Raw genomic sequence first — 60,948 nt, 5'->3', positions numbered from 1 at the left:
TTTCAATGCACCCACACCCTGGACCAGTAACAATAAGGGTAGCATCTTAGAAAACAAAACACCCCCCGCCCCCAAACAACAAAAACCAGAAGTTAGGCTGGAATGTCTATTCACTCTTCCCCCCCGGACCAACCCTGGTGGGCTTGATCCATCCGTTCATCCAAAAGAGCTATCTTCTTTGCTAGTCTGGATCCACTTCTCTTCCCTCCCGCTGCCTAGGAAGGGGCTCAGAGCCTAGGAAGGCCCTGACCACCAAGGGCACGCGCCCGCAGCTACCCCCATCCACTTTCTCTCCCGGTGGCCTCCAGATCAGTGATAGGTTGGGACCGGTGTCATACAGAGAACCCGACAAGCACCCACACGGAGATGGAGGCGAAAGACACAAGGGTAAACAGGACTGCAATGTTTATTTTGACAAAAAGATAAACCGGATTCAGAAAGCACCAATCCCTCACACAGCCCCCATCCCGCCGCCCCATCGCACACAGGACCCTGCAGCTGGGCAAGCCAGCCCGTCCCTCACACAGCCCCTGTCCTGCCACCCCATTACACACAGGACCCTGCAGCTGGGCAAGCCAGGGCTGGCCAGCCCCGCGGACCAAGCCGGATGGACTGGGGCAGTCAGGGGAGAGAGAGAGGCACACAACAAAAGAGGCTGACAGCACGAAGCTGGTAGTTTTCAAGGAAGGAGGGTAAGAAAAGTTTGACCCATCGAGGCGCTGCAGAGCCAGACACAGTGTGACCCCTTTCCAGAGTCAAATCCTGTTACAACTGAAGGCAACAGGACATTGGCTTCTATGGGGCAGGACCCAGACACTATCAAGTGAAGTCAATCGGGCCCTTCCATTTTTTTCTGTGCATTGCAATGCCATTGGTTAGAGCAGAGGGGGAGCCGGCTTGAGAAAGATTGATTAGAGGAGGATTCCCGCAGCTGTGGCCTTTGCAGGACGAGGCCAGGTAGTAAGAAAAAAAGCCAGGAGACACCAGCAATCAAATCACACTATTTCAGTGTGCAAAGAACCAGCTTGGGTTGCCTTCTTCCAGCTTCTCTGCTCCACAAGTTTAAACCGATTACAGAACAAGAGTGGAAATAGCAGCAGTTCAGGGCCAAAACCCACAAGCGATTGTAAAACAAGGGAGGGGCTTTATTTCAAAGTTTGTCTGCAAAAGGCAGCCGGGGCGGGGGGTGGGGGGAAATGGGGTTCTTCGAGAGAAAAGGAGTAGGATACCTCCAGCCTTCGAGCATCACTCCGGGGTTCAGAACGGTCACTGCACACCACCAGTACAGGAGATCTGCAGCAGCCCACACTTCATCCCCAGCAACCTGCCCCCCAGACACAGGTCTCTCTCCACTTCTTGGAGACGCAGCGGCGGACACAGCACTAGGGGGACTTTCCGGGTCTCGGCAAAGTACGCTACAGAGCCTTCGCTGTGGCAGAGCACAGTTAGCACTCACGGTACATACGCTGGGTCGATTTTGTGTGCGCGTTTCCTTAAGCGTTTGCAAAAATCCCCCATCACCTGTGCTTGGGCTTCCCAGTTTAACCCAGTGAGGTACTGCTGTACATTTTGGGGGTGAGAAGAGAAAAAAAAGCACCAGAGGCCATCATAACCCTGCCAAAGTCAACTGGCCAAGGGAGAACGGAATGGAACAATGCAACACCCCAACATCTGCTAAGTGGGAAACCCCACTCTGACAGCAATCCCAAAAGAGAACCCCAGGTGCCTTCCTGGTTCAAAACCTCATCCCTACGGTCGAATAAATAAATAAGTTAATGTAGCGTTATATGCAGGAGACTCCCTGGGGATCGGAGGCTCATCTGAGGTGGGTTTCGATCCGCAGTACAGCCAAGCTGCTTCTAATGATCACTTGGTTTTCATCACACGCGCCTTTAAAATCATCAGGCCCCTTTGACGCTCCTCCCCCTTCCCCGTTGCCACAAAATGCGGATGGCCCCAGCCACTCAGCCAGGGACCGTCCCAACGTACCTGGAAACCATGGCAGCAGAGAGGGGGATGCGCGGTGATCATCAGGCCAGCGAAGAGAGCAGAATCTTCTACAAACACCATGGGCAGCGGCAGTCCAAATGCCCCACGGGTTTGCCCCATTTGACCCTTGACCTTGCAGCCAAGATGGCCAGTTGTGAGTGATGTGGACGCCAGATCTGCCAGCCAGCCAGCTTGCATAGCATGGGCCAAAACAGCCAGCAGCTGGCAAGGACTGTGGTCCAGACCTCAAGATTATTTAGATGCCTAACTCCCATTGAAACCAATGGAAGTTAGGCACTTGGTCTTGACCCTTATCCCTGCATGCCTGGGCTGCAATCAAACCATAATCCTACAGGTCTCGTTCCTGAGCCCCCAGCTCTCCTCATCCCAAATTATAGTGCATTGGTGCTCTGCTCACTGCCATCTGCCTCCAGGTCTGCTGCCAGTAAATGCACTGTCTGGTTAGCTTTGGGGCTGGAAGCCAGCCCGGGGAACTGAAGTGCTGAGAGTCTGATTCCATGGAGCAGAGGTGCGGGGGAGTGCCTGATCCAGGCGCCGTCTCTCCCACACTCAGAGCCAGAGCTCGAACCAATTCAAAGGAGAGCTCCCGGGGTGGGGGCCTTCCCCTGCTCCTCCGCCTCAAAGAGGAGGCAGCTCGAAGAGCTGCTCCTGCAAATCTGATTGGCAGGAAGGTGGTGGTGGGTGGGGAAAAAAGAGAATCATCTCTATATAGGCATCGACCACAGGACGGAGACTTATTGGACTCAGATCAAACTGGAACGCGGTGGCATCACTTGCTGGGCCACTCCCAGCTCCCGCTGGCTACAGCTAGGGGGGAAATCTACAGGCCGGGTTCACTCATCCCACCCCGCCCTGTGCGACCTCCACTAAGGCACACGCAGAGGGGAGTGGAAACCCAAACCTGCCTCGTCCCTGAATGTCTTCCCTTTCCGTAGCTTCAGTCAGGCTGGCAGGGCTCAGGGTCAGAGGGGACAGCCACCCCCAGCCCGAGAGCAGCATCCCATGGCCGCTCTTCAGAGCCAGCCCAACCTCGCTCAGCGCAAGGGGGGCTGAGAGTGCCCGGCAGGGTGGGCGAGTACCACCGGGAACCAGTAGTGATCACAGCAGGACATGGCCCCCTCCGGCACACGGGGCCTGCCGCAGCAGCTGCCTGTGATGGAGTTGCTGGGCTCCCAACCCCCTTGCTGCCGTCTTCCACCAGTGACATCCCCAAACCTCTCTCAAGCTGGGATGTACCAGGTCCCTTCTCTGCCCCACAAACCAGGCAGAGGACAGGGCATTTCACCCACCTTGGATCAGACGCCCAGGGTACCACCGGCCCAGGGCAGAGCCGTCAAGAGGGGCACAGGCCCCGATGGAAAAGCCAGGCACAGGGCGAGCCAGCCACACAAGAGTTAATAAATAAAGTCTGGCCTGAGGGCATGGGCACTTACTGGGCTACAAAATCCCCTCCCACCCCACCGTGGGGCAGAGAGAGCCTTAAAGGAGCCGGTGCATTTAAAATGCCTCCTCCTAAGGAGGGGGGCAAAGTTAGTAAAGAGTCAGTGTTAAAAAGAGAGCCCGTGTGCACGGGCGGGCGTCACATCCTACAGGGCAATGCTGCGAGGTCCCACAGCAACAGCAGCCAGTCCCCAGGCAGGGGCGGGGTCCTGTGCCCCGGTTTCCGTCCGGGGAGCACATGGGGCACAGCTGAAGTCCCTACCCCATCCCCACTGGGAGTACCCAGCCTCTACCAAGCGCTGCCCCCTCTCCTCTCTGCGTGTGGTGGTGCCGTGGAGATCTCTCCGGCTCACGTCTGCTCTGCTGCTGCCACCTGCCCGGCCACCTCCTCCTTGGCGGGGGGCTCCATGAAGATCGGGGTCACCGCAGCGGGCTTCTTCGACCTGCAGGGACCAGCCAGGAGCAGCTGGTCAGACGCGGGAGCACTTGAGGGGCTGCAACTCCCGCGCTGGGTGCTGTACAGGCCCGGGCGAAAGGGGCAGATCCCTGTAACCACAGGGAGCAGCTGGGATTCTGCTCAAGAGTGGTATTTACTGGGTTAATACGGAGCCTTCGGCTCTAAGAGGTTGGAGGGGGTTTTCCCCTCTCCCCAGGCAGGGGCCCACCAGAGTTTCCTTTGCAAGAGGACCCAGCCGCGGGCACGAGCCCCGACTCGTGCCGGGTGCAGGAGGGGAGCCCGCTAGCCCTGCGATTTCATGGGGCGCTGCAGGGATCTTGCACCTCCTCCTCCGGGCCCCTCCCCGGGGGGCGTGGCCATACTCACGAGTAAGGGGAGGCGGGCACGCCCACCACCAGGATGTGGTTCTTCTTGCGGAAGAGACGCCACAAGCCTCTGTGGTTCCCGCGGACGTCCAGGTCCCAGACGTGAAGGCACTAGGAGGGGGAGCAGTGGACAGAGAGCTGAGGACATGTACCACGGCCCACCCTGCCACGCTCCGCCTGCGGCTCTGGGCCGGTCTGGGCTGCAGATTTGCTCGGCGGAGCGATGGAAACACTGACCACGCCCTGGGCTCAAAGCGCTGCAAATCCCACTCCTTCTCCCACGGCTGCTTGGGGAGAGCCCTATGCTCCCTTCCCTTCGCCTCAGCAGCCAGCCAGTAACCCCACGGCAGGGCAGGCTCTTGGCTCCTGATGCGCTAGCCAGCCCGATTCACAGGTCGAGGGGAGACTGCAGGGCCGGGGAGCAGAAAGCTGCCTCCTTCTCCCGGGGACCTGACCACACGTGCTCTGGTACCTTTGGTGCACAGTCAACCCCGGAGTCACCGTGCAGGCTGGAGCCCCCGTTTAAGGCTCGGGGGCAAGTGAATCGGCCAATGGGAGTTGGTGCTAGGGGCCAGCTGAGCGCCAGACAAAAGTTGGGCATCGTAGCTTGAATCTCCGCCGCCATGGAAGCCACAGCTAAGAATGTTGGGGAGGGGGCTGCAGTCACACGGGGACCAGGCAGGGAATCACCTTGGCGAGTTGAGTCCAGGTGGTGAAGTCGGCTTCCTGCTCCATCCTGATGTACATCACGTAGGTCTTGCCCTCAGTGTCGGGCAGGAAGGAGTCCTCGCACGGGTTCTTGCTGTGATCCAGAACCGCAGCCTCGCTGAAATGGGGCGCAGGGCTGGTGAGTGGGCAACCAAGGGCGCCCACCCACCCCCTGGCATGCGATACACATAGGGTCCCAGCCAATGCCGGAGAGGAAAGGCTAGGACCACATTAGGACCCATCTGTCCCTCCAATAGGAGGCATTAGATATATCCCTGTGAATCCCAAAGCACTGGCAGGCCCTGTTACAGCCCTGATCTTTCAGGGCATGGGACGCAGAACACACTTACCCCAGGAGCCGGTGAATTTCAATCTCGTAGGCGTCCTTCTTTAAGCTGCATGGGAAAGACAGAGCGTAAAGGGCCAGCGAATGAGGAGGGAGGTTCTGTGAGATGGGCCACATGCCACGGATGGACGGCCACACACTTCCTCTCCCAGCCAGGTCCAACGTCCCCAGCGTCGCAACAGGGGAGAACAGCGGGTGCCGGTGACGTGGTTCCTGCACCAAGCGTTCAGCCCCCTGGTGCTTTGGCTTAAGTGACATATGCCAGTGGGCATCTGATCCAATGCACCTTGTGTCACTCTCTGCTCGGCAGGATGGAAAGCTACTGGAGCAGCTGTGGGGCACGTCCGTTCAGAACGGAAGGGCCCTGGCAGAGCTACGCGCAGTGGGGAAGGGGGAGCTCGGAGCTGGAATAGGGAAGCTGCGGTGGGGTGGGATAGAATTAAGAGGTACAAGAGACCAAGCCCTTTATGGTGCAGCAGGCTCTGGGTGACCTCCAGTCGTTCCTTCGCAGTGGGCTGGCACTCACCTCTCCACGTTTTTGAGCTGCACATTCGGGATGGTGTTGAATTTGTGCTTCTTGAAATAGGCTTCCTGGGAACCAAGCGCAAAAAGGGACTCGTCAGAGGATCACCGCTCATCCAGCTCACCCGGCTCCATCCTTCAGAGCCAAGGCAACGCTCTGGCTCACGCCCCTTCCCCGACTGATGCGCCTCGCGAGCCCAGCGCAGAGGTCAGATAACAGCCCAAGGCAATGCCCAACGGGCAGCCTCTGCATCTCGGAGCAGGGAGGGGAGCCTGTCTACCTGCCCGCCCCCTCCCCACCCCCGCGGGAGACAGCACTCGGCATCACTCACGTGGAAGTAGCCGTTCATGTTGAGCCCCACGATGCCGAAGTGGTAGGAGCGCGAGACGTCGGGGATGATGCATTCCCGGCCTTTCCGCTGCTCCGGCATCCGCATCCACATGTCCCAGTCCCACAGCTGGAGAGGGGAGAGGATGCTGCTTTAGAGTGGGAATCTGGCTGCTGCACTGGGTGCTTGTCGCTGATCACGCTGTTCCTTAAAAAAGCCCCTTAGCCCCTGGAGATGGAAATACTTCTGTGCCAAAGACTCCCTCCCTGGACCTCCATGCCTCCGGGCATGTTATTGCAGGTTGCTCGTGGACACTGGATGCTGTACGCAGGCAGCCATTGGTTATGGCCAGAGCCCACACGGCACCCCCTGGTGTTGGTTATTGTAGGGCTTCTCAGACAGATTTCTGGCAGAGATGGACGTGTTTTTAGACAGAGCACTGGCTTTACCCAGGCTCTGCAGACAGCGGGGTCGGTAACCCCTCGGAGCTGGGGGCTCGGAACGTGGACGCCGTCCCTGTATCTAAAAACCTAAGAGCAACATGCGTCGCTTGCGGGTGCCCACAGCCCGGATGCTTCACGGCAGCTCCTCTGCTGGCTGCCCACCAAGATTCACAGCCCCTGCTCCCCCCATACCCGCAGCAATAGGGGTGCCAGGGCTCCTACCAGGCAGAGTGGAGGGCACTGACCTTCTCTGGGGTTGGCCATTTCGGCTCTAGTTCGTCCTTGTAGAGGCTTTTGCTCAGCACCCAGCCCAGGCCGGGCATGGTCTCGACGCGGTACAGGAGCGAGGGGTCCTCGGCTGTGTGTTCGTAGCCCTGCGGGGCCAGAGGGCAGCGTTCAGCGCGCCCTCGCCAGGATGCCGAAAGGGGGCCACGGGGACCCCGGGAGAGCAGGTACGCCAGGAGGAGGCGTTATTCCCAGCACAGGAAGGCCAGTGCCTCGCCCCTTCCTTTGGGTGGGGGTTTCCTCACCAGCCTCTGGAAGGGATTAGCACCTGCCTGCCCCACCCGCCCTGAAGCCCTTCACTTCCCCTCCCACCTTCACATACATCTCCCACCCCTGCCCTGAGCTCCCCAGGGTCAGTTCCGGGCCCCTCAATATCAGGGGGCCGACTGGGCGAGCTGAGAGGGTCTTCTCTAGCGGTGCATGCAGCCAGTGCACATTGGCCCCCAAACCGAGCGGCGTTGTGGCCTGGTGCCTGGGTGAAGGGGGCGGGGGGGAGGGGGATGTCGCAGCCCCACTCAGGTTTGGCCCGTCTGCTCTTCCGTCTCCATCTGTGGCGGGACGGATGAACCAAACCCCCAGGGGCCAGGTCGTAACGCCTAGGGTGGGCACAGGACGGTCTCGCTCTCCCACCCAGCGGGGGTGGAGCGTGGCGCAGACTCGGCGCTGGGGCCAGCAGCTGCAGCGGGGGCCATCTGGGATCTCCTCAGCTCACATGGTACGTCTCTGTACCGCGTGAAGCATTTCTGGGGCCCCCCCCAGCTGCCTTTGCAGAGGGAAGAGCGTGCTGCAAACGGAGCCGGAGGCAACAATCCCTGCCAGACGGGCGGCAGGAACCAGCGCCTGGAGGAGACGGAGCACAGAGACGCTGGACTGCATCGGAGCGGGTCTTGCTGTGGGGTTACAGAGGCAGGAGAAGTGAGTATCCATGAGCCTACCTGATCGTTCCAAGCCGAGATGCAGTACAGGCTGTCGTCCTCCTCCAGTAAATAGATCGACTGGCTCAGGAAGCTAGAAACAAGACAGATTACAGACAGGACTGGCCGCACTCCTGGGTGCCCAGCTCACCCTGGAAAAGGATTCTCTCCCACCCACTGCTATGAGACACAACACCTCGATCCTAAATAAGCCCCTCCGTCCTCCAGCTGGGCAGAGGAGGTAACAGACGCCTAGGAACCCCCAGTGCACCCATCCGTCATGGAGGCTCTTTGCTCAGACCCACTAGGCAGGCAGCTCCCACCCTCACAGCCAGAGAGGATGGTGGGGAGAAGTTAAGGCAGGGGCCAGAGGAGAGGGACAGTTGCCAGCCTCAGCGCAGGGCAAAATGTGGGTCAGCTGGGGCCAGAGGATGCTCAAAGCATTTTACTACCTGCGGGAAGTCACTTAAAGCAGCCTTTGACCCAGCGATCAGGGTTCAGCAAAGGAGATCAAAACGACAGTGGGCCAGATCCTCCACTGATTGTAAAATCAGTGTAGCCTTGCTGACTGCAATGGAACTACACGTGCTTACATCAGCGGAGGATCTGGCCCAAGTTGTTTCTAGTCCCTGTAGTAATTCCTCTGCCGGCACCGGCCCTCGACAGCTCCCAGAACCAGCCTCAAATGCTCATATATTAATTAAGCTTCCGGGCCCCGCTGTTAGGTAGGTACTGCAAGTAGCGAGCCCATTTTACAGACGGGCAAAACAGAGGCATGACAAATTCCAGTGATGTCCCCCCGTGAACTCCCAGTAAGTCAACAGAAGAGCCAGGAGTTCTAGCAGCACTGACCTCTCACCATCGAGGAAGCTGTCGAGCAGCTAAAACCCTAGGACGGATGGAGATTCTGACACATGCCCTCTTTGTAATCAGAGTTTGGTTGTGGATAATAGGGTCACCCCCATCCCAGCATCAGCAGGATGCTCCCACGTCTCCCGGGACCATCCTGCAGACCGTGGTGCACCAGTAGAGCGAAGAGCCACTCGTTTCTGGTCTGGCAAGACAGACGGATGTGGTTGGGCCTCCGAGACGACAAGGGAGCTGCAGGGCCAAGCAGAGGGCCTGATGTCAGCATGTTACAAGCCTCACCTGAAGAAGTCGATGGAGATGTCCAAGTCTTCTTCCAGCACTACAGCAAACTTGGCATCCTGGGAGAGAAACGAGAGACATCAGCAGGATGAAGGGGACTAAGGACAGACTAGAGACATCTCACAGCATCCCCTTGTCTACGCTACTCTCCGCGCTCGGCCCCAACAAGCCTCGCGGACGTGATTTGCACCAGGCCCGTCTCGACTCAAACCCAAAGTGGTGGTGCTTGGCCATGGATGCTATCTCACAGGCAGCCATTTTGCTTCTCAGAGGACTTTATTTCGCAGCCATCGCTCCCGTGAGACGGGCATAAGGGAAGTGGGTTCAGTGACACCAGGGAACTGCGGCGTTCCCAGCGCCAGCAGGAAGGCACCCAAGCTGCTGCCCTGAGTGGGTTTCCCTCCTTCTCCCCCGCCACGCTCCTGGATGCTGCGCCATGACGAGAATTTCTGCTCCTGTCAGCAGGCACTGCGGGCGTCGCTCTCCTGATGCGCAAGTGCCCAGCTCGTCCCCGAGTGGGTTCCCAGCGCTCATTATGGGGAGCGGAAGTGCCCGGCACTGAGAGCGGAGACGGTCAAGAGGAGCAGGGACTTGCTCACCGGGTGCAGGTTGAAGGTTGCAGTCAGACTGGCCTTGTAGTGCTGTGGGAAGAGACACGGGCGTTAGCAAACACCACCACCGAGGCGTCTATCCCCTCCAGACATCGATTAACGGTCGCTATCGGAGGGCGCCCCTGGGGGAAGCATGGATCCAGTCCATGTAAGAGTCTACTACTGCTGCCAGGTCCATGACCCACCCTTTCATTCAAGCAGTGGAAACTCCTGCTTTTATTGCTCTAGGTCAGGGGTGGCCAAACTGTGGCTCACAAACCCACGGTTACCATTGAAGTGTGGCTCGCGGAGCCCCCACGTTCCCCCCTCCCGCCCATTCTCCACCTACCAGACTTGGGAGGAGCTTGGGACCCCTGTCTTGCAGCAGAGTGGTAGGGTAGGGGCTTCTGCCCAGTGGGGCGGGGGGGGGGGGTCTCGGTGCTTCAGCAGGAGCAGGGCTGAAGCCCCGAGCCCTGGCAGGTGCGTCCTGGCTCTCAAACTTCTGAAGGTTGTCGTATGCGGCTCAAAGGATCAGTAAATTTGCCCCCCCCCCTCCCCGCCCTAGGTCCTAGATTCAAGCCCCACTACCGGTCTGTGTGGGAGGCACGGTGCACCAGGAAGAGGGGGGAGACTTTCCCCAAGTGGGGCCAGAGGGAAAAGTAGGAAGGGTCCCTCACCTGGGACACTCGGGCATTTTTAATGCTGATCGGAGTGTGCTGGATCCCTTTCAGGCCAAACAACTCCACCACGTCCATTGGCTCCTGGAAGAGAAAGACACGAAACTCACTCACCGCACAGGCCCCAGATCTGTCTACACCTCTACGCTCAGCCCCTTCTCTAGCGTGCAGGGTTGGCAAGCCTAGAGATGGGGCAAAGTCTCTGATGGCATCTGATGCTTCAGGCAAGTGTGGGAAACACCCCACAGTGGGCTTAACTGTGCAGTACTGCGCCATGGTGACCTAAGGAAACAGCAGGGCTGCCTGACCTCAGTGGATAATCAGCTTGTGCCCTGAAGCATGAGCATAGATAACCCCTGTAATGGTTAACCCAGCTTGTTTAACTGAAGTCCTGCTTTGAGCAGGGGGTTGGACTAGATGACCTCCTGAGGTCCCTTCCAACCCTGATATTCTGTGATAAGTGGCACATTAGCCATGCTCACTCATGCAGGTGTCTAATCCTTCTTCATGTGCATACTGTAAAGAATGGGGAGGTGGGGGGGGGGGTAGCACGTTCCATGGGTACACGCAACAGCTGTGTTTTATACACGTACACCAGAGAGAGGCTTCCTTTACGATCCGGCATGAAACCAGGTCACCTCTCCAGCTGACCAGTAATCCCATTAGAGAGCCCCTTAGTCATCCCAGGCTCTGTGCACCCAGAGTCTGGCCCCCCCTCTCCCCCGCCCGCAGCTCCCTATTGTAACCGGGGAAGGGAACTCGGATTGCATCAAGCACCAAGGGTTCATCCTCCCCCGGACACCCCAATAAAATGACAGCACGGGGCTCAGCATCTCCCGTTCCACTCACGAAAACAGGCCCAACGTTCATGCTGCGCCCTCATAGGCCAGGGAGCCGGCTTCCCGTTGCCATGGCAACGGGATGCATCCAGCATTATCTGCTCTCACTTACAGAGCATTAGTCACTGTGGCAAGTGTCTAAAAGAAGAGGATTCCTCCCCCCCCCCCCCCACAACTGGTTTAATTCACGTTCTTCCTCGCCAAGAAAGAGCTCTGCTCATCTCATTCCCTCACGCCGACACTAAATGGAGTGGTGCTGTATGGACAGGAGAGACAGAAACGCTGGGTCTGATGGAGGGGGGGAAAAAAAAAAGATAGTCACCCTTACCCTGCAGTACAGTCCAGACCCAGTAACGGTGCTTGCAATCAACGCCCACTAGACAGCATGTCCTAAGCCCCTTAGACTACTAGCCAGGTGCCAGCCTGGGAATTGCGGGGGAGGGATCTGGGTTCTGCTCCAGGCTCAGTCATGGTGTGACTTTGGGCAACCTCTGCACCTCGGGCACCCCCCGCCCAGCTGAACCACGGGGATATAATGCAAAGCGGAGTCACCAGCAAAGCACTTGGAGACCGAAAGAGGTGAAAAGTTCCACACAAGCATTCGGGTCATCTGGCTCTGTCCACAGCGAGGCCTCAGCTTACAGACAGGGGGAGAAGATGAGGTTTACAGGGAAAGGCCAACCGAAGGCAGGTTGTTTTAAGCGGCTGTGTGGGGGGGGGGGGTCTGACCACTGCCCCCCTCCTCCCCCCACTAATGCTAGGACTATGCAGTGTGACGGCTTCAAAAGTCACATCCAGCTGCAAGTCAGAGAGTTTAACCCAGGTTCCAAGCTTGAGACAGATTTGTGGGGCAGGGGTGTTTATTTTGGCTGTGGCGCATCTGGTCAAGCCTGGACTGGAAGGGGTCCGATGGACATAGGGGTGCTTGGTGGGGAACATGGAGCTGCATCCTACAATATGGGTTATGTATAGGAATCCTGAGGTCCGGGGGAGCAGAGTTTCAGCACTCCAAACACAAGGCCCGTGACTGAAAGCCATTAAGGCTAAACAGGTCTAACTTCCAGACAATGGAGCAGCCATCATGGGGGCTTCTCCTTACCTGGCCTGGCCGGTCAAGTGGGAAAAAACAGTTGGAGAGAAATGGAAGATTGCACCCCTGGCCGTGTAAGCTGCAAGCTGTAAGTGGCTGGAGCTGTGATCACGCTGCAAAACGACAGCGCTTGGACCAAAGTCTCTGTGGGACTGGGGCTCTGACCCACGCTCTCAGCAGGTTGCTAGGCCCCGGGTCCTGTGCGTGGACAGAAGTGGGGCTTGGGCTCAAACCTGAGTCAGTCTAGGATCAGCGGGCAGCGTAGACGGACCTGGACAGATGGTAAGTGGGGTCTGGCTTATGCAGGGAGGAGAGGATTTTGAGAAATGGGTTTCCCTGGGGAGGGAATCACTCTCTGGAAGGCAAACGGAGACCAGGCTGCCTCCCAAGAACTTTTGGGCTTGCCAAGAGAACATGCTGGGTCCATTCGGTTCCTCTAACTGGTGGGAAGCCTGTCTAACTGAACTCGTAGCGAAGCCTAAGGTCAGATGGGTCTAGACGAGCCTGGCAGCTGACTGCTGTTTTAAAGTCACTGCCTCCAATGCTTCGCTCCATTTGCTAAATAAACCCACTTGATTTCAGAAGGCTGCAGGTGACCGCCGGTCGCAGGATCTCAGAGGGAAGGAGCACGAGGGAACAGGCAGGCCTGGGAATCAGTGGGGCTGGGTGACTAACTGATTCTGTGGGTCACTGACCAGTCAAAACCCAAAACAAAAAGAGGCAGTTTGGGCCGACCTGAGTCTCAACTTTTTCAGAGTTTTCAGGGAAGCAAAAAGAGTTGGCAAAAAATTTGATTCAAACAAAACAGTCAGTTTTCAGGCATTTTTAAAGGGTTAGATTAATGGGGGAGGTGAGCAGATACAAATTCCCCCTCGGGAACAGGGATTTGAATCCAGATCTTCCCTTTTCCAGGTAAGCGTTCAAACCACCAAGCCATCAGCTACCCTGAGGTGGGGCTCTTAAATTCTGATCAAACTATACAGTGGAGCAAGGACCTGAGTCTAGGCTTCCACTTCTCAGGCGAGTGCCCACCCACTGGGGGAGGACTGCCGCACTGCCACCTCCTTCTCCACGGAAAGGTCCTCGCAAATCTACCGTGAGCCAGGGTTTGGGGCTGAAACTTGTTCAGTGAGTTCATGTCAAATTCGACCCAAAGTCGCGAACAGTTCCACATCCAAGGACACTTGTGTTCGTCAGTGAATAAAGGATTCATCCAAAAAGGTTTTGCTTTCGTACAAGGTGGGGTGTCGTACCCAGGTCTTGGTCTAAGAGTGGGAGAACTGTGAAATTCTACCCCAGGACAAGATCTCATGGCCGCTGTCCACGTAAAACAGACTGGCCATGGTGAAGTCCCTAGTGGAATTTCTCGCTGTTTTCCCAACTCGGAAACTGGGAGAAAGATCTGCACGTTAGAGGGCACGCTGGGTTCTCTTTCACGCCCCGAAGCTCTGCGACAATCATGGGGCGCCCCCACATCAGTCCACCCCTGAACAGCCCCTCTCCCCCCTGGACACTTGACGCCAGACAGCACCATTCAGTTGGTTTATTTCAGCAGGAGTGGGAGGGGGGCTGCAGACAGGGGTCGGTCAGAATGTGGACTCCAGCGGGTACCGACACCTCTTGCCCCCTCTGGTCTAGCCCCACAGCCTCAGGGCATTTTAAAGATGCAGAAAATAACTCAAGAGCATCAAGAGCCCCAATCACTGACTAGGACCCTGCCGCGCTAGGTGCTGTACAAAACCCAGAACAAATATGTGGCCCATTCCCCAGAGAGCTTCTGATCTAAGCCTGAGACAAGAGATGATGGCCAGCGTGACACACAGCCGTCTCAACACGCCAGCAGCCTAACCGTCGTCAAAACGAAGACTCCCAATGGGAAACAGACCAACGAAATTGCTCTGTCCCAGTGAGCCGAGCGGGAATTTCAGAGCCTAGTGAGGAGCCCGCCCCAGGAGCTGCCCTGGCGGGTGGGCAGAGAGGGGACAAGGACAACAGCAGCTGCCCCCTCCCGCATGTTCAGAGACGGTGTGAGAAGCCCCCCTTCCCCACCGCAGGGGGAGATCTTACCTCATAATATCCATCAATAAAGACCGTGATCATCTGGGGGTTGACCCCTTGAGCTGACAGCAGGGACCGCAGCATCCTGGGGGCCAGGAGAGGAGAGAGTGAAAATGGGTTTGCTTGAAAGTCTGGAGTCTCTTTAACAGACTGAACGCCATGGTAACGGGGAGGGGGGGTGCCATGCAAGAGCCTTGCACAAGTGTCTTCTCGCTCAGATGGAGGGGGAAGCGGGCCCTCTCAGACCCCAGGGTCAGGCCCCTGCTCTCTTTCCTGGGAGTGTCCAGCCCTCCTGCAGAGGGGCACCGGGTGAGAGACGGGCACCTGGCGACATGCTGAGCCAGTGCTGAAACTTGTGCAACAGAGGAAGGAGACGGTTCAACACTCAAGTGAGGCCTAGATCCCTTGGGTGGGGGGTGGTGAGGTCCTTGCAAACCCAGACATTGCCCCATACTCCCTTCCCATGGCGAAGCTGGGAGGGTAACGCCTATCATCACTCAGAGTTGGCCAGCAGGGATGGAGAAAAATCCCTTGAGGACTACACAACACACTAACCTGCCCCCAGGGCAAAGCCACCCACCCGTGGGGCATTCCTGCTCCCGCAGCATTTTGTGGCTGGGCTACTCACGAGTTGGCCTCTAGGAAGACACCCTTGAAGCATTCTGGGAAAGCAAAGGAGACTAGCGGGCGACTCCTCCGGCTAATGACATCAGAGAGCGGGATCCCCAAGAAGAACGGGAGTGCCTGCATTGCCCGGGTTATTCAGAGCCAGGACTGGGTACAGAAGCAGGGCTGTTCCCAGTGCTCCATCTGCACTGGCTGGAGATGGAGTGATCTCATGGGGCTTCCCCAGCTTGGCTTTCTATGGACCCTGCAAGAGAGATCCAATGCTTTCCCCGGGACATCCCTCCACAGCCCATGCAACGTCCCGCCAAGCACTCACCTGTACAGGTAATTGGGTCTGTTCCCTGCAATGACAGCCACAGGCACATTAAAGACTTTATTGTCCTTGAGCTGGAAGAGAAAAATGTTTGTGATAAGGGCTTTGGGAAGCCACTAGGAGCCATCCGCCCAGCCCCGGGCCCCGACAGCCCTGAGAGGAACCAGTGACGTCTGCAAGGTTTACGAGCCCTGCCCACAGCGAGGGGATCTCATGGGAGTCAATTCACCACCCAGCTTCCCTCCCCTTAGGGGCCGGGCTTTATTTCAAGAGAGGGGACAGCACTGTTCTCATCCAGCCTTGAAACAGAGCAGAGACCCTTTGCCCACAAGGAGAACCCTGGTGCAAGGATGATGGCCTCATTCAGTCCATCTTAGACACCTTCAGATGCCCTCCTGCCCCACCACGGCAGGCTGGGATCCAGGCAGGGCAGGGCTGGGCCCGGTCAGTACTTGGCTGCGGGACAGCTAAAGAATCCTGGGGCTGCAGGGGGGAGGAAAAAAAAAAAATCGCATGGTGATTGTTTCGGCAAGGTTCTCTCTTCAGGACTGATCCCAGGCCTCGGCCTGGCCTGAGAGGAATGCCAGGTGACTGGAGATGCCAGCTGTCAGGTAAGAGATGCCACAGGGGTCCTGCCCGCTTGCTGCCATTCGGACCCAAGAGCACTTTTTGCTAGACCGTAACAGAGCCCTAGTCCAGAAGGGAGTGCCAGACCAGGAGGTCATCACTGACCACCACCTGGCCACCCCACACCAAGCCCGACAGTTACAGCCCTCAGGAGGCTGGACTGAGGTGTGCCACGGGCAGGGAACAGAAGAGACGGCAGTGTCAGGAATGCTCCAGGCCCCTGCCACGGCAGGGAATGGACGTAGCGAGATCTACCCTGGTGTGTACGAACCCTCGTGCCCTAGCTACTCTACCACAGTCGTCCCTGGCCGTTTCAGAGAGACACTGCAGCATCCTTCCCTTCCCTTCCCACAGCCAGGTGCATTCGGGGAGCCCGCTGGAGGTGGCATGCCGCGCAGAAGCAGGCCGACGTGATTTCAGCGGGAGCCCTCTGTGCTCCGTCTATCCCGAAGCCTCCTGCAGACGTTATGCCAGGGGAGGGCCACGCACCGCTCCATGCTCAGCTGGCGGCAAGGGCTTCCCGCTCCCCTTCCTCCGCTCGCGCTTGGAGGGGAAGACGACCGCTGGCCGTTGCGCACTCACGGGATCAGGGTTGAACTCGATGGGCGTGGGGTCTTTGCAGCTGCAGACGCTGCCGTAACCTTCCACCTTGGTGCAGAACCTCCACCGGCGGCGGTTCAGCTCCGTGTCGGGCCAGCGGCACTCGGCATCTGCGGGGGAACGGGAGACTAGCCGAGTTCAGACCACTGCTCGGGGCGGGAGGGGAGAAAGCCGGCAGCTCACCCCTTTGTGCCAGGGCACAGCCCTGCTGCCCTGGCATATCACTGCCCCCGCCTGCAGCCTCAGCTGTCGTGCCATGGCTTACTGCCGTTGGTGGCCACCTGGGCTGAGCGGATGCCTTCGCAGAAGTGCAGCCAGCCTCTGTCCGCTGCCCTGGGTGGGCACCCAGGCTCAAACCCTACAGGGGCACAGAAAGCCCTGGCAGCTGGATGAGCGCAGAAGGAATGGGAGCTCTGAACGGCATGGTCCAGAGAGATTTCTTCCAACTTCTATTTTAAGACCCACCCTAGGCATTCACAAACAATCCCTTGGAAGCAGGAAAAGGAAACCCACTCCTTTATCTCCTCCCCTCCTCCTGGCAGAAGCATGCTGGTTTGTTATTGTAGGGTTGCTAAGAAAATAAAAGAGCAAGCAACGGATTTACAACAGAAGCACCAATTCCGTTTTAACGCCCAGTCCTGTATTAATGAGGTCGGCGGCTTTAAAAAGGAAGAAAAAAAAAAACCAACCCCAAACAAACCACCACTTCCTAGCCCCCAGAAACGGCCCTGTCAGAACAATGCAGCCTGAAGTCAGCTCCCATCACCTCCCAGTGCAAATTCCTCACCGAGGGGCTTGCACACAGCTCTGCCTCACCCTCCCAGAAGAATACCATCCCTGAGATATGGCAGCACAGGTTTGAGAGAGAGAACCCAAACCTCCCCATGCCCTCCACAAGGCCTCACAGTGCTGGCATCTGATTACTTGTAGGCCAGCAGCACCTCCAGGCCACAGCTGAGCTCAGAACTCCATTGCGCTAGGCGCTGTACGGCCATCGTGAGAGCCAGCACCTGCCCCACAGAGCTTACAAAGTGGGGGGCACAGAAGGGCGAGTGGACGTACACAGTATCAGAGCCAGGAACAGAATCGAGATCTGAGCCGAGAGCCCCATCCACTAGGCCACACTGCCCCTCCTCCCCAATCATTTCTCATCTCCATGGGGCCAGATTTACAGCAGAATCTGGTTTCCCACCCCCCGCCAACCCCTCTCAACCCCGCCCTCCCACCCGCCCCCACTGAGAATGGGGGTTGATCTCTTCTTGAGAGGGGTTCTCCAGCTGCAGGTGCTGAGGCAGAGCCAGGGTCTCCCCGCAGCGTCCGTCTCTCTCCTGCAGCCCTCACCTCTTATCCAAGCGAGGCGTGCGATGGGGCGCCCACCCACCCAGCGGCTCTCTGCCCCGGTCTGGAGGAGCCCCCCCCCCCCCCCCCCAATTCACCTACCTTCCACGGAGGTCAGCTGGACTTCGGTCTTCAGCAAGACGGGGTCCCCCCATGTGGAGAGCGCCGGAGACTTGGAATGCTTCTCGCCATACACCTCGCCTGAGGGGTGGACGTGCAGTCAGACCCAGGGTGCTGCCGAACGGCACTCAGATACCCAACCATGCCCGTCCCCCTGGCCGCTGTACAGAGCCAGCCAGAACCCACGTCATCACCGAGAGACCAGCTGGTACCTCCTACCCTCCAACAATGACAGGTGCTTGAGAAGGAGACGTGTCTCCCTCCCCCCAACACTCAACCTGCACCCAGGGCGCAGGCCCCCATGGCCAAAAGACGTCAACTCTGCTCGGACACCGCAGGGTAAGGACGGGGTTTGTGGGATTACCCCCCGTGCCCCCACTCACTGAGGGGATGCCATTTCCATCCAGTTAGCCAGAGTCCATCCCTTCTGTCTCCCCTCCCGTCTGGCCCCGGCCGGAGCAGGGCTCTCACCTCCTTTCTTCCCCACAAAGCTCCACGTGTCCCTCCAGCTGAGGGACGAGGCGACCTGGCTTCCCAAGCTCTTCAGGAGGCTCTTTGCCGAGTCTTTAAGGTGGAAGGAGCCTTCGTCCTGGAACGGAGCAAAACACATCGTGAGGTGGCATCTTCCCCTGCTCTGAACCGGCAGCATCCATCTCCCACTGCAGCCAGCAGGGTGGTCTTCCCATCGTCCCCCCTCTAAATCCCACTGGAGGCTCAGCCCCAGAGAGCCACGTTTCGGAGCTGGCGGTTGGAAGGCCTCTTCCACTCACTCCCCCCAGCAGAGCTCGCTGATGCGCACCGGCTGCAGGGCGATTCACACCCCTGCGAATTGAGGGCGCTAAGCAGACCCACAGGGAAGGTCAGAGCAGCCATGCGTTTCCGACTCAGGATCACTGCCCTTGCAAAGATCAGACAGAAAGAAAGACGTTGCCTCTTGGTCACAACGGATAGTAAGTTGCATGAGGATTAAAAAAAAGTTTATCTTAATTCCTCTGGGGAACGTATCTTCCAAGCTATTTCCCACCAGAGACAGGCAATGCCGCATGCAAGTGTCAGTCAGAAATCAGGAAATGGAACAGTTTAAATAGAAAGGCACAGGGAGTTTTGGACGTAGAGCGTTTCAGAGAAGCTGTAGCTGAAGGACGCTTTATAGGACAGAAAATGCACAAACCCCCAAGAGTGACAGAAAACAATGGGGGAGGAAGACACCCATCCAGATGCTCTTCCCACTCATGCTGGTGGGAGACAGGAGTAACCCCATTCTGCTCAACAGCGGTACCCTGCGGTCACATTTAAGTGTTTTCAAACAAACACCCTTTTGCTTTTTCAAAGGGTGTGGGGGGGGAAGACGGGGCTATCTGAAAACTCGTGCACGATCCTCCTTCAAAATTCCCCTTTGCCAGGATGCCTACAAAAAAACTTGACAACGGTTCGACTGCTGGTGTGCTGAGACCACTGCCGGTCAGGCTGACCAATACGGCCACAGTTTCCTTGGGCTTCCCTGTCCGTCTATATTCATTTGATGCCTCGTCTTATACTTAGATTGTAAACTCCTTGGGGGCAGGCACTCATTTTTTTCTGCGTTTGTATCGCGCACAGCAGAGTGGGGTCCTGGCCTGTGATTGGGGCTCCTAGGTGTTACTGTAATAAATAAGGTACGGATTCCCTGGCATTCCCATCATATAAATAATGAGCTGGAGGAGAATGGGGCTCACTGTCTGACACGTGTGTTAGAACGTTCATGAGACAACAGGGAAGCAGAACCAGCCTGGGCCTTGCTAGAGCTTGATCCGCGTCAGTGACGTGATCTGCAGTCTCCCTCGGTGTCAGACCCACCTACCTTAATAGAGAAGATCAGGATGCGGCCACGAGCGATCATGTTGAGGAAGAGGACCATGGCTTCGTCTTCATGGGGTGAGTAGGTGTCAAACACCCTCTTGGCCATCACGTGACCCTGCAGATGTTCAAACACATGGCACACCCTGCATGATGCACGTACACCAGGCCCCCGGACACGAGCACCACCCAAAACTCCTCACTGGAGGAAATTCAGGAAGGACAAATGCCAAGTATTCCACTTAGGAAGGCCCAATCAATTGCACATGTACGAACTGGGAAAATGACTGCCTAGGAAAGAGTACTGTAGAAAGGGATCTGGGGGTTGTAGTGGATCACAAGCTAAATATATGAGTCAACAGTGTAACCCTATTGCCAAAAAAAAAAAAAAAAAAAAGCACAAACATCATTCTGGGATGTATTAGCAGGACTGTTGTAAGCAAGACAAGAGAAGTAATTCTTCTGTTCTACTCCATGCTGATTAGGCTTCACCAGGAGTATTGTGTCCAGTTCTGGGGGCCACATTTCAGGAAAGATGTGGACAAACTGGAGAACGTCCAGAGAAGAGCAACAAAAATGATAAAAGGTCTAGAAAACGACCTATGAGGGAAGATTGATAAAACTGGATTTGTTTAGTCTGGAGAAGAGAAGACTGAGAGGGGACATGATAACAGTTTTCAAGTACATAAAAGGTTATTACAAGGAGGAGAGAAAAAAATTTCTTATCAACCTCTGAGGCTAGGACAAGAAGCAGTGGGTTTAAATTGCAGCAAGGGCGGTGCAGGTTGGACATTAGGAAAAACTTCCTGTCAGGGTAGTTAAGCAGTAGAACAAATTGCCTAGGGAGGTTGTGGAATCTCCATCATTGGAGATTTTTAAGAACAGGTTGGACAAACACCTGTCAGGGATGGGCTAGTTATTATGTTTGTCCTGCTTTGAGCACAGGGGACCGGACTAGATGACCTCTCGAGGTCCCTTTCTGTCCTACGATTCACCAACCTTTCACCAGCTGTAAGGGTGAGCGACAGGGGATGGGGGAGGAGTGAGTTTGGGGGTGGAGCCTCAGGGGAAGAGGGGGGATGGGGCCATGGTTTGGGTGCAGGTAGCCCCCCCCCCCTTTTAGGAACCTTCCATTGCCCCTGCATCCTGGCACTCTGGAAAGCCAAAATTAGAGTTAAGTCTGCACTACATGAGCCAAAGCCCATCAACGCCAATGGAATGACTCCCACTGAAGTCCGTGGCCCCACCTCCAACTACTTCCAACCAGGGCTTTCCCAAGGCATTTCCTTTGAGGCTGCAACTTCCCCAGGCCAAGGCACCCAGCTCCCGGGGCTGAAGCATCCGGCTCACACACGGGTTCATCTGTTGCCAGATATTCCAAGGCAGCTCCACTTTTGTGAGCTGGGTTAGCAAGGGAGAAACCCACCCAGTGCTTTTGTACCATTGTAAGAGAAGGGGTTCAGAGATTTCTCTTTGGCCTGGAGAAATGCAAGACTGGCTTACGCATGTAGCTAGCCCTCATCGAGGAACAGTGTCACTGGGCAGGAATGCCAGACAGCCCTGCCCGAACACATGCAGGGACAATCGGTGCGATTTACCGTAGCCTGATTTAACACAATGATGTGGATCCCTCTGCCCTGCTCTCGAGCGTCATCTTCCAAGACCTGCGGGAGGGAGAAACGTTGTTACAATCCACCAGGCCTCCCCAATTCTTTCCCAGGAACTCCTCCACCCCAGTGGTGGCAGCTGGGTTTGTCACACAGCTGCTCCTACAGCGGGAGAATTCACTAAACTTCAAATTCTAGCCCCTTCGCTGGTTTCTCCAATTCGCGGCAGTGGGCCACCTGCTACCACTGTACTCAGCACAAGCCATCCTCAGAAGAAAGAAAGAGAGGGTGGAGAATTAGACGCTAAGCCTTAGTCTGATCCTAGCTCATTGAGTCAATAGGAGCTTTACCGTTGACTTCAATGGCAGCAGAAGTAGGCTTACACTCAAGCCATTCAATTGTTGAGCATGGCAAAGGCCTGAGCTGCATTCTGCTCGGACGAGGAACTGAAGCTCTTCCTGGAGCTCAAGGTCTGGGTGACGGAGATCAGGTCTGTTCTGGTTCCACCCAAGCCAGTTCTCCCGCCCTCGGCTCACGTGGGTAACCTGCAGCCTCCTGTACCAGCCACTCACCGTCGTCCCGTCCACAGCCACGTAGACCTTCGACCGGCTGGAGTACACCTCGATGTCCAAGACCTTCCTGGTGCTGGTGGGGCGGCGCAGGCTCTCCAGATGCTGCACACCTTCATCTAAGGAGAGAGGGGTGCCCGAAGACTCAGTCCTACCTGCCTAGTTGTGGCTCAGTGCAACGAGGACCAGCGGGTTCCCCTCAGTGGATGGGGGAGATTCCCAACCTATCACCACAACACGTGCTTTCTTGCCACTCCCAGCTGGCTGCAGCATCTCTCTTTACAGATCTGGTGGGATGTTCCAAAACATCCTTCCACCAAGCCCAGCTGACATGGCCCCTGGTGCTTGAGGGACCAGGTGGCAAAGCTTGAGGACCTCCAGCTCTTTAATTACTCCTGATGAGGGAGAAGGGGAGGAAGTGCCAGCCTCACCTACCACCTGGCCTTTCCCAGTTGGGGTGTCAGTCCAGCCCTGGGTGGACAGAAGTCCATGTCTCCAGAACCACTGTGGCTGGCAGTCTGAACAGAGCAGTCAAGGCCGGATAAGGTGGCCATGGACGCATTCCCAGAATGCCAGACTTTCCAGTACTTCTGGGAATAGCGTGGGCCCACCCCTGCTGGCATGACCTTGCTTGCGTGGTGCGTACAATGTCACACTGCACAGAGAATGCAATTTGGAACAGCACGCCACTCCACCCTCTATCTGGTTTAGTTTCAACACTGGATGGGGGACAAACCACCCAAAAGAGAGGGCTATCCGGTCTAAAGCCGGATGAACGGCCTAGCAAAGGATGGAGCAGACCTAGAATGACCTATTATCTCTAGCAGCATGCAGAGGGTTCATTCAACGTCATGGCTGGGCCTGGTCAAAAGTTTTCCATCAAAAATTGTCTTTCCAGCAGATAAACGGGGGTTTCGGTTACACAATTTCCCTCCTCCTCCCCTCACAAAAAGGGTTGCTTTCTGGAAAAGATTTCAATGCTTCCCTCAAAACCACCAAAATCCTGAAAGCTGAAATATTTCAGTTTTGACATATTGCCCTAGTACCTCATGGGAGTTGTAGTCCTGTTTCCTCTCATCCCCATTCTCTTCTATGGGCTGGGCTCTCTAGACAAACTTGATGTCTAGTTGGCAGCCGGTATCAAGCAGAGTGCCCCAGGGGTCAGTCCTGGGGCTGGTTTTGTTCAGCATCTTCATTAAATGATCTGGCTGATGGGATGGATCACACCCTCAGCAAGTTCACGGATGACACTAAACTGCAGGGGGTGGGTGGGTGGGGTAGATAGGCTGGAGGGTAGGGATTCCCAAACTGGCGGATTGGGTCAAAAGAAATCTGATGAGGTTCAACAAAGACAAGTGCAGAGTCCTGCACTTAGGACGGAAGAATCCCATGCACCGCTACAGACTAGGGACCGAATGGCTCGGCAGCAGTTCTGCAGAAAAGGACCTGGGGATTACAATGGATGAAGCTGAATATGAGTCAGCAGTGTGCCCTTGTTCCCAATAAGGCTAACAGTAGTTAGCTGCATTAGTAGGAGCAGTGCCATCAGATCGAGGGAAGTGATTATTCCCCTCTATTCGGCACTGGTGAGGCCACATCTGGAGTGTTGCATCCGGTTCTGGGCCCCCTACTACAGAAAGGATGTGGACAAATTGGAGAGAGTCCAGCAGAGGGCATTGAAAATAATTAGGGGTCTGGGGCACAGGACTTACGAGGAGAGGCTGAGGGAACTAGATTCTTTAGTCTGCAGAAGAGAAGAGTGAGGGGGGATTTGATAGCAGCCTTCAACTACCTGGAGGGGGTTTCCAAAGAGGATGGAGCTTGACTGTTCTCAGTGGTGGCAGATGCCAGATCAAGCAGTAAGGGTCTCAAGTTGCAATGGGGGAGGTCTAGGTTGGATATTAGGAAAAACTATTTCACTAGGAGGGTGGTGAAGCACTGGAATGGGTTGCCTAGGGAGGTGGTGGAATCACCATCCTTAGAGGTTTTGAAGGCCTGGCCTGACAAAGCCCTGGCTGGGATGATTTAGTTGGGGATTGGTCCTGCTTTGAGCAGGGGGTTGGACGAGATGACCTTCTGAGGTCTCTTCCAACCCTAATCTTCTTTGATTCTATGAAACTACATCTCCCAGGATGTACCAGGTCAGGGGACTCCCCATGATGCAATCGCTGCCCTTCACCATGAGGTACGACCATGGTGCACCATGGGAGATGTAGTCCCACAAGAAGCCTAGCCTATACAGTAGAAGAGTAAGCGCACATGGCACCTGAAATACAACTCCCATAAGGCACCACGGCAGCATTTCCAACTAAAAATATTTTTGGTTTAGATTTTGTTTGCCAAACAAAGTGGACATTTTTCCCCCCATGGAAAGTTTTGACAAAGCCTGTTTTCTAACCAGCTCTGGTTACGGTACGGCCGCATGCATTGGCAAGGTAGCATGGGAATGCGTCAACTGCTGCCGCCTTGACCCAGGCCCCTCAGACTCACCATAGTCTTGGGCAGACTCCTCCTCCCCCTCGCTGGCAGCTCTTCTAGTGTCCAAGATCAGCTTAATATTCACAATCACAGTCACAAGCAGAAAGAGGATGGCACCCATCTGTAAGGCAAAAAGTTCTGGGTCAGTTACACGCCGCACAACAACGTGTTAGGATAAACCACAATATGATCCTCACAGAGGATCTCAGATAGCCATAGTTTTCCCTAGCACACAGAAGAAAGGGTGGTCCAGTGGCTAGGGTGTTTGTGTAGAACTTGAAACACCCAGGTTCAATTCCCAGTTCTGCCACACTCTTCCTGTATGATTTGGGCTAGTCACTTAGCCTTGCCGTGTCTCAGTTTCCCCACCTGTACCATGGGGATAACACCCCTGCCTCACAGGGGTGCGTGAGGAGGGGAAAAATCAACCACATTAGAATAGTGCAAACGTCAGGAGATTCAGAATTACACCTCTGACAGAAACCTTAACTCCCCCTGCATTACGATCTGGGCGCATGAATCGCTGCAGAGATGAGCGCAGTCAGAGGTCTAGGGGAAAGAGAGAAGAGCAGTATTTTATTTCCTCTGCCTGCCTGGAGACAGCAATGCAGTCACCTCCATGACACTGAACGCTGCAGAGAACGTCACATGGCCCAGCTGCCTGTGATGCTATCGTAATGAAAGAGCCCATCGTAAGGCAGACCTACGAGGAGACAGAGGTCTCTCCTGGAACTTCAGGGGTGAGCTTCCTGTATCAATTGCCTTCCCTACTCCAATGCAATCCTCCCCCAGTGACCTTTGGGCTGAGGACACAGCAGGAGACAGAAATGACCTTTCAGGGCTGAAACTGAGACAGAAAGGGTGACCAGTCCCCTAACCACAGGGACTGGGGCTCTGGCGATCCGAGTTCAAATCCTGGTGTTGCCATGCTCCCTGCGTGACCTCGGACAAGTCGTAGAACGACTCTCACCATGTTAGTGTCCCTCCCGTCTGTAAAAGGAGGCGGATACCCCTCATTTGGGGTAGGGACGGGTTTAGATGCCAGGGGGGCTATACACATAGTTTGAGTCACAAAAGCTGGAAGTCACTAAAGTAGCTGATCACATTCCCACTGGAAGCAATACTCCCATCCTCAAAGCCATGGGAAAGAACAACAAACAAGAGACAAGGCTCCTTTACTCTGCTACATACTCTGGTGCCCGGCCTGCCGGCTTTAGCTCTAGTTAATACTCAGAGAGCCTTCCACCAAAGCAGCCGGCACCAGATTATTTATGACTGCAAGGTTGGAAACTGACCAATGGAGAATGCCACTTGCTCACTGGGCACCGAATACGTCTATCACACACTCAGCAGATGGGGGGGCAAGTCCACTGAGCCACATGGCCTCAGACCAGCCTGAAGTTTTGTTATTGTCTACCGCCACTTGACTTCTATTAGCAACTGCCTCATTATACCAGTGGAGCTGTGTCTAGGAGCCAGGCTATGGGGAAAGACAGCAGATAAAAAACAAGAGCCGATTAGTTGGTTAAGCCTGTTGGAGAGGAGCAATCCAGCAAGAGAAAGCCACCCTCCCAGCTACCCCTTCTGCTCCAGCTTGTCATTGAAGCACCCAGAGTTTTTCCTCTCGCTGGTGGTAGCCAGAGTAGGCAAGAGCAGGCTGGTTCCAGGGAGCTCGCTGCACAGTGTGCCAGCCCAGATTTTGTTACTGACGCCAACAGCGTCGTTACATTGGTACTGAAGAGCCTTCAGATAGCACCAGGGTCTTATACAGCTCTGCACAGAAACACGTTCCCTTCTTGTGAAGGCTCACACGCACACACAGCACAGAGCACAGAGCGGGCTCTGATATAGGCCACATGGGCTGGGAGGATGCCACTCTCCTGCGGAGCGGCTGCGAGGCTACCTAGACTAGCGGCCATGCAGCAAGATAGAAGGCGCATCCATGGGTTTGAATGACTGGATTTCCATTGCAATGCCCATCGAGCTAGAATATCAATCCCAAGGGCTACGGGCTGCTGATTACATTCATCAGGACAGCCTAAAGGTGTGCTGCTTTTGGACAGGAGGGACAGACACAGGAGCAGATCCTGCCCGACACAGGGGTAAAGGGCTTGTTTAACAGAAGAGCAGTGCCACCAAATCAAGGTCAACAATGCACAGGTAACAGGATGGGGAAGGGGATGCAGAGCGAGCAGCCAGCACAGGCTCCGTGGCTCTCTGACATGGGAGCAATACCATCAGTTTCCACGCACCCCACTGCGAAAGTGCTTCTTAAAAAGGTCCCACCCTTGTCCAATACAAATCAGAACCCGACTGGTTCACACCTGGCCATTTGCTTTATCTACAAACTGAAGCAGCTGTAAAGCTTGCCACATCCCATATACTGAGGAGCTATTAGACTCCCAGGCCCCCTGTTTGGGTTGTTTATTAGCCAGGGCTTATCAATAGAAGCTATAAATATCCTTAGCTGGTGGTGGCAGTAGGAGCAGCTAAGGCATCGACTCAGGAGATCTGGGTTCTGTCCCTCACTCCACCACTGACTCACTGGGTGATCTCAGACAAGTCACTTCTTTTCTCTCTTCCTGTTTCACCATCTGAAAAATGGGGCCACGCCAACAGCACTAAGGGCTGGCAAAGCTTAATTTTCTATGGAGGTTTTTCAGCAGCGCCCATCACAGCAGTACTCAAGCCCCGATCAGGCCACGTCAATGTACAAAGCATAGATCATAACAGATTCTTCTCTTCACCTCTCACCAAGTTTTAGTTCATCAGAGTTACAGTTTTGCTTTGAGATCCTCAAATGGAAGCTGACAGGCAAGTCAAGTGACTTAATTCTTGAGTAACAGGTTAATACCCCCTTTAAATTTTCCCACCCTGGCACAGGCTCATTCCCTTCACCCCTCGCCCACCACTCTCCCACAGCTAGGTCCCGAGTCTCGGTAGGACGCACACCAGGCTGGCCAGCAAGCTGCGGAACTGTGCGGCTTTCCACAGCTGCTTCTGAAGCAGCCGCCCAATGCCTCCGGCATGTCCATCCCCATCAGCTGGTCACTTCCAAAGAGACTCAACCAGATCTTCAGCTGGGGTCAAACTGGCTTCAATAGAGCAACACCAGCTGACACCAGCTGAGAATCTGACCTTCAGCTTTCTGGAGTGCACACACACACGTGCACTTGCCAGCGCTTTATTACAGGGCCTCTAAACTATTTGCTTCTGCACACGCAGAGGCAGGACGGTCTAGTGGTTACAGCCCTGGCCTAGGACTTGGGAGTCCCTGCTCTGCCACAGATTCTCTGTGTGACCCTGGGCTTAGCCTTTCAACATCCCCATTGTACAGACGGCGTCACAGCACTTTCTTAGAAAGCGAGAACGGCCAGACTGGGTCAGAGCAATGGTCCACCTAGCCCAGGATCCAGTCTTCCGACAGTGGCCAATGCCAGGTGCTTCAGAGGGAATGAACAGAACAGGCAGTCATCAAGTCATCCATCCTCTGTGGTCCACTCCCAGCATCTGCCAGTCATAGACTGGGGGCACCCACATCATGGGGTTGCATCTCTGACCATCTTGACTAATAGCCATTGATGGATCTATGCTCCATGAATGTATCTAATTCTTTTATTTAGAGGTTTGGCCTTCACAACATCCCCTGGCAAGGAGTTCCACAGGTTGCTTATGTGTTATGTGAAGTAATACTTCCTTTGGTGTGTTGTAAACCTGCTGCCTATTAATTTCATTGGCTGACCTCTGGTTCTTGTGTTATTCACTCCCTCACGTAACACTTCCCTATTCACGTTCCCCACACCAGTCATGATTTTATAGACCTCTATCATATCCCCTCCCGCATAGTCGTCTCTTTTCCAAGCTGAGACGTCCCAGTCATTTTAATCTCTCCTCATCTGGAAGTTGTTCCATCCCTTAATCATTTTTGTTGCCTCTCTCTGTACCTTTTCTAATTCTAACTTATCTTTTTTGACATGGGACCATCTGGAACTGCACACAGTATTAAAGATGTGGGCATACCATGGATTTATACAGCGGCATGATGATATTTACTGTTTTATTACCGATCCCTTTCCTAATGGTTCCTAACATGGTTACCGTTTTCGACTGCCGCTGCACATTGAGTGGATGTTTTCCGACACTATCCACAGTGACTCCAAGCTCTCTTTCCTGAGCAGTAGCAGCTAATTTAGATCCCATCATTTTGTGTGTACACTTGGGATTCCCCTCCCCCCTGCAATGTGCATTACCAGGATGTCGTGAGGACATATACAGTAATTGCAAGATGCTCAGAAACTGTGGCGATGGGGCAGCTCCTGAGATAGACTGACAAATAAATCAAAACCATGTTCCGCTAGGAGCGAAGAAAGAGCTACCCACTCCCCCTGCAGCACGGAGAACGAGAGCATCTCTCTTGGTAGCGCACAGGGATCACACAACAAAAAATGGACTGGCTCTAGTTTCCCTGGCCAAGATCACAGTGGAGAAGCCATTAGTCGAAGCCTCGCAAGGATTTCCCTTTCCCCCTGGATGCCAAACCCAGAGCTAGAGTTCAAAACTAGGCCCCAAGCAAGCCCACCCTCCTCTCCTGGAAATGCTCTTTAACAGTTGTTGAGCTGTGCTTGTTCCAGTAATAAACAACATCTAACCACTGGTGAAGTCCATAAAAAAACCCTTTGTCTGCGGAAGAAAAATCTTTAACTGGCTGCAGGCACTTGCTGTAGCTAAAGGAGGGTCAGACTCATTCCATTCTGCATTTTAAGAGTACAATGTAATTCAGGTGGCTTCTGACTGGACAAGTTATTCTCTTCCACCATGTTAGGTCACAGGGGCTGCAGCCGCTTCCACCAACACAGAGACTCCATAATCCATGGGCTTTGCAAGTTTATCTTCTTTAATCCCATAGGCAGGATTCGCATTACTCCAGAGAACTCACCTGGCATAGCCGCCTGATGGCTCTCTGATTCATCAGCTTGTACTTCCAGGCGAGGTACCAGCTCCGGTTTTTCCGCGGGACAAACTGTTTGGCTGGAGCGTTGGGTTTCCACTCATCCATTATCACGGGGCGAGGAGGATGGGTGAGGGGAGCAGCCTGGGGCAGCTGTCAGGATCTGGTAGGCTCCGGTCCCATTCCTTCGAGGGTCCCTGCTGCGACAGGATCAGCAGGTGCAGAAGACCTGTGGTTGAACCAGGAAGGGATAACCTCTTCCACCCACTCCCGGCCTGACACTGGGCAGGGAAGGAAAAGAAGAGGACGTGCAGGTGCTCTGGATCAGAGTGACCCTTAGGGCAGGGAGTTAGCTGCAGGGCAGACAGATGTCACCCCGAGCCAACGTCAGTGCAAAAATCAGCCCCTAGCACAATCAGGAGTGATAATTTGCTAGCAGTGTGAGCATCCCCACCCACTATTTCTGGGCTGAGAGGCAGGTGTCGTGATCCGCGACGCTTGGCTCAAGGGGTTGCCAGGAGCTCTGTCCCTGGGCCACCGGTTACAACCTGGCAGAGGCTGGTAGCCACCAAGAGCCATTTACTGACCTGCGTGGAGTGAGCTGGTGGCTTCAGTCCAGTTCCTAATGGAACAGGTGTCTGCAGCAGGGACAGCAGCATTGGCATGCTGCGCAGCGGGAAACCCAGCTCTGCTCTCACCCCACACTGCCCCAGACCCTGGTCCCCGCTCATTAGCTAGGGGGTGAGGGCACTCTCCTGCCGTCCCGCCCCGCGCTGTTCCAGGGGCTCCCTGAGAACGCCAGGGAAGCAGCCACACTAAGCCAGGGGAGTCTGTAAACCCACCGGGGTGCCATGCACACTAGACAGGATCGGGGGGAGGGGGGCACAGAAACCCCCAAATCCCAGCTCCCCTTCCCACGACTTGCCCCGCACGCCCAACGGGAGTGCTCCAGCCGCAAGGTCACGGCCGTGCGCTGTAATATTGGGGGGGCAGGGGGGGCCCGGGGCAGGGCGCCTGGCAGGCAGGCTGAAGCATCTCTGTGGGGCCTGGGGCCAGAGAAGGTGGAGGGAAGGGGAGTTTTAAACGCTAAGCGAGTTAGGCCGGGGGTGGGGGGGGGGTAGGAGACCAGCTCTGGGGGGGGATCCACTAGCAGAGCCCCCCTATGCTGGAGGGCTGGGGCGGGGGGGGCAATTGGGGAGGGCCTTCCCCCGCCCCCTTGGTTCAGCCGCCGGCGCACCTGTCCCGACGGAAGCGGCACCCGGCTTTGCAACAGTGTTGCCGGCGGGCCGGGCGGCCCCGGGGCCGGGCCGGCGGGTTACGGGCTCTCCCGGCTCTGCAGCGCCCGGGGGAAGCGCCCCGCCGGCGGCCCCTTGCAGCCGGGGCCCCCTCCTGGCGGGGGCGGGCGCTGGGCTCCGCGGAGCAGCAGCAGCAGCAGCCGCCGCCCCCGGTCGCGGAGCAGCAGCGGCGGCGGCTCGGGGGAGGCTGGACTCGGCGCGCCCGCCTGCTTCCGGCGCGGGCCGCGCAGCCAGCAGCCTGCTCTTAAAGGGGAAAAGCTGGCGGACAAGGGAGGGGAGCCGGGCCGGGGGGTCCACTCCGGAGCCGGCGGCAGCTTCCCACGTGGCGTCAGGTGCCCCCCGTCCACACACACCCACTCTCTGGGGAGGGCTTTGCAGCGCCCCGGGGGGACGGGGGGTCTGTGCTCTGCTGGGAGGCCGCCGCTCGGGCCCCTGGGCAGGGCAGGCGGGCCAGGAGGCGCAGAGCGGGGCCAGGAGGCGCAGAGCGGGGCCAGGAGGCGCAGAGCGGGGCCAGGAGGCTGGCGGCTCACTAACACGGCTGTTCCTCTGAAACCTGTCATTATGCAAGGCACTGCATTTAGCCGTATGGAGTGGAAATCTATCAACTGCATGAAGAAACTTGTACTGCTGCAGTTTCCACGGTAAACATCTGATGAAGTGAGCTGTAGCTCACGAAAGCTCATGCTCAAATAAATTGGTTAGTCTCTAAGGTGCCACAAGTACTCCTTTTCTTTCTCCTTGCGCAGTGGCTGAGCCCGGAGGCCAGCGGGACCCCCCCCCCCCGAGCCAGGAGGAAAAGGACGGTGCCAGCTGGGGCTGCTCCCCGGGAGGCAGTCGGCCTCATCGAGCGGTGCGTCCTGAGCCCTGTACTGCCCGCGGAGATTTCCCTGAAGGTCGGGAATGCTTTGCGTTCCGGCCACAGCCATCGTCCAAGGCCCTGCCGGTACGGAAGTCGCATGATAACCCTATTTATTGTTTTATTAGCAGATGAGGCAAACTGAAGGGCAGAGGTAGCGAGTGATCCCCCGAAGCTCACCCAGCAAGTCAGAGGAGGCCTTCAGCAGTGTTGCTAAGTCTTGGGATGTTGTTGTTGGTTTTTTTCCCCATGAATCTGGAGATATTGGGAGGAGGGGTTCTTCAAGCCCCAGCTCTGGAGTCATGTGAGTTAGTGAGCCAGCTCAGTTTTCATTTAAGAAAATAAAGTTTCTGTCTCTTGTGGTTGCAGAATAAAGCTGGAAAAAGTGAACTGAGGGCATGCTAAGGGCTCGGAAACCACAAGGCAAAAAGTACCCAACCTTTTAAATAAACATGATTTTAAAGCAAATATTAGGATTTTTTTTGGGGGGGGAGGGTTTGACTCACGATTTTTGAATGATTGCGGCTTGCAGTGTTCCCACGTCCTCTTCCGTCTTCTCTCTCAAGCAGGAAAGTCAAATCTATTTTAGATTTTTCTGCAGTGCCCACGTATGTGGTAACAAAGCACAGTGAGATTGACTGCAAGTAATTATTTGTATCACTAGAGGCCCCCAACTGAGATCAGAGCCCCATTGCATTAGGTGCTGTATATTCACATAGGTTAGGAACTAAGAGGAAAGGGATAGAGAATAAAACAGAAAATATCATAACACCACTATACAAATCCACGGCACGCCCGCTCCTTGAATACTGTGTGCTGTTCTGGTCACCCCGTCTCAAAAAAGATATTGGAAAAGGTACAGAGAAGAGCAATGAAAAAGATGAGGGGTATGGAACAGCTTCCATATGAGGAGAGATTAAAAAGAGTGGGATTGTTCCCTTTAGAAAAGAGATGACTGGGGGGGGATAGGACAGAGGTCTGTAAAACGATGAGTGGTGTGGCGAAAGTAAATAGGGAAGCGTTATTTACCCCCTTCACATAACACAAGAACCAGGGGTTATCCAATGAAATTATGAGGCAGCATGTTTAAAAGGCAAAGAAAAGGCAGTACTTCTTCACGCAACGCACAGTCAACCTGTGGAACTCCTCGCCAGGGGATGTTGTGAAGGCCAAAAGTCTAACTGGGTTCAAAAAAGAACTAGATAAGTTCATGGAGGATAGGTCCATCAACAGCTATTAGCAAGATGGTCAGGGCCCCACCCCCACACTTTGGGTGTCCCTAAACCTCCAACTGCCAAAATCTGAGACTGGATGATGGGATGGCTCACCCAAAATTGCCCTGTTCTGTTCATTCCCTCTGAAGTGTCTGGCACTGGCCGCTGTCGGAAGACAGGACACTGGGCTAGATGGACCATTGGCCTGACCCAGTATGGCCGTTCTTATGAGACAGTCTCTTCCCCAAAGAGCTTGCAGTCTAAATGGATAAGACAGAATTATTATCCCCATTGCACAGCTGGGGAAACTGAGGCACAGAGCGATGCAGTGATTTGCTGACGGTCACACAGGGAGTCTGTTGCAGAGCCAGGAACTGTACCTAGATCCCCTGAATCCCAAATCGGATCCTTAACCACAAACCTTCCTTCCTTGCTAAACCAGTCTTGACAGACCAGGAAAAGAACTACCCCCCGAACAGTGCAGAGTCTGCAACCAGAGGTCAAACAAAATTGTCGTAGCAAAGTGGCTATGGTAAAATGGCTGTTTAAGAGAGAGGCTGGATTATGGAGGAGTACTTCGCTAGCAGTGGTACACGCCTGATCTTTCTCTGTTCTTGCCTGAGGAGTGGATGATTACTCTGGGGTTAAGAGATACCCTGAGGCCATGTCTCCTTGATATAGATCATAGCGATGTTGTCATCAGATACCTGGTGGTAAGAGAGAGCTGCCAACTGGACGCAGGCACTTTAAATAACAGATGCTCGGAGGCTTTGGGAGCTCACCGAGATCTGTGCTCTGTCTGTACCAGTGAGCCATGCCAGATCGGGTGGTGCGCTCAGCTGCTATGTTTAGGAGGGTGATTGCTACCTTTATTTTGGGCGACTGCAGGACGGGGTATCCAGTCTCATGTGGGAAGCCAGACGTTGGGAAGGTGAAGGTCACAACATAAAGACTGCCTCCCCTCCCCCCAGCCCTCAGCCCTTTAATGGGAGGGTAGCACTGGCATGTATGAAACCAGCACTGGGGCCGGGGAGGATTAGGGGATCCATGTTCTTTTCCATTCAAGGGACTGACTCAGGCCCAGATCCTCCTACTGTGGGCACGCTCGCCCAGGACAACTTGCGGGCTCACTTTTTTTTTCTTGCCGGTAATTCGCTCTCCTCTGAACTCTGAAGTGTCAAACTTTGCACAGGAGCGGAGGAAGGAAAATGAAATTAGACGTGCGTGAAAACTCGCTCTGCTGGCATCAAAAGCGTTCTGTGGGCTGACATCCCCCCCACCCCGCTGCCTTTGTGAGGGGCTGTTATTCCCAAGCCACAGCCATCCCAAGCCCTGCTCCTGAACGGGGGATCCCGGTGGACCCCCAGAGAGCAGTTTGCAGGATTGGGGCCCTGATCATGACTGCAACATTGCTGCAGCTATTCATCAGCACCAGGTAGCAGATACTTGAAATGCATCCGATGAAGTGAGCTGTAGCTCACAAAAGCTTATGCTCAAATAAATTGGTTAGTCTCTAAGGTGCCACAAGTCCTCCTTTTCTTTTTTCTTGAAAGGAGAGGGTGTGCTATGGAGGGAGCAAGGAAAATCCTTCCCATGGAAGGGCTCTATAGAAATGGCATTGACCAGAGATATCACCCTGGCCTAAAAGGCAGGAGATCACTGGTTTCCAATCCCCTGCAGCCACGTCACGGTGGATGGCATAGTTCCAGGGAGGCAGTGCAGCCTAGTAGATTATCCCTGGGACTGTGGAATTCTACCACAGACTACTTCCCGTTTCAGTGCCTCAGTTTCCCCACCTTTAAAATGGGGATAATGATACTGGCCTTGTTTGCAAAGTGCTTGGGGATCTGTGGATGAAGAGTGCTAGATATTCTCTCTGAGGTGCCACTGAATGGTATATCTAGACAACAATCTGCATGTTAAACCCTTTATCGGCACAAATCATTCAGTGCCTGGGTTGAGACTTGAACCCACGACCGGCCCATTGGCTCGAATATCTAGACCACAGACTTTTATGATCCCCCATTGCCCATCAAATGTCTCCAGTGCTACTGAACAACCTGGCACAGGCAGGGTTGCTGAGTATGCTTGCACCTCCCCCATAGAGCTGACCCGCTGGGCTGCTGAATGGACCAGGCAGAGCACAGCTGTGTGTGCCAGATCCTTGCATCCGCAACGTGGCAGCAGCTGGAAGATCTGGCAGCAGGAGAGTTATGGCCCACAGATGTTTCTAAATCATTCAGCTCCTGCGGTGCTCAGAGGGATGACAATTTGCACAGAAGAAACTTTTTGTGCACATGGCCTGTCAAAAAGTTGCACAGAAGAAATTTTTTGTGCACACGGCCTGTCAGAAATTAGAGGGAACATTGCCCGTGGGCCATCCAAGCTCTGCCTGATCTCCTCCTGCCCCAGTGGGGCCAGACGGGAAGTGCCACTCATTTCCAGCAGCTTCCCTTACTTGGGACCTTGGAGAGCCTAAGGCTGCTGCTGGAGGGGGGATGTCTTTCTCCTCTGGCCCAGATCCCTTCCACCAGGCTGCATGGTGAATCAAGATGGTCAAGACCTCTGAACTGCAGGGAAAGAAGAGCAGGGACCTGTCACTAGCAGCAGTGATGGCTGCTTGGCCGGAAAGACTGATTGTATCGCCGCACCACTAGGGGCCAGTGCAGGCTTTCTCACAGTTTACAGGCTTCTAAAGTTTGCCAGGACTTTCCCACAGCCCTGGGTCCCATGCTTGCCTGGGGTTTGGATCACAGTGGCACAGCCCTGGGACATGGGGGAGTTAAATACAGGACATCGTTAGACTTTCATCGCGTCCATCCTGACAGTCTCTGCTCTAACCCATTTGTCCTGGAGCCACTACTCCCTCGTTCACGGGCTGTCCCCTGGAGAGGCTGGTGCTTGCTCTGCCTGTCCCAGAGCTGGGGTGGGGGTGAGGGGACAGGCTTTCCCATTTCAGTGAGAGACACTGGGCCCTTCGCGCTGCAGGGGGCTAATGCATTTTGGCTTTGCGGGAGCTCAGTTCGGGACAGCATAGGCTGGTCTGCGAGTTCGAAAGCAATGCTAAGATTTCAGGATGGGCCCAGAGTGACCTTTGGGTTCCCAGTGGGCTCCTGTTTCTCTTCTATGCCCTGTGTGAACAGTACAGGTACAGCCGTCTGCCTGAGGGACTCAGCTGTCACACACCCCCCCCGACCCAACTTGCATATCTGAGCAGCTCATAAGAGATTTATTCTCACACAGCACCCCAGCGAGGCACGGTGGAGCTGTTCTCCCCATGTTAGAGAGGGGAAACTGAGGCACAGAGAGACTTAGGGTCTTGCCCAGGGTCACCCAGGAAAGTCTGTGGCAGAGCAGGGAACAGGATCAAAGTCTCCCAGTCCCATGCTAGCACCCTGCCCACTGCACTGGCAACCCCATCGGTTGGGCCACTGCAAGCTACAGGAGCTAACGTGCAGCGAGGGAGGATCCTGCACCAGCTGGGCCTGAATTAGATCGGCCCTAAGGGGCCTTCTCCCATTGATAACTTCTAGGATTCTGCACAATTAAATAGCGAGACAGGAGCACCTGGGACACCACCTGCCTTGGTTTTTACAGCTGCCTTGATAACAACCTCTCTAAGAGAGCCACCAGCAGGGCCTCCACCCAGGACGGGCTTCTCCCACTTGAGCTAAAGGAAGAGCTCCATTAGCCCGGCTGGTGGTAGTAGGCTGTTATCCTCTAGTGGGCGCACGCTCAGCCAGTGTTACACCGACAGCACTTTGTGTGCCACCCCAGGAGCTGGAGAGTGGGTGTCAATGGGAGACCCATCCTCTCTTTTTGCCCATCCCCATCTCTCATCCTCCTTCCCTCAGGGCAGCCCAGCCTTCACCCATATCAAGACATAGGCCACACACAGGATCCTTGGCAGCAGCCGTCCGGCTGAGCCCACCTTTTCACGGCGTCAGGCAGTAGAGGAGTGGCAGGGCAGAGTCCCCCTTCGATTCCCGTCTCTGCTCAGAGCTGGCCCAAAGTCAAGCTGGGCCCCCTTCAGCAGCCTAGCTGAACCAGCGCCGGTTGGGGACTCTAGCTAGATTAGCAGCAGGCTGACTCCACCGAACAGCCGCAGGGGGAGCCTTGCTGCGTCTAGGCTGCTGTGCTAATTAAGTGTCGTGGCTATTGATGTAAATGTCACACCGAGGGGGAAGCCGGCTGTGGGTTCCCAGCCGTTATCCACTCAGCCCTGCAAGTCCAGCTGTGAGCTCTCGCAGGCACCTGGGATCAAACGGCGGCTCCAGCCTGTGCTGGAGTGAAGTGCTCTGAATGAAATACAGTCTAGGAGCCAGAGGCAGGGCCCGTGACTTGAAGGTGCAAGTTGTCCCCAAATCTGAAACGGTTGTGGGTGAGGACAAAGTCACAAAGCTCAGCTACCAGGTGTGCCGTGGCCTCATCAGGGATACTGTTCCTGACGGCTTGTAGCCCATCCTCGTGTGGACTACTGGGGTGAAGAGTTTCTACGTCCATGGTGGCCAGAATGGTGTTTTCTGGAAGATCACCAGTGTATTGTAGTTTCCTCAGGAAGTTGGTGGTGTCTCAAAGATAGCTGGGAGTGCTGGTAGCGTAGGGTCTGAGGAGAGAGTCCAAATAGCCAGACAATCCTGCTGTCAGGGTGCCAATGCCTGAGATGATGGGGCATCCAGGATTTCCAGGTTTATGGATCTTGGGTAGCAGATAGAATACCCCTGCTCGGGGCTCTAGGGATGTGTCCGTGTAGATTTGTTCCCGTGCTATAGCAGGGATTTTGTTGAGCAGATGGTGTAGTTTCTTTTGGTACTCCTCAGTGGGATCGGAGGATAGTGGCCTGTAGAATGCGGTGTTGGAGAGCTGCCTGGCAGCCTCCTGTTCGTAATCCGACCTGTTCATGATGACGACAGCACCTCCTTGGTCAGCCCCTTTGATTATAATGTCAGAGGATTTTCCCTCTCTTGGTATTGACACCTCTTCATAAATTATTGGGAGTGGACCACATCCACCCTGACTGAATTTTCACTCCGTGCATCTGAAGAAGTGGGTTTTTTACCCACAAAAGCTTATGCCCAAATAAATCTGTTAGTCTTTAAGGTGCCACCGGACTCCTCGTTGTTTTGTGGATACAGACTAACACGGCTACCCCCCTGATACTTGTAAACTCTTTGGATAAATAACCTTGGCTGGGCCTTCCAGGTGCTACCATAATACACATAACAGCAAAGTATTCTTTCCTCTGCCACTGACTCACTGTGTGGCCCTGGGTGAGTCACTTAGGCCCAGATTTTCAAAACAGCCCAGCTCCCACGTTGGCACTACAATAAGTGACCAGATATTCAGAAGAGCTCTGCACTTCGGTCACTGAACAAGAAATCTGACTCCTGTTGTACCCATGCCTCAGTTTCCCAAAAAGTGACGTGGAACGAGAATGATATATAAAGCATGCTATATGAGTGCTAGGCCTAATTAACTACTATGATGGCTTTGTTATATCTGTCATGCCTTGGAGCGGTCCCCTCCACATTCCTTACCAGGACTCTGGAGTAACTGAAACAGAGACAGCTCCTGAGAACTGCATCTCCGGATTCTTCCCAGACTCAGCAGTCTGACGGGACCCCCTACTAGAGTGTTTAGCTTATTCTATGCAGAGTTGGAGCAAGGCTCCTAAATCAGTGGCCCTGTTTTCAAAAGTGCAGAGCAACCACCAGCTCCCATTGGCTTCATGGGTGCTCAGTGCCTCGGAGATCAACAGCTGAGAAAGTGACCCGAGGTTGGACAAGTATGTCCCTGACCTCCAAAGACGATGCTCGTGGCCAGGCAGGCTGTGAAATCTCCAGCGCTCTGGGGGAAGGGAAAAGGAAGGAAGGGTTCTCTTTTGACCTGGAGCTGCCAGCTGCGGTCGACACCCTGGCAGGGGGCGGACCGGCTAATCCCTGGGGTACCCGCACTAGCATTATGGGTACTGCTGTGGGTACTGCTGTTAACATCTCCAGAGATCCCTGGGCCACACACATCTCTGCCTGCCTGGCGGGAGCTTGTTAGTGTAGAGTCGTTTCAGAAATGGAGGCACCTCTAAGGACAACTTCCCTCCTTCCAGATCCTGAGCTGGTCTGAAGCTCCCCGTTGAAGTCAGTGGAGCTGTGCTGCGCCACTCCAGCGGTGGATCTCGCCCAAAGGTGTCTACTCCGTGCCCCGTGGTGGGCTGCCCGGCCCCTCGTATTGGGGAACGCAGAGAGGAACATTGCGTCGTCATACAACAGCTCATGCAGGAGCAAAGACCAGGGCAAAGACCAGTCATCGGTGGGCAGCCCATTTGCCGGTGTTACTGTCAGATCTCTGCGTTTCCTCCCACCCGCCTTTCATACACGGAGTGAGGAAGGAGGGGATAATGGTTAAAGCTCAGGGCCTGCAGAAAACCCTGCTTCACAGCTCTGCCAGTGACTTTCAGCGCAACCTCAGGCAGCTCCCAAACAGGCTGATTCTGTGGACCCCTCAACTTCCACTGAAGCAAAGAGCATCGAAGCGGCTCTGTGCCTTGGAGGATCAGGCTCAACACTCCCAAATCTCCATGTCTCGGTTTCCCCATCTGCAAGACTGGCAGAATTTCCCCTCCCTGTTGGAAGGCTAAATTCATGTGAGGTTGTACAGCACTCGGAGAGCTGCGCATGTCAGAAGCCACAGAAGTGCGACATATGATGATCAGAATCTCTTTACAGGGGCATAAGTGACAGCAGGCCGGCCTGCCTGACACTGATCAGCTGTTGCGGTTATGTAGGTCGGCTGGGGAAAGCAGAGCTTGCTTTTGTTGGACAGATCCAGAAAAGGGGGGTAGTGCTAATGGGAAGCAAGCTGTGTAGCTGTCCAGAACTTCCTCCTTGGCTGGAGTTAAACTGTGTTAAGCAAGAGGGGAAAGATAGCTGAATAATCAGAAGTACTGCATTCCTCACAACTCGGAGACATCTTAACGTCCTTGTGGTCATCTGTGCAGCCAGGGAGGGAGGCCAGGTTTAGAGGCAAAGCTGTTCCACTGGAGGCCCAGAGATGAGTCAGTGAAGAAGGACTCCCAGCTGAGACAGGCTTGGCAGGGCTCCTGCCGGCTCAGTGAGGGGGCGGAAGGGAGCTATCTTGTAGGACAGCCGCCCGTGAGCCCACACAAGAGGTCTGTGTTTGGTACAGAACACACGTACATGTACAAACACAGGGCGTGCAGCCACCCACCAGCGTTCTAATAAACATCGGCGTCTTGTCTAGCGCCTGGCTGCCAGCCGACAAACACACATCATTCCTGTGGTTGTTGAACTCCAGTCCTTCAGGTTCACCCCCTCCATGACCCAGTGCCATTCCCTGTGAATTACCAATAACACCAAGAGATCAGTGAGACCCACCCCTTCCTTGTGGAGGCCTCCGTCTAGGAAGGAAATGCTAACAGGAAGGGACTGGGAATCAGGAATCCTACGTCGTAATCCCTGTCCTGGCATTAAACTGCAGTGTGGTCTTGGTTAAATCATTTAGTCTATCCGTGCCTCGGTTTCCCCATCATAAAATGGGGATAATGATCCTGACCCTGCCACCCGGGACTTTTGTGAAAATTAATGCTTGTAAAGTCTTTATGTAGCCCACACTTGGAGAGCGTGGGTATTAGTCTCCCTCTAGTGTTCCATGTACAAGGATAAGAGTCTACCACTGCTACCAGAGTTTCCTTTAGCTCAAGCAGTAGCTGCTCATGCTCTGAAGGCCCAGAGTGGGTTAGATATTAAGATCCCCCAGGTGCTGTGCAAATGCAAATTATTAGTGAATTATTATTATCATGCAAATGTTATTATTCTTACACAAAGTAGAATTAGACTGTGGAACTCATTGCCACAGGATGTTGTTGAGGCCAAACATTTAGGAAGACTGGAAAAGGGATTGGATATTTGTACGGCTAACAAGAATACCCAGAGTTATAACAGTCAATGCTCACAAAATTTTGGATGGGATATAAAGCCCCAGGCTGGGTTTAATCCAATCTTTAACTGTAAGGGATTAGGACGGTAATTAATGTGTGTGGTGAGGGAGAACCCATGGCAGGGTTCTTAAACCTTTCTCTGAAGCATCCAGTGCTGGTCGCTGTCAAAGAGACAAGATACTGGGCCAGATGAACCATGGGCGCATCTACTCTGCCAGTTCCTGTGTAGGAATGCATTTTTGCCTCTTGAAAGGAGACAGTCACAAGATCAGCAACCACCTGCCAGGCTGGCCTCCTTGCTCTGCTAAGGCTGAGTGATAAAAATAATAATAACGAAGAAGACTAGAGACAAATGAGCTGATCAGAGCTTCTGCCGCATCGAAAGGGAACCCTTGGCAAGGGCGGCAGTTGAATGCTTCAGGAAGCGGCCGGCCCCGGGGACTTTAGTGCTACGCCGGTCCGGTGCTGCAGTGGGTGATGCGTGCCAACTTGCTGCTCTGGCTGCGCTTTGTAACGCTTCGGGGGGAAGCCGTTTGGCATCTCCAGCCTGAGGATCAGCAGCACAGGACCCCCTCGCACTGCCTGTGCCAAGAGCAGATGTCACCCTTCATGCGGCTCGTCAGAGCGCCAACGCAAGCTCCCTCCTCCTGTAGGCCAGGCCCCTCACTGACCGACCGGCAGCCCCCTGCCAAATTTCCAGCACTAAGCCCTGGCAGTTCACTCCAACTGCAGCCCTGTGTAGTATAGAGTTTTAATCACTTGTCACCTGCCTCAGACCGATTTGCTTTTCATTCTGCTAAGCATAAAGAATGCTTTTTTAATATACAACGTACAGTTAACCTGTGGAACTCACTGCCACATGATATTACAGAGGAAATTAAGGAGAAAAATAGAATCTGCAGGTACACTAGCTCCTATAAAAATAAAAAGGGCTGTCCATACTCCAACCTCATGTAGGGGTTTTGCACCTACCCCTGAAGTACCCAGCATTGTTTATTATTATTTATCACTTGTATTAAGGTAGCACCTGGAGGCTCTGACCAAGATAAAGGTGTTGGGCTAGGTGCTGTACAAACACACAGCGGGAGGCAGTCCCTGCTCCAAATAGATAAGACAGACGAAGGTGGGAGGAGAAACTGAGGCACAGAGTGGGGAAAAGACGTGCCCAAGGTCACACAGGGGTCTGGAGGCTGAATGGGGAGCAGTCCTCAGGTCTCCTAAGTTCAAGCCCACACTGCCTCAGGCAGGGCTTCTGTACCAGATGGTGCAGAGGCCTGGTGCACTTCCTGCCTGGCAATTCCTACCTACCAAAGAGCCTCATTTTAATATCATTTTCTGGGGATTACAGAGCCCTGCTCTGTCGTATCCTTCCACAGCAGCGCTTGCTGTGTGCCTCCTCTGGGTTCAGTGAGCTGTTTCAAGTTCTGAAGCACACATGGTGTTCTTGGAGGCTAATTTTAGACTCGTTAGTGTCCCAGGCTGACATGGAGGGCAGGGGCAGTATTACAAAGGCAGCTATGCCTCCTCAACCCAGTGGGTTTTTTTAATGCATATAAATCAAGACACAAATTGCAGGAGAGGTTCAAAATGAAAACTGTTAAACCCCTTAGACCAAGAGAAGGCTAAGGATTTAGTCACAGGAATCGACGAGCGGCATATCCATAAAGGCCTCCTGGCTTCTTGCCCAAGGATCAGTTGATCTCATGCACTTGGAGACCAATCCTGCACCTGACACTAAAACCACATTGATGGTTTTGGCACTTATTTAGCACCGTCTGTCAGAGGATCTCAGCAGGCTTTGCAAATAGCAGGTAGGTAGTTTTCATGACACATCTGTGAGGGAGGTCAGTCCTGTTCTCACCACTGGACATATTGGGAAACTGAGTCACAGAAAGGGGCATGACTTGCCCAACATCACACAGGAGATCTGTAACAGATTTAGGACTAAAGCTCACAATCTCTTCACACCCTGTCCTGTACTGTAACCTCAAGACAATCCTTCCTACATCCGTATGGGGCCTTTTGTCCAAATAACCATTCTTGGCACTTCCCTAGAGCTTTACAGCTTCAAAACCCAGCTAAAATATTCACTACTGCATCCCAGAGCACCTTTACAAATAGATAGACAACGCTTCTCAGGGTTCGCCTTGACACTGAATTTCAGTGTGTTATTCTGTTGTGGATGCTTATCAGCGCGTACCAACTCAGTGTAGGACAGGAGAGGTGAGGAACCTACAAATGGCAGGGGGAATATTAGCCGGGCAGAATCAATATGATGCTTAGGTAGCATGGCGATGGGTGCCTTAGAAATACACTTCGAGCTTTTGAATGGGATTAGCTGTCTGGACTTTGGCATAGGCTACCAGCACCCCTCACTGTTTGGAAAAGCATCACCAGCCAGATGGAAAGAGCTTCTATCTGTCCAGTCTATACTATTTCATAGATTCATTCATTGACTTTAAGACGAGAAGGACCATTGTGACTATCTACTTTGACCTCCCGTATAAAACAGGCCAGAGAACTTCATCCAGCGATTGTAGCATCAAGACCAAAACTTTTGATTGAGCCAGAGTATGTATTTTAGCAAGACACCTGGTCTTGATTTAAAGATCTGAAGGGATGAAGCATCCAGTACACCTCTAGGTGAGTTGTTCCAATGGTTAATTACCCTCCCTGTTAATAATTATTGCCAATTATTTGTCTAGCTTCAGTTTCCAGCCATTGGATTGTCTAATGCCTTTTTCTGCTAGATAGAGGGAGTGTCTCCTTTCAGAAATCTCTTCCCCATGTTGCCTTTTGAAGGGATCTATCACAACTGCCTAGCACCAAAGCATGTCCCAGGGGGTTCAATGCATGCCAGGCCATTTTTTGTCTTTTCTATGCTGTTTGGAGTTTTATTTTCTGTCTCCTCCTGGAATCCTGTGAGCGGCAACAACATTGTCTGGGAAAAGCCTCATCCAAAATGTGGGATCTGGACACCATCTGATCGCCTACGGTGAGACATTCCAAACCTGGAGTTCCAACACTAAGGTAGGGATTTCTACACTCTACCCCAGCTCCGACACTGTTTTGCAGGGCAACCTTGGGCAAGGCACTTAAATCACCATGGATTTATCCTTACAACACCCCTCTGCCGTAGGGAAGTGCAATTATCCCCACTGTGCAGGGGGAACCAGGGGAACCAGGAAAGACTAAGGCCCAGCTCTTCAAATCAATGGAAGTTAGGAGCCTACATACCTTGGACCTTAGGTCAGGCCAGGCATGTAAGGACTGCTACTGGTAAACGTAACCCAGCACAATCTGCCATGGGTCAGGCACAGGGTGACTAAACCAGAAACCCCACCGCTCCCCATGTGTGGGGCACGCCAGCTCCCCACTGGAATGAACAAACACCCACAAAGGCATAACTCCAGCCAGTTCTTGGTTGAACAAAGGCTGGGGAGAAAACCCAGACCCAGATCTGCTGCAGAGAAAGCTTTGCCCTCTCCTGAGGTTGTGCTGGCTTCCAACTGGAACCCTTGGTACTGCCAAGGGGGGGCCTTATGTCCTAAGGCAAGCCTCTTTGTCTCTTTCCCCGCCCCCCGCCTAGGTGTATGTGCTGAAAGTTCAGGAATGACCGTCCGACTGGAGACATTGCAGCACGAGATAGTTACAGGTGCGCTCACACCATTGCCTGTTGAGACTGACAGCTGCCAGCCCAGTACCAGCGAGGACCTGGGCCTAGAGAGCTTGCTTAGGTCGCCCAGGAGACTGGTGACAGAACAGGGACTTGAACCCAGGTCGGCCAAGCGCTAGGCTAATGCCCTGCCCATTGGCCCAGCCTTCCTCTGGCCGGCAAACAGGGGAACTGGGACAACTTGCATAGTGGGGGTGCCGCGGGCCACTGAACCCAACTGTAACCTCTGTCGATGATGGAAACCACTTCAAGCCAGGGGGCGTGGCAGCCCCCCTAGTTCCAGCCCCTAGGCACGCAAATACCCCCAAGGGGCCGGCTAACCTTTCCCTCCCCCGCTGGGGCTAACAGACCTGATCTTTACGAAGCCTTCCCAGTCCCGGGGATGGGAGCCAAAAAAAGAGGTGCCAGCTCTGAGGTGCCCCCCCCTCCTTTAGCGTCTCCCCCATTCCCCCCCGTTGCCTGCGGCGCCAAGGATTGGTCCGCAGCGGGCTCCGCCCCGCCCCCTCTTTTCGCTTGCTCTCCACTCGGAGAAATAAGGCAGCTGCGCCTGCACGCGGGGCCTTACGGCCGCGGGCGGGTGGCGAGCGGAGTCTCCGCAGCGGCCGGGCGGGTTGCAGTCGGGCAGGTGGAAGAGGCGAGGCCGGGGCTGGATCCGCCGGGGCGGGGAGGGGGGGGGTCGCGGGGAGCCCGGCTGCAGGGCCCCCCTCCTGCCTTTGCACCCCCAGGGTGGGTGGGTGGGTGGGTTGGTTGGGGGGGGATCCTGCGTGGGGCTGATGCTGCATTAAGGACGCCCCAGCCGTCGGGGGAGGGGGCAGGAGCTGGGGGGAGCCCCGCGGCGGGGGCGGGGGCGCGATGCGGGGCGCCCGGGGGCAGCTGGCGGCGTCGCGGGGGCTGCCCCCCTGCTGAGCCCGGGGGCTCCCCGCGGGGGGGTTCGCCCGGCCCCGCCGCCTGCGGGATGGAGGGGCCGGGCTGCGGCGAGCCGCTGCCCCCCGACCTGAAGGAGCTGGAGAGCAAGGTGGGGCGGCGGGCCCCCGAGGGGCTGGTGCGCTGGCTGCGGGAGGACCCGGCCGCCGCGCTGCTCGGGGAGAGCCCGGCCCGGGGGCAGCGCCGGGGGCTGGCCGGGAAGATCAAGGCGCTGAAGCTGGAACTGGTGAGTGTGACGGGCCCTTTCTCGGTCCTGCCTGGCCTGCCCCCCCCTCCGGGGGTGGGGCACAGCCCCCAACTCCCCCCCCCATCCCCTGGGACCCCAATCTCCCTCCCCATTTCCCCCTGTCTTCCCCCCACCTCTGGGGGGGGGGCAGCCCCCAACTCCCCCCCACCTGCTCCCTATGTCTTCTCCCCACTCCCTGGGGTGCCAACCTCTCTTCCCATCCCCCTCCCCCCTACCTGTCCCCCATCCCCTGGGGACCCAATCTCCCTCCCTATTCCCCACCACCTGCCTCCTGGGGCTACAGCCCCCCCATCTCAGGGTCTAAATGTCCCTTCCCATCTCCCTCCCCCCCCCCGCCCCTTGGGGCTACAGTGTCCCCTTTTCTCTTCTCTTCCCTTCCTCTTTGGGACACAGCCCCTCCCCCCCTCCCTGGGGCCACAGACCCTGTTTCCCCCTGCTCTGCCCCTGGGGTCACGGCCTCCCCCTTATTCTGCTCCCTTTACCCCCCCCATCTCCTCTCCTCTTCGCCCTGGGGCCACAACCCCCTCACTCCCCTTCTGCCTCTTGGCCCTCTGGGGCAGTATCCTCCCCTCTTCTCTGCCCCATGGGACGTTTGGGACAATAATCCCACTGTCTGCCCCCTGACGGGTATGTGTGATCTTCTGCTGTGCCCATCACCAGGGTGCTTAGGCCCTTCTCCTCTCTATACCCTAGAGGCTCAGGGGGAAGGTCGGTTAGGGTGGAAGATAACCCGGTTCTGAGCTCGGAGCCTGGGGACGTTCGAGGAGATGCCAGACCCAGGCTGGAGTTCCCAGCTCCCCGGTGCAATTCTCAGCTCTTGGCTTAGTTGCAGGCCCAGAGAGGCAGAAGGAGGTCGGGTGTTGTTACCCAGCCTGTGCTGTTCACACATGACCAGCGCGCTCACTTTCCGTTGGCCTTACGGGCACTCGGGATCAGGCTCCCCCTCCCAAGCTAGATTAGTGCCTTCCGGTGTTTCTGGATGGAAACACCAACTACTGTGACTAGCTGAGCCACTGATGATGAGAGCACAGGTAAGAGCTGCCTTTCCTAAGGGGATCAGTACACAGCAGCAGCTTGGAATTTCAGGGAGATCATCTAGTCCACCCCCCTGCTTAAAGCAGAGCCAATCCCCAATTTTTGCCCAATCCCTAAATGGCCCCCTCAAGGATTGAACTCACACCCATGGGTTTAGCAGGCTAATGCTCAAACCACTGAGCTATCCCTCCCTGAGGTCCTGCATGTCCACTAGCACCAGCTCCTGCTTTTGCGTAAGGCTTGTGAGGCATTTGATTTGATCGGTACATTGGTAACTGAACACTTTAATTGACTGGGGAGCGGGGCCGCAAAAGCAAAAAATTTTAAAGGGGCCTCTAGATATATATTAGTGCTCTCCCTGTCATTTCAAAACTTCTCCTCCGGAAAGGAGCAAAGTCTTGTGGCTAAACCACAGGGCGGGGATTCAGGAGAGCTGGATTACTTTCCTGGCTCGTCCACTGAATTTCTTGGACAAGTCACTTCAGCTCTTTCCGTGCCTCAGTTTCCCCACCTGCAACTCCGACCCGTGGCTCATGTTAAAGCAGAGGATTTGTGGGCTCTGTTGCCGGCTTTGCCACTTGCTTCTTGTTCAGGCAAAAGTCTCTCCTCTGGCCTGTAACTCAGTTTCCCCTGCTATAATGTGGATGTAGTCACATTCCCTTACTGCATAGCGGGCTTGGCCGGGGCTACTTTTGGCTCATGAGTGTAAAGTGCTTTGAGATCCTCGAAGACAAGAGGGCACAGAAGAGCAAAATATTATTATCCAGCCAAACCTTGGTACGCAGGTTTTTCTTCCCCAAAAGAACAGTCAAGACCGACTCGTCTTTGAAATCTCATGATGGAGAGAGAAGGGGGCTAGCGGGAATAACCTTTCTCCTTCCACGTATCGGCTGCTTTTTTGAGTCGCTTCTTTTCGCTGTCGATGATAGATGTTCTCGCCCTGCTTACCTCTGGGAAGGGGCAGCTGGCCTCTGTTCTACCTCCCGCATCGTCAGCTGTGTTCTGCGCACAGAACCCTAACGCTGCAAAAGGCAGGAAGGAAACAGCTGGCGAGTGACTCCCAGCTCAGCTGCTGGATGACTTAGGAGACAGCCGGCGGCGGGAGCTTAGAGGGGGGAGGGTGAATGATCCACTTTGGGTGCCGTGAACTGGCCAATTTCCAACCCCCTTACTCTAGTGGAAGCTCTTTAACAATTACAAGGGGTTAGGACCTCAGGTTTGTCTCTCATCGGAAAGACGCAGCTTCCAACAATGTGCTGACCCCCACCGCCCTGCAAGAGCATCCCCTCAGCGCTCGCATAGAAGGGAAAATAGTCACCACGGCTTCCTGCAGCATCCAGAGAAGTCTCCCTTCCAAAGTACTATCCCTGGGATGTAAATGTGCTGCCTGAGAGAAATGCTCCTGTTGTAAGATGTCTGGCTGCTGCTCTCCACCCCAGAAGCAGCTGCATGTGAGTGGAGTTTTAAGGCCCCAGGTTTCTGACGTGCATTGTGATAACAGCTATGTATGTTTGGTATATTAGCAGATGCGATCTGGAACCAGAAACCTGAATTTGAAACTTCTCCCCTTCATTGATCTCTGGGGAAACTTGGGATTTGGATCCAAAAGGGCCCAAGCGCTAATGATCAGTATTAAACATTCCAGCAAATGGCCTCCAGTCCAAACTCCTTGTTCCTGTGCTAGCATATGAAAACTAAAAAGAAACCCTCAGGGGAAAATGTACAATATCCTTTCCGCTTTAAAAATCTAAGGTATTACTAGTAACGTGGGTGGATTTTTATGTAGCGGGCCAAATTCCTCCCTGCTGTACCAAGGAATGCTCAGGGCAGGTTTTGTTGTATCCTGACTGATTCTCTTTCATATGCCACGTTTGGGGGGACAGACAGCCTGCTGTGGCTTTGAGAGAGCCGGGACTCTGAGTCGATAAATCTTGCCTCGCCATTATGCTGTGAAGAAACCGCCACCCTGGCTCACCCAGGCACTAAACTCCCCGTACATCAGCCCCGCTCTCCACTTCTTGTTAAAGTTGCAAACCAAAGCGGGGAGTTTGAAATGAAGTAGGAGGGTTGGGAGGGGGAAGCCAGTTGGGTCAACATGCTTAGCAGTGGGGAGCCCTCCTTGCCTTGGCAGCAGCTAACGGGAATTATGGTGTCATTTAAACATCCTTGCTGGTAGAGAGACTAAGCACTGAATGAGTTGCATGGACTGACCTATCCCACCGCCCTGGTGATGGAGGGCAGGGATGCTTCTGGGTCTGCACAGTGCCTGTCACAATAGGATCTTGAGTGCAAGACGAGGGATCTTAAGCACTAGGGGAACACCAGCATATTTTCACCTTTCACGCCTTTGTTATATTTGACTGGGTTTACATGCGGGTGGCATCTGCTCTGAACCGCTTTTAGCCTTCTGCTCAAAACGCATGCCCATTTAGCCTCCTTTCCCTGCCACTGACCGGGTGCATGGCTGGTGATAATGACAAAGTACCTCCAACCGCAGGGAAAGCCAGCTCAACTTGCTTCAAACCACTGGTTCCTCTTAAAGAGGCACCATCAACAAAAGCCCAGCTATGTTTACAAACTAATTTCCTCATCTGTGTTGCTGACAGCGCCTTGGATCATGAGAATGGAGATCTATTAAAAACCTATTTTTCACCATTGCTGCTGTTTACCAACTGGTCAGTTTCACATTTCATTTCCAGTTAGTTTCATTGCCTGTTTCTCATGCATAAACACAGTGGGATTCTGGCTACCTTTGGTACTTACTGAGCTCGCCATTGCTGCAGGATCTAGCTTTTCACCTAGCTTCACAGCCCCCCTGTGAGGTAGGGCAATTGTTATACCTATTTCTCAGGTAGGGTACTGAGACACAGGGAGAGGAAAAGAATCTGGAGTAAAGCAGGGAACTGGTTTATAGCTCTGCCTTAAGGAAAAGGAATACTAGTGGCACCTTAGAGACTAACCAATTTATTTGAGCATAAGCTTTCGTGAGCTACAGCTCATTTCATCGGATGCATACTGTGGAAACTGCAGAAGACATTATATACACAGAGACCATGTTTCCACAGTATGCATCTGATGAAGTGAGCTGTAGCTCACGAAAGCTTATGCTCAAATAAATTGGTTAGTCTCTAAGGTGCCACAAGTCCTCCTTTTCTTTTTGCGGATACAGACTAACACGGTTGCTGCTCTGAAACCTGTCAGCTCTGCCTTGTAATTTTTCATTCTGCCTGATGTAACTTGCGGCTGTTGTCCATATCCATATAAGGGTCAACTCTCTTCTTCTGAATCTGCTTAGATCCACTCTGTGCATAGACTCTGCATACTTGGTTTTCCCAAGCTGTTTAATCTGTTCAGTTTGATTTCTTTGCTGTGTGGATCATGTCACAGCAAAATCACAGACAAAAACGTCAAGAGATGGATGAATTCCCAGAGGGGAGGGTGAATAAAGGAGCCACTGATACCTGACAGCTGATATTCAAAAGCATTCTGCCATACTTAGCAATAATCCCATGGGGGATGTTTTGCTTCACCTTGGCGAAGAATCAACATGCTCGTGTTTGGAACCCATGGCAAAGAGATCTAGTCTGCTGTTTATCGAATCTGGTGCTTGATCCAAACTGGAACGGCACGTTCTAAGACAGGGATTCATTTAGTCCCGAACCCTGCCACCACACTCCTCCACTTCGGGAAGGATTGGTGTAGATCTTCAGCATCTCACCCTTCCTCGCATGCCCTGATGACCAGTGAAATAGTCAGCAATGTTGACATGTAAATGACTAGCATGGGGCGCAGTTCACACCTCTGGGAGCCTGTGTGTGGGGCTATCTGCAAACATCACTGCAGCGGTTACACTTGGCTCCCGTTGGAAGAGTGGTCTTCACCACCATAGCAGCTAGAGACTTTGCATTTCAAGTACCAGCTGAGACTCTGGGGAACAGTAAAGAGGTCCATCTGTGCCCCTCCCCGCCTCTGCTAGCCCCCCATGCACCCCACGTCTTGGAAATCCTGCTGTAAGACAGCAGCGGCTCTTTAAAGAACACCAGCTGCGGGCCTTTTAAAGGGAACAATAGGAGTCGGGTGCAATGTGCTGGAGACCTGTGGAGAGGCCATTTGTTCTGTATTTTCCGGAGGCCTGTGAACACTTCCTGGACAATGTTTCCTTACCCCTGATTCCTCCATCTGTTACTTCCCCTTGCTGAGGTCTGTCAAGACAGGCCCTTGGGGTCAAGCACAAGCTCACTGATCAGTCATGCTGCCCCCTCCTCCACAACAGCGTGGAACATGGAGCCCCAGGCCAGTCGTATTGAGTGCTCAAAGGAAAGTCTAGCGGGACGTTTCCTACAGGATTCCCCTCGCCCCCCATTCTCCTCCTACCGGAGCTGAGGTGGACATGAGTAAGGTAGCAGCCATGTGGCTAAGCTCAGTCACTGGAGACGAGGGGGGTCGCTCTGTTGCCAGGATGCGACCACAGTTGGCTTGTGGGCAGGGGTTGTGGTCCCAGGTGTGGGCATGAGGGTGCTGTCTTTTAGGCCACTCTTGTGGGGAGACAGTGAGAAGGGAGCGGGGAAGGAGGATGGTAAATATGGAGTCAGCGGGTACCTCTACGCTGCATAGAAAATCCACTGCAGTGCAAGTCTCAGAGCCCAGGTCAGTTGCAGGAGTGGAGCTACCGGGCTATAAAGAGCACTGTAGACCTCTTGGCCTGGGCTCCGAAACCCGGCGAGGGGGAGGGTCTTGGAGCCCAGGTTCCAGCCCAAGCTGGGACGTCTACACGGCTATTTTTAGTCCTGCAGCCCCGTGAGCCCGAGTCAGTTGGACCAGGCTCTGAGACTTGGTGCCAAGGGATTTTCTTTGCAGGGTAGACATGCCCAGAGAGGAAAAAAGATGCATTAAGTCAGCAGTTCCCAAACTTGATTGGCTCACATCCCACTTTTTGAAATAATGGCTGGTTGAAGGATGACATGGAAACATCTCCTTTTAGTGTCCATTTCTTTTAGGCCTCCATAGGGTTACCTTATTTAGGGACCCCAAGATCAGTACATTTTGAATTGGGCTGGTGGAGATGTATCAGGGGAGAAATGAGAAGAGGAGCGAGGTGGGCTGGGACAGGTGGGAGGGTTGGAGGACGTGTGGCTTAGGGCTAGTTGGGAATCTTTTGACCCACTTTTTTTTGGATTTGTCAAAACCAAACCTTTTTGCAGGAATGCACCAGTTTCGCGGAACCTTTCCTTGAGAGAGATTCCTCGGGGCCAGGGTGGAGTTTCTGGTCAAACACTACCCACCCCCCCCCAGCCTGCTAGCCAGCGCAGTCAGCTGGGATGTGGGCGAGCCAGGTTCAAGACCCAGCACTGTGAATATTTATACATACCAAGTGGAACGGCTTTGACAGGCAAGATTGAGAAAGGCCTACCCTGGAATCGCCAATAGCCCGATCCAGGTCTCGCACAGGCCAGTGATTTCCCCCAGCACTGGCTATTCGGGAGTGGGTGGGGGGTCTCTTGCTGGGTTTTCAAGAAAACCTTTACAAGGGCTCCAGAGAATGGGAAACTTTTTGAAGCCCCAAAAGTTTTGAGTTTGGGGAAAACCATTTCCCCTCCCCGTGATCTAATGAGAGCCGGGTCTGGCTGGAGAGCAGAGGGCTCTGGGGGTTGGGGGGGGGGGGGTGTGTCTGTGTAATGGGGCGGGGAGGGCTTAGGTGGAGTTGAGAGGTGGGGAGTTTAGGCTAGAAGGGGGGTGCTTTCCCCGGTCCCCAGGCAGCTTCAGCTCCAATTCACCCTCATTCCAAGGCTGTAGGTTCCCAGTTCCCGTGGAGGCAGGGAGCCCTGGCAGTCCCACCGCAGCTCTGGGAGCGGCTTTCCCACAGGTCTCCCGCCCCAGGCTCACAACTCCTTCCTCCTGGCCGAGGGATTCCCTGGCTTCCCTTTGTGCCGCTGTGTAGTGATGCAGGCAGGCTTCGCTACCCGGTGCTCCCCTGCACCCATCGTCCTCCACCTCAAGGTGCGCTCTCTGTCCTCCTGGGAGGCCCCTACCTGCTGGGTTTTCTCCTGTTCCGGAGGTAGCTCCCAGATTAACACATGACCCCACTGAGCACCGGTGTCCTTAAATGGGCCGTATCGTGGAACAGGGTTGGCTGGCCCCAGGCCCCGCTCTCTTGGAAGGGGGGACAGCATCTTGAGCCAGTGCACCGCTGCATTTGTGAAGCCCTGTGTTTGCTCATCCACCCTGTCCCAACGCGGGATTGCCCCTTCCAGCCTGTTCCCCGAATCCCTGTGCGGCCTGGGTCCAAACGCTCCCATGATCATTATCGCGCCTGGGCTTATCCAAGCAGCTGCCAAGGAGCTGGTCCCTGCCCCAAGGACCTTACAATCTAAGGAGAAGCTGAGAGCCACCAAGTGGATACGGGAAGGACCTGGAGACAGGGAAACCACTGCTAGCTGCAGTCCAGCACACCGCTCGCCTCGCCTGTGACTAGCTTTTGGTAGGCAGCTGGGGAGAGGAGCGTTTTAGTCTGTGTGGTGGGGTTTCCACCCGTCCCTTTAGGGCAGCGGTTCATGGCCTAATTAGCACGCAGCTGCCGCCCAGCTGTGTGCTAAAAAAAATTCAAAATTTTCCACCGGGATCTGAAAGGGGCTGGCTGAGGGGGAGATGGCGTCTGGCAGCCTGCGGGAGTGCTCCTGCCAGCAGGGGGCGGGTGAGGGGGGCAGGGGAGTGGGTCTCTGGGCAGGTTTGGGGGTGGTGGTGCTCTGGGCAGTGAGGGCGGTGAGTCGTAGGGGTTGGGGGGGTGCTGCAGCACCCCCAGGTTTTAGGCTGCCTGGCCCTGCATGGCGGGCTTTGGCGTGCAGGTGCCTGGCCCCGCGGCACAGGGTGTGGGGTCTGGCCCCGCGCCCCTGGGTCTGGCTGCCAGGCCCCACGCCCAGGGCTCTGCCTCTGGCCCTGCTTCATGAAGGGGTCTCTGGGCGAGGGGTGCTGGGCATAGGGGACTGTGGGGGGCAGCATGGTTCTCAGCCTGCAGCTCAGGTAACACACCGGGGGCTGCGTATGCGGCCCACAATGATAAATAGATTGAGAACCACTGCGTTGGGGGTGCTGGGGCACAGGGGGAGGATTCATCCTTAGCCACACTTCCTTTCCTGCCTTGGCACTCACGCCCCTCCGGGCCGTGTCCAGCTTGGGTCAGTGCTCGGCCGCACCCAGCCTGATTTGATCTTCCAAGAAGGCCTCCTCAGCCAGTCCCCCCGCCCCAGACCTCTTCTAGCTTTGCTTTACCCCCCACCCCCCCGCCCGGCTGCGGGTTTCCGGCCCACGCCAGGGAAGCAGAGCCGCGTTTGGCAGGGAGCGGGGCATACGGCCAGGAATGTCTTGGCAGGATGGGATTTCTGTCCGCGAGCCAGATGTAGCAACGGTTGATGCTGCAGCGGGCCTGGCCCCAGCCCTCAATGGGCCCGCCTCAGCGATTCAAAGCACGGCCTTTCAAATAGCAGGGCGCGCCCTCCCCCAGCCCCCGCCTCGCCCTTGTCACGTCCTCTGGGTCGTACCCTGCCCCCCAGCCTCCCTCCCTCCGCTCCCGTACGCTGTTGGAAGTGTAAGGCCCTAGTTAAAATGTCATCTCCCCCCTCACACGCACAGAGCAGGGCTGTCCCCTGCAGCAGGGGGCGGTAGGGATGGACAGACAGACACCCCCGCCCCACACACACACAGTGGGGCTATCCATTCCAGCGGGGGGGTGGGAGGGGTGTAGAGACAGACATTCCCCCCCCCACACACACACAGCTGGGTTGTCCCCTCCAGCAGGGGCCATAGGGACAGACAGACAGACCCCCCCCCCCCACACACACACAGCAGGGCTGTCTCCTCCAGCGGGGGGTGGGAGGGGTGTAGAGACAGACAGACCCCCCCACACACACACACACAGCAGGGCTGTCTCCTCCAGCGGGGGGTGGGGGTGGGAGGGGTGTAGAGACAGACAGACCCCCCCCCCACACACACAGCAGGGCTGTCTCCTCCAGCGGGGGGTGGGGGGTGGGAGGGGTGTAGAGACAGACAGACCCCCCCCACACACACACAGCAGGGCTGTCTCCTCCAGCGGGGGGTGGGAGGGGTGTAGAGACAGACAGACCCCACCCCACACACACAGCAGGGCTGTCTCCTCCAGCGGGGGGTGGGAGGGGTGTAGAGACAGACAGACCCCCCCACACACACACACAGCAGGGCTGTCTCCTCCAGCGGGGGGTGGGAGGGGTGTAGAGACAGACAGACCCCCCCCCCCCCCACACACAGCAGGGCTGTCTCCTCCAGCGGGGGGTGGGAGGGGTGTAGAGACAGACAGACCCCCCCCCCCACACACACAGCAGGGCTGTCTCCTCCAGCGGGGGGTGGGAGGGGTGTAGAGACAGACAGACCCCCCCCCCACACACACAGCAGGGCTGTCTCCTCCAGCGGGGGGTGGGAGGGGTGTAGAGACAGACAGACCCCCCCCCCCCACACAGCAGGGCTGTCTCCTCCAGCGGGGGGTGGGAGGGGTGTAGAGACAGACAGACCCCCCCCCCCACACACACACAGCAGGGCTGTCTCCTCCAGCGGGGGGTGGGAGGGGTGTAGAGACAGACAGACCCCCCCCCCCCCACACAGCAGGGCTGTCTCCTCCAGCGGGGGGTGGGAGGGGTGTAGAGACAGACAGACCCCCCCCCCCACACACACACAGCAGGGCTGTCTCCTCCAGCAGGGGGTGGGAGGGGTGTAGAGACAGACAGACACCCCCGCCCCCCACACACAGTAGGGCTGTCCCCTGCAGCAGGGGGCAGTAGGGACGGACACGCACGCCCATGCCCCCCACCCGCTGCTTGGAGGAAGTTATTCCTGATGTTACATTACAGCCTAGTTGCACCAGCCAAGACCAGGGAAGTGACCAAAGCATCGCGCCCTCCTGCGGCGGGTGAGGACCGGAGGTAAAGAGGGCTAATAAGCTGATATGGGGGGGCTAGAGGCAGGTAAAGGCCAAATAGGTCTCAACCCGTGGGGGGTGAACACCCCCATGCCCGAGTGGAAAATGCCACGGGACTCTTAGGACGGCTGCCTGTCTTCGACATCTCTGCAAGGCAGCACGGTGCCGTCGTGCCAGGGCCTGGGCACGGCAGGATGGTGCCTGGGGTGTGCGTGTGATTGCCCCCTCCTGTCCACACGCCACATGCTGCGTCTGGGGTAGCTGGCCCTATGGAAGGGGTGCTGCTTTCACCCGGGCTGCTCCCCAACAGAGAAGGGGCCCCTGTGGGAGACGCCTCCCCCCCCGCCAAAGAGGGCTTTGGGCTGGGCCAGCGTTCCCAGTTCAATGGGCTGGACTCGTGCCGTGCTCGGAGCAGTGGGGGAATCGAGCCGGGGGCCTCAAAGCTGCAGCGGGTCCCGTGTGCAGTTGTCTGCTGCCCATCCGACTGGCCTCCGGCGCTGCAGACTCCAAGCGCCCCTCCTGTCTGCGCATCCCCCCGAAAGCCAATCCGACGGCAGAGCCGGCCAGCAGGCCACTGGGGCTGATCCAGATCTGGGCGGGGGTGGGAGGCAAGCAATCCCCCCAGCCCCATTGCACACAGCTATTTGTCCGCTCCTGCAAGGCCTCCTTGCCGCCCGGCTCTTCTCTCGGCACCCCGCCTGCTCCCAAAGGGCAGCTGACCGAGCGTGCATTTATTTTCTGGTGTGTGACCATGTGGGGAGAGCCCACGCTCCCCTCCCGCCCGCCAAGCTGCGTCTTCCCCTGGCCGTCACTCCATGCCCTGCTCCCAATTGAGATGTGGGGTGGCGTGAGTGGTTCGGGGGAGGCAGGAGCCTAGCGCGTCCGAGGGGAATTATACTCTTGAGTCCAGCCAGGGTAACTGGAGTGACTCCCCCTGGTGCAGTTACGCCAGTGTCAGAGAGCCGAATTTGGCCCCGGGGTGGCGATTTGAGGAGCAGGAGGAGGCAGGGTGTGGCTGCCCTTTGGGATTGTGGGAGACAGAGCTTGAGCTCACTAGGCCCAGGCCAGTGCTAACAGCCCTTCCTTGGTTGCTCTCCGAGCCCACATCCAAAAGTTCCTCCAAGGGCCCCGTTGTCTGTTACCCCATCCCCACCATAAGCATAGGAATGGAGGCAGGAGGGTGGCTTTATGATCCCCTTGAGCTTCCAATGTTCTCAGATCCTCCAGGGTAGGTTAGAGCAGCCTTTGAGCTGCTCTACATTCTGCTCTGGGGGTATGAAAAGAAAGGCTACAGCACTCCCCTTCCCATCCCCCTCTTTCAGGGAGTCCCCTCCAGTGTCAAAGCTGACTGCACTTGTCCAGGTGGGGCGCCCGCAGGCAACACTGCCAGGGAGGCCAGAGGAGGTGGTGATCTGTAGGAACCTGTGGGGTTTGGCAAGGGTCCTGGGGGTTCATAGAATCATAGAATATCAGAGTTGGAAGGGACCTCAGGAGGTCATCTAGTCCAACCCCCTGCTCAAAAGCAGGACCAATCCCCAATTAAATCATCCCAGCCAGGGCTTTGTCAAGCCTGACCTTAAAAACTTCTAAGGAAGGAGATTCCACCACCTCCCTAGGTAACGCATTCCAGTGTTTCACCACCCTCCTAGTGAAAAAGTTTTTCCTAATATCCAACCTAAACCTCCCCCACTGCAACTTGAGACCGTTACTCCTTGTCCTGTCCTCTTCTACCACTGAGAATAGTCTAGAACCATCTTCTCTGGAACCACCTCTCAGGTAGTTGAAAGCAGCTATCAAATCTCCCCTCATTCTTCTCTTCTGCAGACTAAACAATCCCAGTTCCCTCAGCCTCTCCCCATAACTCATGTGTTCCAGACCCCTAATCATTTTTGTTGCCCTTCACTGGACTCTTTCCAATTTATCCACATCCTTCTTGTAGTGTGGGGCCCAAAACTGGACACAGTACTCCAGATGAGGCCTCACCAATGTCGAATAGAGGGGGACGATCACGTCCCTCGATCTGCTCGCTATGCCCCTACTTATACATCCCAAAATGCCATTGGCCTTCTTGGCAACAAGGGCACACTGCTGACTCATATCCAGCTTCTCGTCCACTGTCACCCCTAGGTCCTTTTCCGCAGAACTGCTGCCTAGCCATTCGGTCCCTAGTCTGTAGCTGTGCATTGGGTTCTTCCGTCCTAAGTGCAGGACCCTGCACTTATCCTTATTGAACCTCATCAGATTTCTTTTGGCCCAATCCTCCAATTTGTCCAGGTCCCTCTGTATCCTATCCCTGCCCTCCAGCGTATCTACCACTCCTCCCAGTTTAGTATCATCCGCAAATTTGCTGAGAGTGCAATCCACACCATCCTCCAGATCATTTATGAAGATATTGAACAAAACCAGCCCCAGGACCGACCTCTGGGGCACTCCACTTGACACCGGCTGCCAACTAGACAGTTCCAACAGGCTGGGCCCATCTTCACACCATCCTGCCAGCTCTGCTGGGGGCTGGAGCAGCCAAATTGCCTGAGGATTTGAGAGGAGTGGGTGGAGATGGATTTAGCTGCTCTGTGTATCTATGGCTCCCATCCCTGTCATATTTGAGTGCCTCCCAGCCTGTGATGTATTTGTCCCCCTCCCAGCAGCCCTGTGAGGTAGGGCTATGCTGTTATCCCCTTTGTGGAGATGGGAAACTGAGGCACAGTAGGACTAAGTGGCTTTCAGTTGGCCATCTCTGACAATAAGCTCTCAGGGGCACGGACTGTCTTTCCTTGTGCCTTGCACGGCATGGAGGATACCCTCGATACGGGATCGATGCAAGGCCCGCCCCTCCTTGTGCTCACCCTGCCTGGATAGCCGTGTAGCCCCAGTCAAGCGGCACCCGGCTCGCGCCAGGGTGAGAGGAGGAGTGCGCCCAGTGGACAGTAACAGAGAAGGCCAGAAGAGGGGTCTGTGGGCCCCCACGAGGCTGGCACATTGTCAATCCATGCCCTGCCCCTGGAAGGGCTTTCGTGGCTCCTCCGTCTCTTCTGTTCTCTGCCGGGGGCACATCCCAGCCTAGCATCCTCAGGCCTGTAATGCTTTGCTCTAATTCCAGAGTGTGGGGGTGGCTCTCCCGGCGAGCGCCCTTGGGGAGACTCCGGGGTATAGGCTGACCCGTGTTCCCTTTGTCTCCCCACCCAGGCCTACCTGCGAGCCATCGACGTCAAGATCCTGCAGCAGCTGGTGGTGGTGAACGAGGGCATCGAGGCCGTGAAGTGGCTCCTGGAGGAGAAGGGGACCCTGACCAGCCACTGTAGCAGCTTGGCCAGCAGCCAGTACAGCTTGGTGGAGAGCCAGGAGACCTCGCGCCGGGGCAGCTGGACCAGCCTGCAGGACCCCAGTGAGAAGCTGGACAGCATCTCCGTTGGCAGCTACCTGGACACGCTAGCTGACGAGATGGACGAGTACTGCCATGGCTCCATGGAGCCTGTCCTGTCCTCCACGCCGGGCAGACCAGGCATCCCACCGGCCAGACTGGAGCAGGACTGGTCCAGGAGCGACCCAGACAGGGGCCTGCCCAGTAAGCCAGGCAGCCCGCAGGACAAACGCAAAGCGGACCCGGAGTGGCTCCGGATGGACCATTCCTTGGCCCGGCCTGCCCAGGAGCAGAGCACCAGGGACTCAGCCAGAGCAGCAAAGCAGCCTGCTGGCCCTCAGCCACCCCAGATGGCCAATGGCTTCTTGGGCAGACAGGCTCCTGCTTTGGAACCCAGTAAAGAGGCCAAGGGGGAGAGGCTGAGCAAGAGCAGCCCGGCTCGGACGGCCTGGAGGAACGGCCAAGTCGACTATGAGCCCTGCAAGCTCAAGGGCAAACTCCACCTGGAGTACGACGCCCACTGGCACTGGGTGCAGTCGCAGGACGATGTGACCTTCTTGTAGCCTCTGGAACCCGGCTCGTGAGGGGCCGCGTGGAATCCTCCGCGCCCGCCCGGCCGATCCTCGCCCAGACGAGCACTCAGCGTACCGAGGGGGAGACCAAACTGGCTGCATTGGGCTTCCTCAAAATTCCCCACGAGCACCGGTGGGAACAGCCTGCGGAGCTCTCCACGGCGTCCCGGGGTCGGTGTGGGACCTGCGCGATGCCAGACCATGGCGCTGCACAGCGGGAAGTTGGACTTCTCCTGAATGGCGAAGAGGGGTGATCACACTAGAGGGGTAACGGGACAAGCCAGGCTGCACCTCCCATAACGGCACTTGGGGCTCACCCGGCTTTTATTAGTGCAGATGCTAGTGCAGGATAGAGAGCTCTTCTCCACTGGTTCGATCCTGCGGTCAGCCGTCACCCTGGGTTTAAGGAAGGGAGGGTGGTGGAGTGATTAGAGCATGGGTCTGTTCCTGGCTCTGCCTCTGACTGGGACATTAGCCCCTTAACTTTGCCATGCCTCAGTTTACCCTTCTGCAAAATGGGGCCAATACGCTCCCTACCTGGCCGGAGCGGGTGTTTCCTGACGTGCCAATAGTGCTGCACCAGGGGGCAGACGGAGCCCAGCCCGGGGAGCACGGAGGTCCCGCAGACAGAGCCTGTTGGAGCGGGGCATGTCAGCACTTGGGGCATTGCAGCCTTTGCCATGGCTGGGGCTGGGATGTCGCGGGCTGGGCATGACCTCACTGGAGGACTGGGCCAGGGCAGCGGAGTGGTTGTAGAGCGGGAGCCCCATGTTTCAGCAACGCATCCGGGTTGTTTCTAGAGCCTCTACGCTTTCCTTTTCTACGCCTGCAGCCCCGCCCCACTCCTATCCTCACCGCCCCACTCCTGCCCCTCGAAACCAGGTGAGAGGGCCGGGGGGGCCTAAAGGGCCCCTAAAAGCCCCAGTTGCAGTCAGGTGGGGATTTCCCCAGGGGCAGGTGCTGTGCAGAACAACCGTAGGGCTGCCCTCCGAGGACTCTGCTGCAAGCCCTGGCGCAGGGGGCATGCTGGGAGGGGGCAGAGTGGAGTTTGGGGGTGGACTCTAGGCAGTGCTGCAGACCATGGGACAGCTTGGGGAGGCGGCTGGAACTTAAACAGGCCCCCAGGAGTGCCTACGTTATAGGGGCCCTAGAGCAGCCCAAGATAAGAATGCAGCCAGGCATATTGGGTTGCATGAGTAGGAGCATGGCCAGCAGATCGAGGGAAGTGATTATTCCCCTCTATTCGGCACTGGTGAGGCCACATCAGGAGTATTGTGTCCAGTTTTGGGCCCCCCACTGCAGAAGAGATGTGGACAAATTAGAGAGAGTCCACAACGGAAATGATGAGGGGGCTGGGGCACATGACTTATGAGGAGAGGCTGTGGGAACTGGGATTGATTAGTCTTCAGAAGAAGATTAGAGTGAGGGGGGATTTGATAGCAGCCTTCAACTACCTGAAGGGCGGGGGGTCCAAAGAGGATGGAGCTCGGCTGTTGTCAGTGGTGGCAGATGACCGAACAAGGAGCAATGGTCTCAAGTTGCAGTGGGGGAAGTCTGGATTGGATATTAGGAAACACTAGTTCACTAG

The 60,948-nt window shown here is 55.5% G+C and overlaps 2 protein-coding genes and 1 long non-coding RNA gene across 6 annotated transcripts; 2 read left to right on the top strand and 1 right to left on the bottom strand.

Annotated features, from left to right (window-relative positions):
* Nucleotides 1-222: 222 nt before the first annotated feature.
* Nucleotides 223-31,018, bottom strand: POMGNT1 (protein O-linked mannose N-acetylglucosaminyltransferase 1 (beta 1,2-)). 2 transcript variants are annotated; one of them, XM_073357835.2, is made up of 22 exons: nt 30,523-31,018; nt 29,274-29,514; nt 24,350-24,458; nt 21,863-21,978; nt 21,282-21,347; nt 19,688-19,801; nt 18,319-18,436; nt 17,830-17,928; nt 16,372-16,517; nt 15,166-15,236; nt 14,232-14,307; nt 10,236-10,319; nt 9,568-9,609; nt 8,969-9,027; nt 7,841-7,913; nt 6,866-6,994; nt 6,181-6,306; nt 5,853-5,917; nt 5,331-5,375; nt 4,963-5,098; nt 4,274-4,383; nt 223-3,893 (listed from the first exon to the last, which is right to left on the bottom strand). In XM_073357835.2, the coding sequence occupies exons 2-22, from the start codon at nt 29,391-29,393 to the stop codon at nt 3,800-3,802; spliced, it is 1,998 nt and encodes a 665-aa protein (XP_073213936.1). In that variant the 5' UTR covers nt 29,394-29,514; nt 30,523-31,018; the 3' UTR covers nt 223-3,799. The 2 variants fall into 2 exon arrangements, with proteins under 2 accessions (XP_073213936.1, XP_073213937.1); XM_073357836.2 differs by having other exon boundaries at nt 16,372-16,499.
* Nucleotides 30,538-31,889, top strand: LOC140916335 (uncharacterized). Of its 3 annotated transcripts, none has more exons than XR_012160505.1 (3): nt 30,538-31,221; nt 31,327-31,523; nt 31,806-31,889. It is a non-coding gene; the product is annotated as an uncharacterized LOC140916335 (long non-coding RNA). The 3 variants fall into 3 exon arrangements; XR_012160506.1 differs by having other exon boundaries at nt 31,327-31,430; nt 31,568-31,883; XR_012160504.1 differs by lacking the exon at nt 31,806-31,889 and having other exon boundaries at nt 30,538-31,057; nt 31,098-31,221.
* Nucleotides 31,890-45,142: 13,253 nt separating this feature from the next.
* Nucleotides 45,143-59,523, top strand: LURAP1 (leucine rich adaptor protein 1). The gene is made up of 2 exons (XM_073357834.1): nt 45,143-45,430; nt 58,614-59,523. Exons 1-2 carry the CDS (start codon nt 45,236-45,238, stop codon nt 59,349-59,351), a joined length of 933 nt encoding a protein of 310 aa, XP_073213935.1. The 5' UTR covers nt 45,143-45,235; the 3' UTR covers nt 59,352-59,523.
* The last annotated feature ends 1,425 nt before the right edge of the window (nt 59,524-60,948 follow it).

The sequence above is a fragment of the Lepidochelys kempii genome, chromosome 8, assembly GCF_965140285.1.
Source record: "Lepidochelys kempii isolate rLepKem1 chromosome 8, rLepKem1.hap1, whole genome shotgun sequence".
Classification (NCBI taxonomy): Eukaryota; Metazoa; Chordata; order Testudines; family Cheloniidae; genus Lepidochelys; species Lepidochelys kempii.
This window is presented reverse-complemented; position numbering and strand designations above follow the sequence as displayed.

Coding starts and splice junctions, on each gene's coding strand:
- POMGNT1 (XM_073357835.2), bottom strand. CDS start 29,393: ATGGATGAGTGGAAACCCAACGCTCCAGCCAAACAGTTTGTCCCGCGG. Junction 19,802..21,281: donor TTGTGTTAAATCAGGCTACG/GTAAATCGCACC, acceptor GAACATCTGCAG/GGTCACGTGATGGCCAAGAG. Junction 3,894..4,273: donor GTGCCCGCCTCCCCTTACTC/GTGAGTATGGCC, acceptor TGGTCCCTGCAG/GTCGAAGAAGCCCGCTGCGG.
- LURAP1 (XM_073357834.1), top strand. CDS start 45,236: ATGGAGGGGCCGGGCTGCGGCGAGCCGCTGCCCCCCGACCTGAAGGAG. Junction 45,431..58,613: donor AGGCGCTGAAGCTGGAACTG/GTGAGTGTGACG, acceptor CTCCCCACCCAG/GCCTACCTGCGAGCCATCGA.